Here is a 60,948-nt window from a genome sequence, read left to right on the forward strand (position 1 = left end):
TTACATATCACAGCCAAAGAAAACAGTCAAAACATGTACATGATTATAAAACTGCGCAGTGACTTTCCAAACACCCTGTACTTAAAATAAACATTTGAAGTTTCCTATTAACATATTACAGTAATTTTAGAATGAACAAAGCATAATTTAAATTTAACATTATTCATCTATTTACATTTATTATCTTTTATTGAGCTTTCAGCTGTGTCTGAATAACAGTAATGCCACAAAAGTTGCAATCACGTGACACATGAGCAGCTAATGTTAGCATATCCAACAGTGGTCTTTAAAAAGTACAACTGTCTTAGTTTTTTACAAATAGTGCACCTAGTGTTTTGTAAAATATAATCACATTTCAGTTACATTATGTATGTATGTATATTATTACTATTTTCAAATTAATTTTAAATTTCAGTCATTATTCATAAAACAGAAAACTATGTGAACAAATATAGAAAATAATTATCTTTGCTACCTACAAATGTTAAGGTTTATACTTGCTTGGCATAAACTGTAAACATTGTTAAATTTAACACGAGAAAATATAAAACAAAATAATCTTTTTAAATTTTATATATGCATTTTGAAATGACAAAAAATATATAAATTATTATGTAAATCCCATAGAATTTCACTGCAATGTATCAAGGCTACCAACTAAGCAGCATTTGGGTCTAAAAAATACATCCAATCTCCATTTTGTCTATATTTAAAAAGGTGGTTCTTTACTACTTAAGCCTTGCAAAGGCTGAGAAAAGAATGTGAAGGAGAAGTCTGAGCTTTTGATTTGCTATGTATACCTCATGAAGTGCAGTGGGTTATGTGTAAAAATATGGTTTCAAAAATGGAAAAGGAGACAGAGCAATTATGGTGGATTCATTGAACAGAATGATATCTCAGGACACAGAAAATATAAGAGGTTCTTATTTTATATTCCAGCTTGCAATATTAATAATTTGAGTTTGTAACTCATAAGAAACTAGAGATGTTGTATTGTGAGCTTTATAAAATGTAATATGACCAAACACATCACATGACAAAAAAAACTGATATTTAGCAATCTTATTTTGATATTTATTTTCAAATTAAGAAATTAAATAATGTATAGTTTTATGCCAAATTTACTGACATGAATTTATAAAATAGTAGTTCAATAATATTTTGAATATAACTCTACAAACATGATAACATGCCCTCTGCCTCCAATCCATAGGAAAATTTGCCTCGATGTGGTTAATCACTACAAAAATTATGCTTTGCCTGAGTAGTAACAATATTATAATAAGTAATTTACATCAGTTCCATATTCCTTGAAGGGATAGTAAATTAATTAGAGAGGAGACTTAGGGAGTAGACATCACAATTTTCATACTGTATAAAATTAAGAACTCAAACTGACATAATATTACATGTTTTAACATTTGATTTATTAACTTTATTTGTGACCATCTTTATTTGAAGATGTTGATACTACTATCATGATATTCTGTAAAAGGGTTGCAAAGTGCAGAAAAGGGTGCTTGTATAGAAAATGTTAAACATAAAAAATATAAAGACAAATTAGATTTAAAGGAAAAAATAGTAAAATTTATCAGAAGATGTTAATTCAACAGTGTTTGTAAAATGCAACATAACCCTGAAATTGTCAAGCAAAGTCATTCAGCATAGATGTATATGATATAATGATGAATTTGTTCGATGAAGAAAAAATTCTGAGTGTGAAAAACATATACTTATACTGTGTAAGAAATTTAGCAATAAAATATTTTGTGAAATAAACAACCTAGGCACACACACCTTTTCTTTTCTGATTTCTCTAATGTAGTCATAACTCGGTCATAATACTTGGCTAAATGGAAGTGACCTTCTTCCCATTCAGGCTGAATGGCAACCACATCTCGGTACATTAGAATAAGGGCATTACTCTCCAAGACAGCCGATTCTTCACTATATTTGGCAAGCATTAATGTTGCCTAATAAAGATAACAAAAGTGGTATTACAATAAATGAACTTAGTTATCTTAAATTATTTCATATGCTCTATATTATTCATGTGGTCCTAAGCAAAATTTATACAGAGATGGAACTACCACAGTATTCAGATTTGAATTTATTCAAAACACCCAATCTACATTATGATTTTATATCTACACACTAATAACCCAGATGGAAGGAGAAGATACCAATAGTTTAGGGTGATGGAATAATATTTTACATTATTTGATCAGACTGAAGCTTCAAATTTTACAGTTGAATAAACTATTAAAACTCTGGAGGATTTAACAGTGTAACAAAGGCAGTATATATTTAACAAAAATATTAGATATTTTGAAATGAGAATGGAAAACTTCAGCTTTCTTAAATCATAACTTACCATTAGAAAAGTTAAAAAATGAAGCACTTATTATGTATTTTTGCTTTTGTTAAAATACCCAAAAAAGAAATACCATTGTTAACTCTCTCAACATGGGCTTGGTTGACTTGACTGACCACAAGACCTCTTTGCACTCATTTCTACTCTTTTTATATTTAATACTTCTAATTTTCAATACAGTGTATCTGTCCTCACAAAATTTGGCATACTTTCAGTTAACATTCCAAGTCATTCACATACAAAAATCATATCTTTAGTGAAGAATTAAAAAAAAATACAATGGAGATTTTTTCACGAATTTATTGAGCATTTACTTTGAATAGTCCACAGGCAAAGTAATTTTCATATTAAAATAAAAAAAAATACTTTTTGTCACCTCAAGAATCTCAAATTTCCTTTGTGTAGTCCCTATAATCTCCTAAGTAATACATTTCAAACAATTTTTGTTCCAGTAAAAAGTTTATAGTTCATGTTATTTTCTTTACCCTATCTCAAAATGAAATCAGTCAATTTTAGATACCTTGTAAGCACCAGAAAAAAACAACCAAAAAAGTACCATCTTTTCTTTCTAGAATGACTTAAATTGTAAGATAAACCTACATTCTTTTATCCCAAGTAGTTTTAAGCTCATAGCAGAATAAACCTACTTATAACTAAACCACTAACCCACCATAATGAGATGTTAATCACCTGGGAAAAATGCAGCTCACGTTACATTAATGAATTACATTACTTGTGAGTTGCTTGCTCATGAAAAAAATATTACTTAATTTGTCTGAACTAAACTACACTAAAAGGATCCTTTTAGTTTAGTTTAGGCAAAATAAGTAATAATAATATTTTTCATGAGCAAGCAACTCACGAGTAAATTTAATTTATTAATGTAACGTGAGCTGCATTTTTCCCAGGTGATTAACATCTTATAATGGTGGGATAATGGTTTAATTATAAGTAGATTTATTCTGCTATGAGCTTAAAACTTTTGGGATAAAAGAATGTAGGTTTATCTTACAATTTGAAGTCATTCTGGAAAGAAAAGATGGGTGCTTTTTTGTTGTTTTTTCTGGTGCTTACGAGATAGCTAATATTGACTGATTCCATTTTGAGATAGGGTAAAGAAAATAACATGAACTATAAACTGTAAACATATGGAACCAGTGTGAGTTTAAAGGGCAGAGAGATGACCTGCAGCACCAAACCCTTGTGCACAAAACATAGATAGTAGCAGGATGACTTCACCATGGAAATGTGTAGATAGGCATTAGCAACATTAAACATGGTCAACAACATTCCCAACAAAAAAACACCAATATAGAATGAGGAATGACTCCACCGTGAACTGTGGAAGATTTAGGAATTGATTTAAATGAAAAGACTGATGACAATATGGGCACAACAAATATACAGAAATAAACCTTAGTAAGAACTGAAACAACTCTCTCAATCACTCCAATGACCAACACATCTCTGATAACCATGGATGGAATGAAGGTAAAACATTTGAGGACTTGCAGGAAATGAAATACTATAAGATGATGAAAAAATGGTAGTGGATATGAGAAATGAATGATCAATTCTGATGCAAGGGCCTGTAGTACCCATGGATCTGTGGTAAAGGTTTTCTACATGTACAAAAATTAATGTAGATGAGTCCCCACAGGACACAAAGGAATACAGTAGTCATTTACACTGCTGGCAATACTCCAATCAATTGAACATGGAACCCTGTAGATAAGGGCATAAAATATTGTAAGTAATGATGAAACAAGGGGTTGTTGTTAGGGTCAGGACAACATTGGAACTAGACCTCCTGTAAGAGCTGAGGAAAGTCAAGCAACCAACAACTAAGACGAATGCAGATGGGTGACATAAGCCCTTGAATATGAAGGGTCTGGAATGCCTGCAAAATCAAGAGTTTGAGAAAAAGGACTCATATAACACACGGAGGTTGTCAGTAAGTAGACAAATGCCCTCTAATATGTTTCAATGAAATACCAGCCAAGAAATTCAGGAAAGTGTTGAAGTCGACAACTGAAATGAGGAGAAAAAAAAAGTGTCCATACAGTAAATATTACAGTGTTAGTTAAGGTCAAACAAATCCTACAAAACTGTGATATATTCAGATTAAGCATAAACTTCTTTATGGAACTTCACATTTTCAGGAGCTGATCTATTCTCTGAGAGTCTAAACGTGTATCTACCTCATGATAATGAGTTAAACATGCTGTTCTGACAAACATGGCAGACAAGACATAGCTGTCCCTTTACAAAACTGAGCAATAAACATCTCTTATATGAGCCTCAGTATCAGGGAATGGAGGGAGGACTAAGTACTCACCAAACTGAGCAGTAAACATCTCTATATGAGCCTCAGTATTAGGGAATGGAGGGAGGACTAAGTACTCACCTTCAGACCTTTCCACCCCCAAGGAAAACCCACCAAGTAATGACAAAAAACATGACACACTGAATGAACTAAGTAAAGAAAAGAAGTTGGTAAAGGTGATCAAAATTAGCCTCATTAGAAGCAAACAGATGAAAGGAAGGCACAAGAAAAAGCAAATCTAAATTATCTCCAGAATGTCCAGGATCACCTAAAAGTTCAGCATCACAGTCCCCTGGAGACCACCACATCAAACCTATGTTTCCACCTTACTACAGATAAGGTCATGGACAGCCTCAACTAAGAGCGACTCCTTTCCCAATTTGGGAGCAATGTTATATATCAGAGGTGAGATAGGAGAGGCCTAATTTGTTTCCATGCTGGATACATTAATTCATGAATTCAAGCTGTAAACGTACATACCAAACAATTTTTTTTTTTACTTCACGAAAGTCAAATATATAACCTGAAAAATGCATAAAATATCTTCAACAACTGTACTACATGCACCTGTTAAGAAATGCTTATATACAGTTTTAAAACAGAGGTCACATTGATGTAGGTGAAAAGTGTAATGAGATAGATTTAAAGGTGAAATAAAACACTGGAGCAAGGGAGAAAAAAAATCAGACCTATACTTAGATGGACAAAGGAAAAAAAACCATAGCAGCTGAATAATAACTGTAAGGTAAGAAGATATAAATATATTTTGGAAATTTTATTTTTGATGTAATGCAACTCACATTTGAACTAATTGTTTCTTTTTTAAGAGGTATAAGATACTAATACTGCACTGATGTGGTTCTAATTTGAGATAACAATCATATGCATAAATAAAATTTATTTATTTACTATTAGTTCAAAAAATGCAAGTTGACAGAAAACTGTTATAACTAAACACTAAAATTTGCCAGTAAAGTGCCAAAATAAATAGACTGCTGTAACATTTTTGTTAATTACAAATTCATCATTATAATCTTCACAAAAACTCAGATTCAAAGTAAATATTACAGTTTAGAAATACCAAATGTTATGGTGTTTGATGAGAGAACATTTTTTACTGCCTCAAATATAAAAATTTTTCACTTCCAAGGTTAAATTCTTAATGCTTTTAAGTTCCAGAATCTTGTACTTCCAAATGTATACATTTAGAACATACAATGTTCATAATTTAACAGTTTCAAAGTTTAAAAAAAGTGACATTTATAAATTAATAATTTTCAAATTTACTACATTATAACATAATAGTTCAAAAATTTTAAATCACAGCAAAATCCTGGAGCTTCCAATTTCACAATTTTGGCATTTCAAAAATATTAAAAAAGAGGTACTTTAAATAATTTCATCAAAAGTTTTACAAACTAAGAACAGTATCTGCTTTAATAATTACAAAAAATATTACCACTGAGATTTATATTTACTTTATTCCAGTGCCACTTAGACTTTTCCACAAATGTCTCAGGTATGTTTAATACTGAAGCTTCTAGCAGACAACTATAAGCCCTCTGTTGATGACCACTTCTAAAAAACACAGGTTGAAAATACTATTCTGAAAATTAATGGACATGATTCATTGTACAGTTAATGGGTTCTAATCATAATGTATGCAATATAATAGTGCAATTAATTATTACACAATTAATATAATTATGCAATTAATTATTACACAGATACTTCTTAGTTTTTAATAACAATTAAATCTAATGATATAATTTAATTACAACTCATTCTTAAATAAATTCTTCACTTAGTGTATGGTACTAATTCTACAGTTATCAGATGAATTACTATCAAATATAATATTTATTCTAATGATTCAAATCTAGTACCAGTTCTGGACTTTAGCAGTGAACTTGAACACAAGCTATTAATATGCACAAGATTAGTTGATGAACACATGAAAGCTTCAAGCATGTCAAGAACTTGAAGTGGCTATAAAAATACACTAGTTAAAACAAAGAGCATTTATTATCATAAAAAAAACAAACCTAGATACAGCACTTACAGATTCCTGTGCTAACAAACTTCCAAAACAAGCACTGAGAAACTAATGTCCCCATAAATTAAATCAATTATAGAAAGCATGGTGTCCTGAGACTCGTTGTTGAATGTTTATGCAAAGCTACACAAGAGCCATCTGCACTAGCCTTCTCTAATTTTGAGTGATGAATTATATAGAAAGCAATTAGCCAATACCATCCACCACTAACCTTTGTCAGACTGAATAGTGGGACAGACTGTCACAATATATAATGTTCCCACAGCTGAGAGGGCAAACATGTTCAGTAATGAGGTTCAATCCTGTAATCTGTAGATTACGAGCTGAAAAGCCTAATTATCAAGTTTCAGATGTAATTTCTACATGACAGTTGCATGAAAGAGCCTTCTGTAATGGAGACTGTGCTGTCAGAATATTGTCAAGATGTACAATCGTTAGACAGAGCACAACTATTTGGCAACATGAGCTGCAGCACTCCAACAAAATCATTGACTCATTCTCTGTGTTTGAATATTTTCAATAGGGGTATACAAGTTTAGATTGATTGATATCCTAGGTAGATTATGTATGATATCAGTAGTAACCAGATGTATACATTTATTCGTATTACCTTTTGTTATATGGGGTTCAAGTCCTATTATTTTAGCATTACTCTAAGAAGAAAACTATATGTCAGAGATTTCTCTAAAAACACATATACAGGATATGTACACAATATTAAGTCAGAAAAGCATTTAGAAGCCAAAAACAACTGTAATTAATTTGCATCAAATCACCTAACAGAGAGAGATCATATACAGCATCTTCTGTGGATTCCAATATGCTGTAGAAACATCAAGACTAAAAACACTAGAATTCAGAAATATAAGAGATACACAGTAACTGGTAAAAGTAATCTATTATAAAAGCCCACCATGCCACAGAATAATTCCACCTTAAAGTTCAGAAAACTGCTAGTGGGGTAATTGTCAAATTATCAATACAATATCATTTTCATATTCAAACCCAGTTCTGCACAAGAACCATATCAATCCACACACACAAAATGTTATCCTCATCACCTCTTATGCCAGACTTACAGTCCCCTGAAACATGTATGTTGTATTTATTCACTTATGTACAGAAAATGTGAGATAGAAGAACATAATCAAATATCTATCAGATCAACTGAAACAAGCTTTAGTTTCACTACATCCATCAGTAGGCCTCCATATTTCTGTAAAGTTTGAGGTCTGTACCCTCACGATTTTGGACATTTTGCTACTCTGGTATCAAGCTAATCCCTAAAAATTAAGCTACTTCAAAAATAATCTATTCTAGACAAAGTTCAATGGTTCTGAGTAATGGCACACATTTAAATCTCCATTATCATACTGTTGACAAAAAGAGAAATAAAAGCAATGCCAGATGGTAAACAAAATTATTTTTGAAACAGTATGATTTGGTTTGTAATGTCCTCTTTTGTTTGATCATTCCTGTATAAAACTTATGGACCTTATCTATGAAGATAGAATCATTTTAAATATGAAGTTTTCTTTCAAACTTATAACTGGGTTACAAATAATACATGTCTTTTAACTTGACATAATTTTAGGCTAAAGTGACAATGCATAATTAAAATATATATGTAAAAACGGCTGGTATGGGCAGAGAAAAACTCTATGTAGCAGGTTTTTCTCACCATCATGGATCATAAATTATTTCTTTAACATTTTACTATGTGACACTAACAACAGAATCAAAAAGTCAGATTTTGATGAGAAATACTCCCCCAACTTAACTCAGTAAACTGGATTACGAATTTGTTTTTTTTAAACTGCATTTAGTTTAAATTTTCATCAGAAGCTTACAACCAAGGTGTGCTACTTGTATAAATTGTGAGACTAATATATAACTTTACTGTGATTATAAATTAAAATATTTTAATAAACATTAATGATTCTGTTAATGTGAACAAAGTGTTAGAAGAAAATGATACCCCATAAACACATTATATAATATTCTCTCTGTGAGAATGTACATAAAAGCTCAATAATGTCTTACAAAGAATTAGAAATGAGTAATAACTTCTACATGCATGCACTGACAGGTTTAGGAACTTTTCAATGTGATATCTTCAGTATTAGTGGTGCAGGAAGGAGAGAAATAGGTGGAGTGCTTGACTAGACACGCAAAATGTACAACGAGGAATTTAAAGTATAAGAAGCTGCTAAAAGTGTTTCCCCCTGCTGTCAAAGTCAGCTAAGTCTGTAAAGATTTAGGGCATGTCCTCACCAGAAAATTGATATAATAATTTACAGTTGCTATGCATGTAAAATATGTAAAAGTGGGGATGTTACAACACCTCCAAGTCTGATGCCTCTGAAATACTCCATACACATTTCAGAGAAATGTATGTTACTATATGATATTAATGAAAGAATAGATCAGATTAATAATTGACTGAAAAGTTAAAGGAACAGTACAGATGAGGTGATTACAAGAATTTATTTGCAGTGTAATAAAACCTACTTTCTGGCATGTTTTGCACTTTGTAACCAGCAAGTTACGATTTCGTAATCAATCTTTTTGGTCTGCTCAGGAATGTGGTTCTTGGCTATTGTAAGGAGAACCCGGTACAGATTAAGAAGAGGTTCCTGATAATGAAGTGAGGACTGTAAAACAAAGAAGTAAAAAAAAAAACACTCATGAATACAAAATATTATTTCTAATTCAAGATCTCCTCTACTAGGTACTGTTTAAAGGGAAGTTAAATACAATTAACAAACATTTATAATCATAAAATATAATTCATCTAAATTTTAGCCTTTAAAATAAAGAATTAAGTAAAAATAGACAAATATTATATGAAAACCAATGAAACAGTTGTTATAATTAAAATGGTATATCTTTAAGTTTGGGTCATGGTATTTCAGTAAATTTCATTTCTATATTACTTTTAATTATTTCTAGAGAGACAAACAGAACTATAAGTGCCTGTTCAAGGTTAGATTAATAAAATTTTAATCTTTGTTTTAATGAAGACTTTGATTATTAGTATACTAATTATTTTAAAACGTTTGTGTATATGATCATTAAATGATTCTTTATTATTTATATTGTATAATCTGCTTTAAACAATTTATGTTTTTAAACTCAGAAATGTGTTCTCGTACCTAAAAAATGTACAATATCAAAGATATAAATGTTGAAGTTCTTATCATTAGAGTAGTTGCTCCCGATATATAATGAGACACTTTTTTTAAAAACAAGAATGATAAGTGCTTTCTATTTTTCTCTTCACATCTCATTTGGTATCTTTAAAGCTTTAAAGAAATAATCAGTAATGTATACAAACTATAAGTTAAATTATCAATATCATTAGATAAAAAAATCATTCCTAGCTTTTGAGACTGCAGTTTTTATATATTCTATTTGCAATAAAAGTAAAACCTGAAACACATACTTGAACCAATTTTCTTCTTCCTCTCCACTCTTCTAAGAGTGGAGTTCAATCTACTGACTGAGGAGTAGCTTCCTTGAAATGAAGGGCAGAGACCTGTAAAAACTTAGACTGCTTTCTCCATATCTGTCAACATGTGTAGTCTGGAAGAAAAAACAAACACATACTCCCTAAAATCTTAACAAACTACATTTCAGTGTCTGACGAATACAGAAAAACTAGTATATATATATAAAAAAAGTAAACAAAAGAAAAACACAACTGAGATAGAGAATCATGTTAAATATCTTTCTAAACCATTTAAACATTTTTTAGCATGAAAAAGAAAACACAGCTGAAAGCAGCATAATAAAAAAACATACTTCTAATTCACTGTTACTAAGATAAAAGAATAATATCTGATGATATGATGATACCCCCAAATATAATGTAACATTTCCATGCAACTAGACATGGAAACAATTACATGGATGGCTGGTTGATTTGGTGTTCTAGCAACCAGGCTATGTGCACCAAACATCTGGTTAAAAGTTAAAAGTAAAGTAAAATTATTAAAATTCATTAAAGGAAATTAAAATAAAACAAAACAAAGTTACATTTTTGAATTAAAAACACAAATAGCATTAAATCCAACTTTTACATCTAGTCTACAGCAGTAAGAAGAAAACTACAGTAATACAAGTTGTGAAGGACTTTTTATAGCATAATTATAATTATCATAACTTGCCAGAATGACCAACAGGTAGTTAAAAAGTAGCATTAGTCACCTGAAGTTGGCCTTTCCATTCCTGGTTTCAAGTTATTGGATGTTATGGCCATTTTCTAATTTTAGATCGAACTAGATGTACTTTGATTCTTAAAAGTGAATCACATCAAAAAATGTCTAATATATAAAGTAAAAAAAAAAAAAACAAACTTAAATAGCATTAAAAGATTAATAGACTTTAAACAACTAAAACATTTCAAAGGTGGACAATGTCACCATCGCCAATAACAATATCTAACAAATAAACCTTGGGACAAAACATGTTTAAAATGGTGCCATAATTAAGTCGTAATGACACCGAAACAGTAAAATGTGGCTTAATGTAACAGACAATACATTGGTGCATCAGTCCCAGATAAAAGAAAACGATGAATTAAAAAACTGTGACCAATGTGTAGTCTAGTTAGGACAATTTCCTCTTTCCATTTCTGGTCCTTAAGAAAGCAAGATAGCCAAAGTCCAATAGCACGTTTTATTTAGAAAAGCTTGTTTTCACGTTGCTCACTCCAAGTCGACTGCTAACTGGCATGAAGCTGAGCCTTGAATACAGGACCATAGTCCACGTATGGAACAGAAACAGCAGTGATAGAGCCAGAGCAGACAGATTTATCTGCAGTGTCACCAAGCTCGTTCCTGCAAATACCAATGTGGCCCAGTATCTAGAAACACTGAACAGAAGTAGATGTTAAAGAGAAATTGGCCAGTCGATTTTGAATATCAGTAAGAACTAAGATAAAACAATTCAAGGATCAGTAGAGAACTAAGCGAGTCAGTATAAATAGTACAATTTGAGTACTGCTTAGCTTCTGTGTGATACAGGACAAGAGAAATGACATACAGTTCAGCAGTGAACACAGAAACTGTAGAGAGGATTTTGTGCACAACCACCAAACCATGGCTGAGCCCACAGAGTCACCTGATTTTGAACCATCTGTATAAATAGGAATGGAAGGGTGGTTTGAAAGATGTTCTGCAAATAACATACAGTATTTCCAATCAGGAGTGTCTGCTTTTCTCAGATGACTTAAAGAAAGGTTACATCTTGGGACTGTAATAAGCCATGATAGGATGAGCTGACCAGTGGATACAGCAAATGTTATCCAAGGATAGACCCAATTCATCCAACTGTACTTGGATACAAAGGCCAAAAGGAGCAATGGCTGATTGTCTATTTTGCAAAAGCATGGCCCACTGAGGAAGGAAAACATAATCCCAGGTGGAATGTTATGGTAAGGACTGAAGTTTTGAAGCATACAGTAAAGACAGTTGCAAAGAAGGTTCATGAGATTCTACGTATAAGCTATGAACAGGGAAGTGCTGAAAGCCCTGGTGCAGAGCTGAAGTCCCTGATGATGATCTTGAAGGCCAAGGTGCTGGCAGAGCCATAGACCAGTGATCCATACTCTAGTTTTGATCAAGTAATAGCCTGATATATCTTTAGCAAAGAACATTGATCCACTTCCCAAGATGTGAAAGAGTGGACATGGAGGATGTTCAGTGCTCTTGTACATTTGACCTGTAGCTGCTTGATGTGTGTTATGAAGCTCAGCTTACAGTCAAAGATAAGCCCAAAGAACTTTGTTTCAGGGACCACAGTTAGCACAACTTCACCAATATTGAGTTCAGGATCAGGGTGAATACCCCATTGGTGGCAAAAGTGCATACAAACAGTTTTAGAAAGAGAGAATTAAAACTGTTTGCAGTGATCCACTTCAGAAAACAATTGAGGGCAGTTTGTAGCTGTTGCTCAATATACTGCATGTTTGATGATTGACATGAAATGTGAAAGTCATTGACATAGAGACCGTATGCAACAGTAAGAGGGAGTAGTTCAGTGATGGCATTAATCTTTATACTGAAAAATGTGTCACTCAAAACACAGCCCTGAAGAACTCCAAGTTCCTGTAGATAAAAACGGGAATGTGTTGAACCCACATGAACTTGGAATCACCTGTCCATTAAAAATTTTTTAATAAACATGGGTAAATGGCCAAGTAACCCATACACATGGAGGTCTCGCGAAATGCCATACCTCCATGTTGTGTCACAAGCCTTCTCAATATCAAAGAATATTGATACAAGATTTTGTCATTTGAGAAAAGCTTCTCTGATTAATGTTTCAGGTCGAATCAAGTGGTCCATGGTGGAGCACTGTCGTTAGGACACACACTAGGTGGGCGAGAGGAGGTTATTTTCTTCAAGGAACCAAACAAGAAGAGCTTTAACCATCCTCTCTAAGGTCTTACAGAGACATTTCATCAAAGCAATTGGATGGTAGTTTGAAGGAATCTTCGGATCCTTCCCAGGCTTAGAGAAAGATAGGAATATAGCTCAGTGCCAGGCATCAGGAAAACATTCTCCTGCCAGATCTGGTTGAAAACAATCAGAAAAACAGCAAGAGAAGCAGGAGAGAGATAGCACAGCATTTCATTGTGCACATCATCAGATCCAACCAAATGTACTGACAGACTGATGAAGAGCCAGTGTAAGAGGACAATTATAGTCACAGAGACAATCAGCTCAAAGGAAAGAAGTGATTACTCTGCCCAACTGGTGATAAAAGATATGTTGGTTGTGAACTTAATCCAAGAGTCCTTCTGGCTTTGACATATTACCCACCAAGCATGTGCATGGGCCTGTTGGAAAGTGATGCGATTCGAGAATGTGGGATACTTTTGAAAAGTATCCCACGTCCATTTTTGAGTCTTCTGTGCCATGTGGCAGGCAAGATTCCACCACAGATGATGATATTGTGAAAAACATGTCAAGGCTTTAGGAATACTTTGAGCAGCTTTCTGTACAATACAGTCAGTTATTGCTGTCACACAGTCGTCTATTGATGGCATACAGATGATGGCAGGATCAAGTTCTGTAAGAACAGTAGAAGAGAGCAAGTTTGCTTGATCCTTTTTCCATTGGTGCACATGGGTTGGGTGGCATTGACCACAGCCAGTCTCTCTCAAAATTGTAGAAAAATTATCACTGCTGCATGGGTTATTGTCAACCCTCCACGAAAAGTGGGAGAATAGTGAAGGGGAGTAAATGGAGAGATCAAAAGCAGTAAAGAACTGACTAGATGCATGAAAATAAGTATAAGAACCACTATTGAAGAGAGAAAAGTTGTGATCAGAGAGCATACACTCTACAGAGTGACCCTCCCATCAATATCAGCACTTCCTCAGAGGGACGATTTCCATTAAAGCCCCCCAGCATTAAAAATGGAGATGGCAACTGTTTAATGAGAGCATCAAGGTCTGATTGATCATAGGTCTCTCTAAGCAACAGGTAGAGAGAACAAACAGTGATGGTACGACACAAAGAAACACAAATGGCTACAGCCTCCAAGGGTGTGTTGAGTAACAAAGACAGGGTAAGCACATGCTGATCAACCAACAGTGCTACCCCTCCATGCACTTGTCCATCACACAGCCTGTCATTTCTGTACAAAGAAAACTGCTGAAAGGTGATTGTATCAGCAAGTTTCAGAAAGATTTCCTGCAAGGAAAGACATACAGGATGGTAGGAAGAAATAAGTGTTTTGATGTCACCCAGATTAGAATGTAAACTTCAACAGTTCCATTGTATCAAGGTGGCTACTTTTATTTATGTGTAGGCATATTGGGTGCAGACCATGTTTTATTTCTTTATTGTCTTTATTCGAGGGAGGTTTACCAACCTCAATGGATCCTACCCTGGGTTGATTGGGCAAGTCTTTGTTGTTAGAAGAGGATTCCAGTGACTTAGGGTGCAAACAAATGATCATTTTGCACCTTGGGAAAGGAGAAGAAAGTGTAACCAAAACCAAAGGAAGCAGATATTGGGGTTTGCTGAAATTAATGTCAGAGACAAAGATGGGTGTTGACATTGATTCATTAACTTTTAACCATGGATGTCAGAAGACTTTCTGTTTGTTTTGAAAATGATTCTTTTGGAGGTACAGAGATCTGTCTGCACTTCCACTGTAGTAGTGGAATGAAGTGCATCAACATAAGTCCAACATAAAGTGGTAGATAGCAATTTTCAAGCCTCAGGGCAAGTAATGTTTTGAATCGTCTTTAAACACTGTACCACCTTTTATTCCTTCCAACCATTTAGGGCAAGAATAAAAGTAAGATGGGTGAGAGCCATTGCAAGTGATGCAACAAGGGTCTGTTTCATACTCATAGACACCATAATCCTTGCCACTGCAATGAGCACATGTCAAGGAACCAAGACATGACGTCTCCGAGTGATCAAATGGCTGACACTGGAACTATCCGAGAGGGTTTGGAATGTATGGCCGTACCTTGCAGTTAAAATAACCTGCCTTGTTGATAGCAGGTGGATGCTGTGATGTAAATGTTAAAATGAGGACATTGATCGGCATCAAAATTCCATCTTTGGGAGTGGAGATACACCTTACTGAAGAAACTCCTTGTGGTGGGAGAAACCAGTGGGAATCTCTGACTCAGGATGTTCTTCAAATCCCTATCAACAATAACTTCTTGTTACGAATTCAGAGTTGAATGAGGCATAACCTCGATAGGTATATTGCCTTGGAATGTAAGAGGAATTCACTGTGCTCGAGATGTGGATATTTCTACCAATATGTCACAAGAGCGAATCCTTCTGACCAACTTTGGAGAGCCAGTGAGACCTTCTGGTCCCTTCTGAATGAAAAAGGGAGACATTTGCCCTAAAGGTTTGTCTGAAAGAAAATGATGATAATTGTTAAGTTCGTTCTTCAGCTGAAAGGAAGGTTAATAAAAGTTCATCCTTTTAATAGTTTACTATTACACCAATACACTATGGAAATTATTTCAAACTAAGCTTAGCATAAATTCCCACAGTATATTTCCACAATAGTCCATTGGTTTCTGAATTTATTGATGTTGAACTGGCCAGCAAACAATTGAGTCAATACAGAAGAGATGCAATTTATCTGATCATTGAATTTAATAATTCATTTTCTAAGATTGTCATTTTTTCATTATTTATTTCATTTGTATCTTTCTATACCTTTGACCTCTTCAATTTTGCCATAAGAGCCTTTCCATACTATTTCAAGATTATTGTTTTACTCTTTCTGTACATCTCCAGTAGTTTCATACGCTTTACTTTCAATTACATTTATTCTTATATTTAATTCTTCTTTAAGTGTTACGTTTTTGTTTGTTTTTTTCATTTTTCTGTTAAATGCCTGTTAAATTCATAACTCTTGATTCTGATTTATTTTTAATTTGTTATCGGTTTACTTTTTGTTTAATCATCTCCAGTAATATTCTTGCTTCTTGGTCTAGCTGTCATACCAACTTCTTGAAACGGAGTTATGTGTTGTTTTCATCATGTGGACTCGTGATGATTCGTAATCTTTCGATCGTTATATTACCGAAAGTTCTAGAAAATGAAGGACTAATCTAAATAGCGTGCCCTCAAGCTAGTACCTAAATTCAAACGTCTGAAATGTAACTTACAACAATATGCCAGTTATCGTGTCAATAATTTGCATCGAAATAATCAGCCAGGAATGTTAGAAATTTGAAGTCTTCCTATCACTGAAATTGGATAGGTCATATTTCTGAAACTTGTTAACTTTTAATCCATCAAATTAAAATATTATTGGTAATTATGTTTAAAACATAGTTTAATGTCACATTCAGAGATTGATCATTTGCTTGTAAATTTTCTGTTTGCTTTCCGTTACCCTTTCAGTTTTAACTTTAAGAAAACCCTCATATTTGTAGCAATTTTTTAGTCGTTATTAAACTTCTGTCTTTACATATGATTACTCGCCCTATTAATTTATTCACACTGTAGTTTGAATGTCAGATCTGCACAATGTGATGAAACCCAACTTCTTAAACACAGCGTATCGGTCGGACGTCCTTACATATTTGAAGTTTCTCTTAATCTCTGGATATTTCCCCTCCGTTTTTGGTTTGTAATCAAATTAGTTCTTGTTTTTCTCAAACTTGTTAGAAATCGCAAAACTGGAGTAGCATTTGAAATTCTAACGAAACTTATAATGTTCATAAGCAGTGTTATGAGTTAAGATGTTCAGTCGTGGATACATTTTACAGGGATAAATTTGTTCGGTGGAAATACACTGAAATGTTAAAAATTGTTCCCAAGACATAAAAATGTATTTCAAGACGACGCTTGGAAAAACGAAGAGCAGACGATTATTAGAAGTTCAGAATACAACTGTGGTAACTCATGCAACAGCGGAAGCGAATTACGTATAGATACTATTACGATAAAATAGTGAAAAATAGCTCGGTTTATCAAATGAATTCTAAAACAATTGAATTGGACTAATTGAACCTTTGATAACAAGAAGAGAACTGTGTAGTATTTAAGATACCACTATGATCTCAATCGTGTAAATAATTTTTACATTTGTTTCAAATATGTATATTCTTCCAAAAACAAGTGGGGTGAATGCTATTCATTTAATGTTGAATTTATCGCCAACAAGCCACAGAACTACTATAGAAGAATCTTTAGCCTAACACACCCATTATTTACATTACTATATATACCACTAAAAGTAATTTCTGACATAATATATTATATAATATTCATCACTTGTAATTTATAATTAGTCAAAACACCAAGGCCTGTGCAGTTTATTAAGGTAAACAATTTATCTTGTCATGCAATTGGTTGCCTACTCACAACTAAGAATATTTTAAAGATGAAAAAATTTTAAACATTTATATCCGTTATTTACGAGCTGAAGAACATCTAACATTTTCTTCCTAGACACAAAAGTTGATTACAAAGTAATTGGTATTACTCAAGAAATAAGTTATAGTACTGAGTTTAGTAAGACCAAAGTATGAAAATTTTTGAAATATTTTAAACAAATTGTCTTTCACTAATTTCTTTATTTGAAAATTCATCTGGCTTCTTCTTGTGGAGTATGTTGAATTTTTAAATACATAGAAGGGTCGGGTGCACAAGACCTATTACTTAAATGTTAGGCAGGTAACTACCTCATTCTTCTGTAATGTTTCTTCCATAGCCCCCAATGAGGATCCAACTCACAACCGCTGGTTTACAAGACCAGTGCTCTAACCACTGAGCTATGGAGGCCAGGTTTATTTCAAAAGCCTATTTTGATTTGTTTTGAATTTCGCACAAAGCTACACGAGAGCTATCTGCGCTAGCCGTCATCACTACCCACCACCAACTCTTAAGCTACTCTTTGACCAACGAATAATGGAATTGACCATCACGTTATAACGCCCCCACGGCTGAAAAGGTGAGCACGTTTGGTGCGACGGGGATTCGAAACCGCGACCCTCAGATTACGAGTTGAACGCTTTAACCCACCTGGCCATGCCGGGCCCAAAAGCCTGGAGCGTAACATAAACACAGTTTGATATGATACATCCATTTATTACTTTGCATTATAGTTTCACAGCTCACGTAATAATTGGCTAAGAACAATAGAAATGTTAGGACACGAGCTAGTTTTATTATAAATTGCGTTATTAAAATAAAGATCATAAGTTTTGAGGGGGAAGTCATGTGAGCAAGATTTTTATATATGTATAGCTTTGTTTTAATCTATTACAAAAACAAATTTATATTGTTAGTAGTGATTGATGTTATTGTAATGGCTGTAAGTTAAAACCTTTTTATTTATATAATGACAGATTTATCCCCTTATTTAATTCGTGTATTTTGTAGGTTCATAGCAATTAAAAGTTGAGTATATTTCATTAACACGATTTTGGAGTCTCGTCGCTGTTACAATCCATACTGTTACACTTGGTTATGCTGTGTCTGAGAACTGTGCAGCTTGATGGACATGCATTCAACGTAGTTTCCACTGAAAAATGTCCCATGTATGCTTTCCATAAGCTATATAGTCTATGATAATGGTAGTTTTCACCTGCTCGTTTCAATATTTCAGTTACATAGAAATCTATAAACACTGCATCCAATGACTTGACTGTGTGTATGTATACTCATGTTGAATAGCTTGAATACACATTATACTCTCCATCCCCACTTGATGTATGCAATTACTAAACATAAAGTGTGAATAGAAGTTTTATCTTAAGAGAAGCCATATCCTGTTAGCCTTTTTATGTAAAAAGCCAATATTTCTGTATGGTATAAAAGATACAACACCTGGCTAGGTACCATTTATAAAGTTTTCTATGATTACTATTCTTTTCCATGACCGTGTCATGAAAGCAGTGTATGCACACGTGATATGTATCGCTTTTTCAGATGAAGATAATTCTTTATTATGTTGTATATTGTTCCTTGGGCACATGGACAATTTTTTTCACTGGCTATATATTCATGCATTCTGATTGGTTACAAGATTCCTCACTTTACTTACTGTGGTTTGAGCATGACTTGTTGCACGTCTTTATCTGGATGTTCTTGGCACCTCAAATTATCCATATTCATTTACTTCCTACGCTAATTAAGTATGAGGGATAATCTAAGTCCCCAGTCTGTTTGTTTTGAATTTCACACAAAGCTATATGAGGGTTATCTACACTAGCTGTCCCTAATTTAGTGTAAGATTACAGGGAAGGCAGCTAGTTATCACCATGCACTGCCAACTCTTAGGCTACTCTTTTACCAACAAATTGTAGGATTGACCATCACATTATAATGCTCCTATTCCTGAAAGAGTAAGAATGTAAGTAAGTAAGGGATTCAAACTAATGACCTTCAGATTGCATGTCAATCACCCTATCCACCTGGCCATGCCAGGTCTAGTCCTCACTCTGAACATATCATTATGATCTAAGTCTATGAATAAATGTGAGGGTCTATAACATGTGATTCATAACAGTTATCAATTTTCAATAGCATAATACTCTCTATGAAAGCCTTTATATCTCTGCACTATAATTAAAAATATATATCTTAAATCAATCTAACTATAGGATTTTATTATTTTTTTTCTTAAAATTGCTATTGTTAAACAGAATATAAAATTATGCCAAATATTGTTGGTAAGATTTTTTTTGTTTTATGAGAATTTGAATGGTGTGTTCATTTAGATTCTCATTTGAAGACTACTATTTTTGTAGAATGACACATTTGGTTCAGATTTCAGTTTAATGTACATGTTACTAGTTATTTTCTCTTTTTGATTAGGACTTCAGAGTCATAAGATGAGGATTCATTATTCCTTTTTTTTTTTTCAGTGACAGCAGACTCATTTACCATGATAGTCTCATTGCCATCTTATAATTATTGATAACAAACACAATGTAAACCTACTGCTGCTTTTATCCAGTCATACATCTTCAAATGAAAAACAAGTCACCATTTACTGTGCTTTACATACACAGTCAATCTTCCTTTTTATTAGTGTGTTTCATTCACAGGTTTCCATATCTACTACTTTTGTTATTTTACGTCTGCTCTCTGGGACTCAAGAGTTAAACATTTACAACCCCGGTTACATAATAATAAAAAACGATATCTGTGTAGCAACAGAAAAACAATGGATTCTTAACATTTCTATTTTCCTTCCTACCTTACTCATAACTTCTTATAATTTAATACTGTAAATATTTAATCTCTGTCGTATCACAATATCATAATTCTTGTTATTAATACATAAACATCCATTTGTAAGTCTTTGTTTCTTTTAGTAAAAAATACTTTTTGCATAGCACCTTCATATCTATTCTTTTCCATATTATTTTCAAAGCTTTTGGTTTCTTTCACACTGCTTTTTAAAACAATGTCCACGAGTTTATAAACCATTCAATGTATTATGTATTACAGTAGTTCCCTCATTGATTACAATGTTTAATGTAATTGACAGATGAGTGTTAGATATCCAGATTCTTTTATTACCTAGGTTTCCTATGTGTAGAGAATCTATAAACAGTGTATCTTCACATGGTTGATAATAAAATGCAACTTTCTAGGATTAGGTTTTTATCTTTGCCTTGGTTCTTCAAGAGCCCCTGAAGCTAAAAGGACTAAGCTGATGCCAGGAAGTACTTAAGCCTATTTTTATAAAAAGGTTGGAGAAATACAAGTTGAATACCTTTAGCAACAGTGACATAATGAACATTTTCTGATTACAAGTACATAGCACATACATAGATATATATATTTATTTATTTAAACACATGGAGAAGTACAAAATAAAAATGACAAACTATGAAAGGGCAAACAAATTCAGCATCACATCCTGTGAATGACAATAAACCTTAAAGTATTCAGTAAAAAACACACAAATAAGAGAAATAATGACAGTTAAAAAATATAATATCAGAAAAATCTGTGGTGATGGTGCCCAAAAGGCACTGAAGATATCTCATTTTTCCAAATACCTTATTAAGTCTACAATGTCCCAGGTTTTGACTACCATTCACCATCTGCTAACTGTGGGCATGCTAATGAACCTTCCAAAGTAATTACCATTCATTTAAAAATTCCAAAAGTTGCACTACATACTCTTTTATGGACACAGTATGCTGAAATGCAATAAATACTTAAACATTCTACAAGAAACAATAATTACTATTTCTTTATTAACAGTATACTAAAATACATTTAACTGATTTTTTTAGTTTTAGATCAGGTTTTGTAAAATGATATTACATAACTAAAATATGGTTTTTAATTATGCTTTTAATAATAATACTTTAGCATTAGAAGAATTATAAACACTGCATTCTTTATCTAGTCCCTTAGGGATTTCAAAGGATTAGAAGAGTGTGTAATAATAGTGTTCCAACCAACCATGCTTGCTTTGTTTTGAATTTCATGCAAAGCTAATCAGGAGCAATCTGCTCTAGTTGTCTCTAATTTAGTAGTGGTAGACCAGATGGAAGGTACTTACTCAACATCTCCCACTGCCAATACCCTTTTAACAACAAGCAGTGGGATTAAGTGTAACATTATAACAACCCCACAGCTGAAAGGACCAGCTGAGATACAGTGGTCAGAATAGTATTTACAGGTCATTTGTTATAATGTGTATGACTTTTACAACTTTTTAGATAATTATATTTGTCATAAGATAATAGTATGCGACCTATATTATATATTTACACACTACAACTCTTAATATAGCCCCTTATGAATTTTCAAGGATTAGAAGAGTGTATAATAAAAATAATATTCAAACTACACTATATTTTTATATCACTTGCAAATGATACATTTCACTGAATCCAGCAATCTAACAATGTTTTATTACAAGTGTAATTAATTATAATCATGCTTCCCTTATTTGTAAACAACAAATAAGAATATAAGTTTACTTAACATCAATATTAAAAACCTCTTTTTGTGATTTTAATAACTATTGTGTTGTTAATAATAACAAAAATAAATTGAGATACCAAAACAAGACCAATTATTCTACCAATATTGCCAATCTTCATTTGTTAGGCATCATACTAACCTGAATATTTTAAATTCACATTGTGTTATCCTCATGGTTTTGTTTCTGTAAATAATTTAAATTTAATGCAAAAACTTCTGCCAGTTTATCTACAAGATAAATAAATGCTCTGCATCAATCAACTGCTCATTATCTGGACTTAGACAAACAATAAAGTACAAAGTAGTTTTGATAAAAAATCACATATAATATTTGGTCTTCTGTCACTCATCAGTTAAAAGGGTGGAAACTATACTTTAATGTGTGTGCACTTTCTTATAGCAAAACCACATTTGGCTGTCTACTGTGTCAACTGAGGGGAATTGAACCCTTGATTTTAGCATTGTAAATCCAAAGACTTACTGTTTCCTACCAGTTTGCTATACTTCAATTTGTAATAATAATTGTTTTTCCTTTGAGAACGTTTCTCTTTCAATTCATAGACTTATTATAATGGATTTCAATATAAACATATTTTAAGTTATATAAACTCTTCATAATGATATAACAGTTTATGAAATATACAGTTTTCTAGTCACATTTCTTTGGACTATTTTAAATGGTATATTTTTTACAGAGGCATTCCAAGTCTAAAACATTATCACTCGTTTTTATCCTATTAAATAATCATAAAACCATGAAATCAAAAGTCATGAATGGATAGACAAACATCACATGACTATGCTAATCCCAGTTTGCCTGACTTGTGTTTAATATAGTTAATTCTTTTGTAACTTGAACTAATTTGGTAACTTTGAAGAATCATGTTTAAGTGATTATATTCTATTTTATTGTAACAGCAGAGTAACATAGTTTTATTTCTTTTCAATATTTGCAATATAATTATATAAGTTTGAGAAATATAAGGTATTTATTATGAGTGGTTGTTGGGTGAATGCATTGCACTTCAACTGTATTCTATATAAGAAAGTTAAATGGTGCTAATTCTTGCAATTCTAAAATAAAAGGTTCCTACCAAGGAGAGGTTACACACAGTTGGCCATGGACAGTGAATTGTTAAAACCTATGACACTGAGTGCTTAAACAGTGAGGCTTTACCCCTTATCCAGCTGCTTCTTATATTAAGTTTCTCACCTGTATTTAAAAGATAACTGGAAAGATGAGATATTCCCAATGTTTCTTGAGTACTATTATAACAGTTATATTTTTCTGGAGTTAGAAATTTTGCAGTGTTCTGCTACTGGTATCATTTCTTTGATATGATAAATTTTAATGACCATTGTCAAGCCAAGTATGTATATTCAATTACCCTTAATCTATTAGGTAAATCTATGAACCCATTTCTTAATTTGAATTTTTTTTAAATAATATACTACATGTGAAAAAAATTAAATGTACCATTATTGAACTGCTATCACATATTCATTTCCTAGCATTAAATTACATGTATCTCACCATAAACAGTTCCCATAATTTATCAAGTTAGTGAACTATACAAATGTTATAATGAAATAAATGTTCTCATCTTTTGACTCGATTTAAAAGAAAAAAAAATGTTATAAATACAATCAGCAAATACAGGCAGACCCTACCAAGTCCTACTAGTTACACAGAACTCACAGTTATCAACCACAACTCAGAACAGAGAACTTTCTTGGCTCATGGTTTCACCCTTGAAACCACCACCATGAAAGGTAGATAGGATCAAAAAGGTTAGTAGCCAAGATTCAATAGACAAAATAAAAAAATGAAAGAGACATAGAACTTTCAACAGATGTACTCTTACAACTATAAACAATTGAAAATTGAATATATGTGAAGAATTGTAGAAAATGCTTTTACAATTTTGTTTTAAAAAACGTATAACCTTAAACTTGGCAGTTATAAAAATTATAATAAAATAACACTTCCTTGAGTTTTAAAAATATAAGACAAACACCATTCCATTTGCAATGGAATTGTTATTATTGATGAGGTATATAGTAAGACACTCACTTCATCAGCTTGGTCAGGAGGCTATAGGTTATCTCTTCTAAAGATACTGACTGTTCAACTGTAGATTTGTTTTTACAATTTTTTTTGAAATTATGATGATGTTCCACATATTAATACTGAAGACCATATTTCCCATAAAGACCATGCTTTATTTGCCACTTAACAATTGCTCATCTCAATGTTTCCATTATATAAGGCTTCTTTGTTTAACAGCCATTTCAACTGGTGTTCCATTTTCCTCACACAGCCTTTCATAAATTGACAAACAGCTTTAGTCTGTGTCATCCACTCATGTAATTAGATTTAAAAAAAAAAGTCACAAAAATCCATTGTAATTGTATCAGTGGGATATAATAGATATGTAGTCAAATGGAATCATTATGCTTCCATCTTCTTCTGCTGTCTTTCTTAATAACACAGATACGGGTTTTCATGGTATGGCTGGAAGTTTGTGAATTTTCATTATTATCCTGCTAACACTCCCAGTACAGGGATATGTCTATGTTTATTGCATCAGTGTTATTGAATTGGAGTATTCTCTTTTGAGTAACTACAGCCTTCATTTTGTAACGTGGGAGTTCATTCTGATTGACTTACATTTAGGTTTTAAGCTCATTGTTCCAGAGTGTAAGTCTTCCTACGAGGCTGGCATGGCCAGGTGGGTTAAGGCGTTCAACTCATAATCTGAGGGTCGCATGTTCAAATCCCGGTCGCACCAAACATGCTTGTCCTTTCAGTCGTGGGAGCATTATAGTGTGATGGTCAATCCCACTATTCACTGGTAAAAGAGTAGCCCAAGAGTTGGCAGTGGGTGGTGATGACTAGCTGCCTTCCTTCTAATCTTACACTGCAAAATTAGGGACGGCTAGCGCAGATAGTCCTCGTGTAGCTTTGCGCGAAATTCAAAAACAACAAAACAGCAAGTCTTCCTACAACTGTGACTCGTGTAATTAGCTCTCTTCTTGTATCATTAAAGCTCTGCAAGCATCATGATGAACATGGAATAGTAGTTTATTTAAAATCATCTGGCCCTAAATCTATTTTAAATCTCATCTGAGATAACTTCTCTTCCGCCACAGCCCGGCATGGCCAAGCGCGTTCAGGCGTGCGACTCGTAATTTGAGGGTCGCGGGTTCGCATCCCCGTCGCGCCAAACATGCTCGCCCTTTCAGCCGTGGGGGCGTTATAATGTTACAATCAATCCCACTATTCGTTGGTAAAAGAGTAGCCCAAGAGTTGGCGGTGGGTGGTGATGACTAGCTGCCTTCCCTCTAGTCTTACACTGCAAAATTAGGGACGGCTAGCACAGATAGCCCTCGAGTAGCTTTGTGCGAAATTCAAAAACAAACAAACAAACTCTTCCGCCATCAATAAAGTTTTACAGATAACTTACAAAATACAAAAGTGTACATTACTTCTATATGTGAAACAAATATCTACCGCTTTACGCAACTATGCACGCATGTATGATAATAAGAACCTGCGCGCACATGTACCAATTTACATGTTTGCGTGTGCCTCTGCAAAAATAAGTACCTGCACTCACATGTACATATTTACACACCTGTGTGAGCCGATTCAAACATAAATACCTACGCTCGCATCTACAAATTCACGCAACTGAGCGCGTATCAAGCAATTTACGCTACCACGTGCGCATAATCAGAGAAGTACCTGCACACGCATCTACCAAATTACGCACGTAATTATCTGTTAACTCATTTCCAAGTACATGTACGAAAATAAGTACCTTAACACGCATTTACGAAATTACGCACCTGCGCGCGCATGTAAAAAATAAACACATGAATGCGCATTTAGCAGTTTACTCATTTGAGCTGTGCATGTACTAAAATAAACATCTGAGTGCATGTGTAAAAATAAGTACGTGCGCACATGTAGAAAAGTAAGTACTTGCACGCGCATGTACCAATTGAAGTAACTGTGTACGCATGTACGGAAATAAGCACCTGAGCACGCATGTGCAAATTTACTCACCTACGTGCGCCATTACCAATTTCTGAACTTGCAAGCTCATTGGCAAAAATAAGGACCTGTGCTTTCACACATGAAAAAAACATCTATGCACGTATCAGCAAAATGAGCATCTGCGCACATTTGCGAAAAGAAGTACCTCGTACGCATTTAACAATTAACGCACCTACGCACGCAAGTGCAAAAAAGCACTATAGTGCGCAATTACAAAATCATCACCTACGTGCGCGTGTACCAATTTATGCACGTGCACTCCATGTAGAAAAATAAACACCAGCGTGCTCATCTACAAAATCAATACTTTATTGCTCATGTGCAAAAATAAGCACCTGTGCACGCGTATACCAATATACTAATTTCTTACAAATGTAATAAAATAAGAACCTGCATGCACGCATACCAATTTACAAACTTTGCATGCATTTATGAAAATAAGTGACTACGCATGCACATAAAAAACAACAACTGTGTGTGCATCTACCAATTTACGTACCTGCGAGTACATGCACCAATTTACATACCTGCGAACGCCTATGCAAAAATAAATATCTGCACGCATACGTACCAATTTACGCAGCTGCGTGCGTATCAAGCAATTTACGCAACTGTGCACGCATGTACGGTAATAAGAGCCTGCAAATGCATTTACCAGTTTATGAACTTGTGCGCCTAAGTTACAAAAAGCACTTGCCCGCACATCTACCGATTTATGTACCTGCATACACATGTACCAGTTTACATACCTGCGTGCGCCTATTCAAAAATAAATACCTACGCGCACATGAACCAATTTAGGTAATTGAGCGCGAATCAAGCTATTTACGCAACTACGCAAGCATAATCACAAATATGCACCTGCATGCATCTGCTAAAATAATCATTTGAGCACGCATATACTAATTTACGCACCTACGTGAAAGCACCAAAATAACCACATGTGTGCGCATGTACAAAATCAACACCTCGCGGACATGTACTGATTTACGCACCTGCGTACCCATTTCCGAAAATAAGAACCTCCACGAACAACTATAAAATCAAGACCGGCAAGCTCATGTACCAGTTTACATACCTTCGCACGCCAATGCAAAAATAGATACCTGCATGGGCATGAACCAATTTACGCGACTACACGCGCATGTACGAAAATAAGTATTTGTGCGAGTAACTATAAAATCAATACTTGCGAGCGTATGTGCCAATTTACGCACCTACACGCGCAATTACCAATTTATGAACCTGTGCACACATATGCAAAAATAGGGATATAAGCGTGCATGTACGAAAAACGCACCTACACGCCTATTTACAAAATGAACACCTGCGTACATGTGAAAAAGAACTTTTGTGCGCACCTAATAATTAACGCATCAACGCGTGCAAGTTCAAAAAAGCACCATAGTGCTCACCACAAAATCACCATCTGAGCGTGTACCTATTAACGCACGTAGGCGCTCATTTACGAAAATAAGCACCTATGCTCGCATCTACAAAAGTAAGCACCTGCACGCGCATCTACCAGTTTACTCATTTGCACCTGCATGTACTAAAATAAATAGCTAGGCGCGCATTTATCAATTTATTCACCTGCGCGAGCATTTGCAACAGCACGCACCTGCGCGCGTATTTACCGATATATACGTACCTGTGTGCACATGTGCCAATTTACATACCTTCGCGCGCATATGCAAAAATAAATACCTGTGTGCGCATCTACCAATTTACAGATCTTCATTCATGTTTTAAAATAATCATTTGAGCGCGCATGTACTAATTTACGCACCTGCACACAAGTACCAAAATAAGCACATGCGCGCGCCTGTACAAAATCAACAAGTCAGCGCCCATGTACCAATTTACGCACTTGCGTGCGCAATTCAAAAAATAATCACTTACACGAGAAACTATAAAATCAACACCTGCGCTCGCATCTACTAATTTACGCACCTGCTTTCGGAACCACAAAATCACTACCTGCACGATCGTTTACAAATTTACGCAGGTGCGCGCATGTATGAAAATGAGCACCTCCGCACGCATCTGCCATCTCACGCACCTGCGAGCGCATCCATAAAATCAACACCTGCGCACTCATTTACAAAAATAAGCACCTATGTGAATATCTCAAAAATTCAATACCTAGGAGCGCATCTACCAATTTACTAACTTCGTGCACATATACGAAGAGAAGTACCTGCGCGCGCATCTACTAAATTACAGATCTGTGGCGTATATGCTAAAATAACCATTTGAGCTTGCATGTACCAGTTTACGCACCTGTGCACGCAAGTACTAAAATATGCACATGCGCGTGCATATATAAAATCAACACGTGCATGTGCATGTATACGAAAATAAGCACCTGTGCAATCAACTATAAAATCAACACCTGCGAGTGCATGTACCAATTTTATCACCTGCGTGTCCATGTACGAAAATGAGCATCTCCGCGCGCATCTGCCAGTTTACTCACCTGCAAGCGCATGTGCAGAAATAAGCATCTGGAGGTACGGTCTATAAAACGATGAGTAATTTTTTTACTGTTTTCTTCATGGCGTGGGCAGGTGGGTTAAGGCGTTTAATTCTTAATCTGAAGGTCACGGGTTCGAATCGTTGTCGTACCAAACAAACACACTCACTCACAACTCTTTTATGAACAACTAGTGGGATTGACCGTCACATTATAACGCCCTCACAATTGTTTGGTGTGATGGGTATTCAAACCCGTACTTGGTATATGTGCAAACTTTTATGTTTCTTGCTCTCTCTTTTGGGAGTCATGGCGGTCACACACAAGTATGACCTTTTATTGAATTGTTAACTATTCGATTCACAATGGAAAATAATAAAATTAGTATTATTGACAAATACAGTAGCATTTGCTATTCAAAGTAAAATTTTCTTTCTCGGTTTCTTTCTTTGTTATGTATTTTTTATGAAATAACTTTAAAATGCTGTTAAAATCTAAACATACACTATTGTTATTTTCATGTAAGATTACTGTTATTATTCAAGTGAAAAACTTATAAATACATACAAAATAAGCATTAACAATTTGTTGCTTTCTGTTTATTTTCTTGGAAAGAAAGTACGTGATGCTGGGTATAACAGATTTTGAATTAATTGTAGATTGTTATATATTTTCTAACACTGAGATATTTTATGTGCACAGTAAACTGTTAAGTGATTTACCAGTATATGGGTCACAATCTTTAAATTTGTTATCATTACTTTGTCATCAGTACATATGACTCCTGAGTAATGGACAGAAAAATATTTTTAATCATCTGATAACTGAACGTGAAAAAATTTATATGAAAAGATATCCAGGACGTTTGGATTTGTTGTACTGTCAGGCCATTGGTAGGAAATTTATAACAAAATATAAGTGCTTGCCATATGAAGATGGATAAAAATCATGGGTTACTATGATAAAAATTAATTTGTTTATTACTCAAAAAATTAGTCAGCAAGAAAATGACATGCTTGAAATATGAGTTTTCTCATGACTATAGAGAAGTGGTAAAAGTTGTTGCTTTCTTTTTTGTTATTACCATTTCAATAATGGTAAAAATTACACATCTTACTACTGTGATATTATCTTGATTTGAAATTAATTTATCCCATCATAATACAGTAAACATGTCTATCTTTATTTGCCATTAGAGTTTCTGTTTTTGTAAATTAAATCAAAGAATGGGAACTACAAGGTGGGGGAAAGTATGAAAAACATTCCCAGAGGCCCCTTTAGCTTCCTCAAACTAAAATGTTTCAGAGTTTGACAAGTTGGAAGGAAGCCTGGTCTTTCCCCTTTTCCATTAAATGAGGGGGTCTAAGATAAACATGTAGAGCAACTAAATAGAAAATGGATTGGTGGACAATCTAAATCACATATTCTGTGATCACGAGAAAAACCCACTTGTAGAGAATTATATATTTAAAAACGGCTGGTATGAGTATAGTAAGCACAAGTAGAGGAGCGAACAATGTTTCGACCTTCTTCAGTCATCGTCAGGTTCATAATGAAAGAAAGGATTACTGACCGGTAGCTGACCATATGTTTGAAGTTGGTTGTGTAATTGAGTGTAGGAATGTAGAGGGCGTGCTTAGATGTTGGAAACATTATATGCACACACCTAGACAAAATGGAAAATCAACTAACAAAAGTAAATATATCTTACGAATAAAAAAATCATGAAACCATATACTGCTGCATACCATATATTCCTGACATCAGCAGGAAAATAACCAAAATTCGCAAAAACTAGCAACAAAATATGACATTCCAGTTAATACCAAATCTATTCAAAAACCAGGCACAAAACTAAGGTCTATACCATGTAAAAAACTATACTGACAAACACAACACCAACATTATTTATAAAATACGATGTGATAACTGCTACGATTTCTATATTGGAGAAATAAGTGGAAAAATGGAAACCAGATTCAATGAACACAAAAAGTCACCTTCACATGTTTTCAAACACTACAAATCAAATAAACACAACCATAAAAACCACCCAAATACTAAATAAAGAAACAAATGCAAACAAACACAAAATTAAAGAAGTCTTAATTATACTACAACTAAAGCCCAAAATAAACCAATACAAAGGAACACCTTTATACCTATATTAATAAGCGCAGATAGCCCTCGAGTATCTTTGCGCGAAATTCAAAACAAACTATATTAATAAATATATTCAACATATAAGCCAGCCCTCTACATTCCTACACTCAATTTTTTGTTTTGTTTGTTTGTTATTTTGGAATTTCGCACAAAGCTACTCGAGGGCTATCTGTGCTAGCCGTTCCTAATTTAGCAGTGTAAGACTAGAGGGAAGGCAGCTAGTCATCACCACCCACCGCCAACTCTTGGGCTACTCTTTTACCAACGAAAAGTGGGATTGACCACTCGTCACATTATAACGCTCCCACGGCTGGGAGAGCGAGCAAGTTTAGCGCGACGCGGGCGCGAACCCGCAACCCTCGGATTACGAGTCGCACGCCTTACGCGCTTGGCCATGCCGGGCCTACACTCAATTACACAACCGTCTTCAAACATGTGGTCAGTAAACCTTTCTTTTTTTTGTGAACCTGAAAATGATCGAAGAAGGTCGAAACGTTGTTCGCTCCTCTACTAGTGCTTTCTTTATCCATACCACTCCAGAAGAGCACTGTGGCAAACTGCACTGAAATCAGGAAGATAATCATGTTTTGGTAAAGGAAGTTTTGTAAGTTATTTCAATAAATTAACGAACAGCACAAAAGGAATATTTGAAAACTTGAATTTTTCAATCAAATCAAGCACTAATAAAATAGTTTATTGTACATTACATAAAAACCTACAATTTAAAGTTGTATGGGCTTCTGTTGAGTTTCATGCGTAAAAAAATATTAATTTGAAATACAGTTCTTTTTCTACAGTATATTTAAAACAGTGTGAACATTTATCAGTTTGAATACAATTATAAAAAAAAAAATATGTGGATTTTATCCTGAAATTGAATGTATTGTTTCTTGATAGAAAATATTAATTAAGATACTGCATAAGTTTTCTGCATGAGAAATAGTCTTGATGAGGCTATAAATGAGGTGAATAATAAAAATGACTGACTGATGAAAAAGGTTTTGTTTGTTTGTTTTTCTCATAGAAAAGCCACAGCAGGCTATCTGCTGAGCCAACCGAAGGGAATACAACCCTTGATTTTAGAGTTGTAAATCCTGAGACTTGCCGCTGTACTAGCGGAGGAAGATGAAAAAGGTTGCAGAGCAGTTGAGGAAAAATTTAAATATATATATGTAAAACATATTTTTGTAGAATTGAATATTATCATCGAAACATCTTTTAATTGTATATAATTTTATGTTAATAAAGTGAATGTGTTATTTAGGCATTTAGTATAAACTTATTGACAGTTAAGATACCAATTTTGTTAACAGTTAAACCGTTTCATCAAATAATTGTTTGATAAACATGCCAGTTGTATAATATAAATATAAATGGAGGTTATTAAAATGGGACCTCAGAGATAATTGGCTAATGTAGTTACAGCTTAAATCATGGTAAAATTAATTTGTATATGTATTTGCTCATTACCAATTTTTAACATAACATATTTTGAGGAATGCTGGAGGAATTGGTTGGAAAAAGAAAGGGAAAAGACAGTCTTCAAAAATGGTAATTAAAGTTGTTAAGGTATTGTATTTTTTAAAATTTGCTATGTATGATCTTCTATTCATCGACAGTTTCAGGTAAACTTTTGATATTGATAGGATGTGCAATAAATTCTTATTTTTATTTATGTTTTTGCCACTTTCCAAATGTTACTTCCTAGGACTCATGAATTCCTTTAGATATGTCTCATATTTTGGAAAATTATAGCACAGAAAAGGATTGGAAGAAAATACTAAGTTTTTTTATTTGTTTAAAAACCAGATGTGGCTGATTCTTGTTTTTTTTCATTTATTGTTGCAACTTTTTTTTATGTTATCACTAAATTACAGCCTCTGTTAACCATGATATAACTGAAATTATGTTCAAAGTGGCATATAGCACTAATTAATCAATTAGTGAATCTGTTTTCCCCTTTCATAGGTGTTTTAAAATGTGCCTTTTTATATTTTGCACATTAACACGAAACATGGGAATATAAGCAAATTTTACTTTTGAAAAATATCAGATGGCTGAATTATTGATACTGAGGCTTTATATTGAAAGTAGGTAGGCAGTATGAAAACTGGACATTGGTTATATTTTATGATGTTTGTAATAACATTATATTTCCCTTTTCTTTGTCATTTAGAACATTGATCATGATGTAATCTCACAAAGATATAAAAATTTTTGTGAAAACCAGCAAAATTTTTGTTGAAATGATGCTATCAACAGTGAGGTATTGTGTTTGATTTATAACATCCAACCATTTATTCAAAATGTCTTTGGATAATATACAACATTGGTTAGTTTGAAATTATACATTTAACTAAAAAGTTACAACGTGAAATGATTTTCACATATTTTATCAAGATATAAACACCAAACTGGTAATTTAGAGAGGTTCTTTAATTAGTGTTAATATTTGTACTTGACACAAATAAAGTTCCAACTCTGCACAATATACTTTGATTTACTGTGTAGATTTGCAATCTAAAAACTAAATTATATATATAAAGTTTTAATCAAGTATTTCTGGATGTAATTATACACTTGCATGAAATTTAAACAAAATTTATTTCTTGGTCCTTCTTGTAGTAAATAATTTATCTACCAAAAATGTAATCACCACACAATATTATTAACACTTGTGCTGTTAGTTTAATAACAACTTTATGAAATACATGCATAAATGTGAGAATTGTCTGATGCATGATTTTTAATATATTGTAAGTTTTAAAATTAAAACACCAACATTCTATTGGAATAATATTAGTATTTAATAGATATTAATAGTAGGGTTTAATATGTTTATTAAATGGTGCAAATAAAGTGTTGAATAATGAACACTTGTTTTTACAGAGCAGTTGTGGGAAGGCAGTTACCCTTAATTTTATTGAAGTAGAAATGAAACCACCCAAACATTTCTACATATTAAAACTCCTAACCTCCACCCTTACAAAAAGATATTAAATAGAACTGGACAAAACTACAAATCCTATCTTATAAAAACTTTTAACCTTCCTGTCAACTGTAGGAGACTTGGCAGTAGGTGGTGATGACTAGGTAACTTCCCTTTAGTCTTTCCTTGTTTAATTAGGGATGACTAGTGCAGATGTAGCAGGTGACTTTGCAAACAGTTGTACTTGAAAGTAATATTGTAATTATATTTTTAGATCATTGAGAAGATGGGATGAGATGAAAGGGTTTCCTCCTGAATCGTACAAATACTGTGAACTAATGGACTTGCGTTAAAGGGGCAGCTACAAAACCCATGTTTTTCACTCCAGGGATTCTGTGTGTTCTCAGGATATATGCAATTAAAGAGTGAGTTTTATATGATGTGATTAATAGTGTACAATTATCAGTTTTTTGGTTCAATCAGTAAATAGGTTTTGTCTGTCATGACAATTGTTATCAAAGTTCTTACAGCTATGAAACTTGAGACTAATCATTCAAGCTGGTGTGTAAATAAATTGAGACAACTGAAGTAGCTTTTACTTTGTTTTGATATAGACATTATTAGACCCATTTATCAGGCATAAGCCCACTACTGAAGAAGTCAGTTTCATTGTTTGGAGCAAATTCATTCCATTATTTGTGTAAATTTATAGTAGCCATAAATAAAGTAAAAATAGTAATCATTTAATGGACCAAAATTTATTTCTAAATTTGATATTTTTTCGACTGGTTTCTCCAATATTGAAGTAGAAATGAAGATATCTATTTGTAGTCTTCATTAGTTGGCTGTGTTGAACAGTAATAACAGAACGAAATTTGTAATGTGTGAGGAGATGTTAAGTGTAAATAAGAAATAAAATGTACATACATATATATGTTGTCACTTTGGGTAGAGTAGAAAGTTGCATCTTTGCTAATATCAGTTATTTTAGGAATAAATTTGTTTATAAATATAATATTTTGTTAATTTCCTTACACTAAACATGTCAATATGCAGTTTTTCTGGATTTGTCTCTTACATTTAGGTCTATTTTTAATTATATTCATTATTTTTAGATATTTATTTCATTTGATGTTTTTTATATTACTTATACAATGGTAGATAATCTTTCATTAGTCTAAACTTGGAAACTTTACACATCAGTAACATTAAAATTCTCATATTTAGTAGTTTACAGACTGTTTATTTATGTAGCATAAACACCATGTGGTTATACATTGTATTAGACTACATTATGTTTAACTATACCTAATACCAGCTTGATCAAATTATTAAAAATAGTATAGTATGTATGTAAATTACATTTGTTGAAAATGTTTTTTTCATTTCACATTAAGATTTTACTTTTCAAGCAAAGCAAAAGTTCAAAATGTATTGTTAGATACTAGACTATACATTTTTGTATATGATATATTGGTTATTTATTAGTTTAGTGAAAATCTACTTGAGAACTATTTGGACTAGTTGTCCTTTATTTTGAAGTGACAAACTAGAGATAAAATAGCTAGTCAGTGTCACTTAGCTCCAACTCTTGGCCGTCTCTTACCATTGAAAAGGATGTGAGTTTATCTGAATAAGTTTGCATCACAGATGAATAACAATATCCAGTACTCGACCTTACCAGTAAGGTGTGTGAAAATCATTGTATAACATAATTATATGTTTTGAGAGAGATTTTAGGTGTTTTTTCACTTGTACTTTGTATTTAAAACCCTTCATATCTTATATTTACAATAGAAAGATAACTAATGTATTCACTATTATTGCTTAGTGTAACTTTCATGTGATATGCATTACACCTTTTGGAATTGTTATATTTCTTTATATCTGCAGACTTTCAGTACAAGAAACCTGGATTTAATACTTGTGGTGAGCAGAGCACATATATCCCCTTGTGTAGCTTCAAATAAACAATGACTGTTTAGATGCACATATCTTCTTTAAATAAGCCCTAAAGAGAAATGGTAGATTGGATGACAGACTGTGTTAAACATTTATTGTTTAGATAGTTTTATAGTTTATCTAGTTAAATAATTCACAAGAATTAATCAGTATCTTCGTATATATGTATGTTTTAAGGTTTCCTATATAAATATTAGGCTTGTGTAGGAGTGGAAACTTAAATACACTATTAATACACTTTTCATGATTTCAAAAAAACACATAGGTTCAAGAAGACTTGATACAAAATAATAACAATATAATGTTAATATTTTGAAAGGTGGACTTTTCTTCTTCAGGGATAAACTGTGAATGTTTTCTTCTAAAGACCAAAAGATCCACTTTCTAAAGTGCTCAGGATTAAATGGTATTTATGATGACATATGTTTCTTCAGATTTACTGATGATAGTTGGAATTGGCTGAAAGTGGTATGAAATTTATTGGATCAGAAGTTAATACCCATAGCAGCCATCCTGAAATACAACTTAATATTTAACTGTTTGAGTCAAACCATGAGAGAGAGAGAGAGAATAGGGAAACTGTTCAAGATTGATTTATTCACCAGCTGGCCAAGGAACCTAGTAGAAATAATACTATTTTTGATTTGTGAACTTTTAATATAGAAATAGTTCAGAGGATGAAAATTGGAAGACATAGTTACAAGTTATCATTGCTGTATTAAGTTTAATGTTTTACTGCATATGAAAATAAGAAATAATAGTATTTGATTTCAAATTTCAAAAAAGCACATTTTGAAGGGATACAACAAGAATTATCTGTTGTGAATTGAGCAGCTAAGCAAGTGGGGAAAATTTATTTAAAAAAAATTCCACACTCAAAATAAATATATAATTCTTACAGAAAGAAAAGGGTTAACTACAAGTAAAAAAACAGGTTGCCTTAGAAAGGATATGAGAGATAAAATTCAAGAAAAGTGCAAGAAATTTAAACTAATTGTTATTATAGAAGATCAATAAAGTTAGTCAAACAGGAAATTAGGACATCCAAATATATGTAAGAAAAAATCTTCAACTGAAAACAAATTATTAGTAAGGATTTTAAAAGTACATCAGAGGTAAAAACATGTTAAGATGGGGATAGGTCTCTTGAGGAATGACAAAAGGCTTGGATTTGATAATTATGAATTGCCTAGGTTATTAAATTGTTTTTCTCTTTTAGTATTTTAGAATGAACACTTTAAACAGTATTCTTCATCTGAACAATTGATAGATGAAAACAAAGTTGAACAAGATAAGTACATAAATCCTGAGCTTGTTAAAATTGAGAAGTTTAGACGGGTACGATAAGGCTCATGGGTAAGATAATATTTCCCACAGAGTTTGGCATAATTGGATATCTGAGCCACTTGCCACAATATTTTGTAAGCTCTTGACTAGTTAACAAGTATTAATGAATTCGAAATTACCTAATGTAATTCATATCTTCAAGGGAAGTGATAGCAGTTATACCAGTAGTTATAGGCCTATTAATCTTAAGTTTAGGAAAAATTTTTGAAAGTCTGAAAAAAGATGCTTTGTGAAGTAATTTAATAAAGTTTAAAATGTTATGGAAAAGTCCACACTATGGGGAAAATATTACCATAGGAATCTTTTAACATTCTTTGAAAAGGTCATTGCTTATGTAGATGATGATAAAAGTTTAGATTTGTTACATCTGAATTATCAGAAATCATTTGACAAGGTGACACATAAAATGCTGGGAAAAAGTTCTCTTTGACTGTGAATAATAAGTTAATTGGGTAGAAGAGAGGCTAGATGGAACAAAGAAAGGAGTTCTTTCAAATGGAATTCAGTTCAACTGGATTAATGTCAGAAGTGGAATATCTCGGGGATTTCTTGGGATCTTGGGATATTTACAACAAGATACAGATGAAGAAAGACAATAAATTACTTGAATAATATTATAGACATTTAAATGTATTGCTAACTATGAAGAGGATGCTACTGCTTTACAAAATGATTCATCATTTAGAGAGTTCTGGAAATAAATGGCAAATGGGCTTAAATTATAATAAATGCAAGACAATGCATAAGGTTTATCATAATTTGATCCATATGTATAAGTTGGATGGTAATCACTTCAACAGTGTCACAAAAGAAGTTTTCTTTGTGTAATAGTTGATTGGTCCCTAAAGCCAAAGCAGTGTGTTGTTACTAAGTGGTAGGGCAAAGAGATTTTCACGTTGTATCTACAGAAATATTGAACACAAGTCTAAAGAAGTTATTTCTTTTTATAGGTTGCTGGTTAGGCTGCATTTGGAATATTTTGTTCAGTCTTGGCCTCATTACTTTAAGAAATACCTTAAATTGTTGGAAGGGTTCAGAAGAGAGTTATTAGTATTGTATCTGGGATGGTTGAATTGTCTTATAAGAAGGGGTGAAAACTACACTGTTGTTTTCATTTGAAAAAAGAAAAAAAATTGGACTAAATCTGATAGCAGTGTTTAAGATTATAATGGGAATTGAAAGTTGTGATGCATCATTTCTTCTTATTTAACAGAGTACAAGAACTTGGGGACAAAGTTAAAAATTTTGGCAGGGTAAGAGTCATCTTCAGCTAAGTCCAGTTTTATTTTTCATAAAGGATGGTTGGTCTTGAGAATGGGTTTCTTTTTAGTGTTCTGGATACAATAAATTTAAGTCAGTTTAAAAAAAAAGCTTTAAGTGTATGAATGATAATGAGTGGCTTTAGGTGTTTTATTATTTGTTTATTGATAAATAGTTTTAGTTTAGTTTAGATGGCAGAAGAGCTGAGGTGATTTTTTTTAAATTTCAAGCAAAGCTACATATCTGTACTAGTCGTTTTTAATTTAGAAGTAAAAACTTTGTGTGTTTATAGTTAAGCATATAGCTACATGATGGACTATCTGTGCTGTACTTCCCCCACAAATACTGAAACATGGTTTTAAAATAATGTAATGTGTTTCAGTACAATGATGGACAAGTTGATCCATTTCAGCTTTCTCATCATCCAAACTAAAACTATTAAATAAATAAATTAACAAATTCAAGGCTAGCCCTTTTCATTCACATATCTATCAAACTTTATTTTAAAAAGTCAATCAAATTTATTTCCCCTGAAACATATGAAGACAACCCATTCAGTAAGCCAACCATCCTATTTGAAATATAAATTTAGTTGAAAGACTGCATCTATCTTCCATAAATCTATACTTGTGTTCCCAAGTTCTATAATTCTTTTGTGAAGTATGAAAGATGTTGATGCATGAACATTACCAGTTCTTTTTAAAATCTGAAACACCTCAATCAGGTCCTCTTTAACTTTTTTCAGAGACAAAACATTTTTAAGGAAGTTAATCTCTTCTCATACAACAGCCTTCTTTGAACCATTCAGACCAATGTTTTGTCTTTCCAAAGGTCCACAATTCTCCAAATGTGGCCTAATTAGTGAACTATACAATGGAGTTGTATATTTCAGACCAGTATTCAACATTTCTTTAGATACAACCTAAAGTTCTGTTTGCCCTATCAGTAGCAATAGCACACTGCTTTAATGGTTTAAGAGACTGATCAACTAATTACACTAAGATCCTTTTCTTTCATAACACTGTTAAGGTTATTCTTATCCCAATTATGCTTAACTGAAATTATGATAACACACATGCAATATCTTGCATTTATCATACTTAAACCCTACTGCCCTCTATTTAGTGTTTCAGATGTGGAATGCTGCTTAATTATTCGTTAGTGAAAATAAACTACAATTTAGTAATGCAGTCAGCAGATCCGATGTTGGTTACAGAACCAATGTTGAAAACTTTCAGCTCCCATATTCATTTTGATTTCGAAGTTGAAGAACCATTCTAGGAAGACGTTTCCAGCATCACCACCATCCAAGACCATTTTAAGATGAACAACTATACCTAATGTATAATAACGTTTGTGTTCTCTTCTTTTCAGTTTCCAGAGGGCAATATTGGAGCACATTCTTTTAAGCCCTCAGGATTTTCTTTGGGTAGTGCTGTTTTCCTCCACAACAAAATTTTTTTTGTAATAAAATCCTCGAATCCTAAGGTGCCATTACGCATAGATACAATTTTTTCCATTTTTCATTTGGACAATTGAAAGAGTAACTAAATTACTGTAAATAATTTAATGATTTTAAAACTCATAACAAAACCTTAAATTTATCCTGATTTTGTTACATTCACTTCTGTGTATTTTTATATTTAATTGAAGTTTAAATGTTTCTCGACTTCAACAGGAATATCAATGTCAGAACTTCATAGGATTTCATTTCTGTAGAAAAAGAAACAAACAAACAGTTTTAATATTAATAAATTTTATTTAGAAAAATTAAACCACATGTAATAAAGTTTGTACACCTTTTCTCTTAACTAAATAAGGAATATAATGAATAGTAATGAAATTGATATTGTTCTCTTATTTAACTTTCTATTTAGTTCAGACTTTTTATTAAAACATAATATTCATATGGTATTTTTATTTTACATCTTAATCACCATATAAAGACAACCATAGGTTCAACTACACAATTGTTGTGATAATTATTAACCATCAAAATTTGTAAAAACACACTACTTGTACCTTACAAATCCTCATGTTTGATCCTTATTCGGGTACTGTTCATTTTTGGTGTTCTAACTGAATGGGTTCAATAATCAGAAGTTGAAATGCAAAATACAATATATTAAAGATAGGAAAAATATCGTAATTAAAAAGGCAATAAAAAGTTTAATCTTCCAGTGTGGTCTTATTGAAATAAAGACATCCGATTTAAAACATTTGATATAATTAGGGTTCGGGAATTTATCATAAGAATAAATATAAATTATATTAGTAATTTCCTTGATGTATTATTAAATATTTTAATTTCCTTTATCATTATTTACACTGTGTATGATTTTAAAATCATTTCTTCTACATGATATTGTTATGAAAAAGAATAACTCGAGAGTTGGTGGGGGTGGTGATGGGAGTGACTAGTTCCCTTCCCTCTAGTCTTTCAGCACTAAAGTGGGAAGAGCTTGTGCAGACAGCCCTCATATTTTTTTTTCAATAAAAATCATGTCAATTATTTGAAATAAAAATAAATAGCTTCTATTTTAAGTTAAGCAAGAAGCTATAGGGTGGCCTGTAAGTCTCTACCCATCCATATATCTTGTGTATCCAGTGTATCTGTGTGCTGTCCCTCATTCTCGCTGCATATTATGCGATACCATGTTCTGTGAGACATTTTCCTCAACATGGGCTTACATTGGCCATATTTCTCTGAAGAAAAAAGAAACAAATTTATAATACATGCGTAATTGAATATACCATAACATATGGATGGGTAGGGACTTACGGGCCCGCCCTGTACACTATAGCTGCAGTCACCACAGGTATTGAAGCTTGGTTTTTCCCCTTTAAGACTTATCACTGTACCACTTGATCTGAAAACACTATCAAATATTCTTTAATATGCAAGATAGAAAACATTTGAGCTTTTATACACGATAGTGTGATCATAGTGATTTCTGAACAGTGGTAATACATAAACTCCACTGCTCTTTTATTTGAAAAAGAAACACAATTTATCTGATTTTAATGTTCTGGTTACAGCTGCAGGACATGCAACCTTAATTTGTGATGAATGTTGATTCATGGTGCATTACCCAAATAACAACAGTGGATTCAAAGTAACAAAAATCTTCTATCATGTTCTGCTGATATTATTTTCTAAAATTATACTTACTGACAATGTGTGAATGGTTTTCATCATTTGTTTGTAGGTTCCACAAAGCAAGTTATGGCATCATTTCTGCATCTTGAAGTTCTTTTAGCTTGTAAGTGATGTCGTGGTCTAATTTCCTGTGTGTTCAAAACAAATGTTGCTGTTGCAAGTATACAAATACTTGACATCTGATTTAGCATCTATGATAAACTTAGCTGTAACTAAATCTGTGACAAATTGGTTCTTCTTCAGTTCTTGAATAAGTATCTTAGAAATTGTTTCCAGAACAAATTGTTCTGTGATTCTCTACATAGAGCTGTTGCAGTGTCTGTCATACATGGACCAATCATTTATTTAATATACTTTTCATGAACATGGAATTCAACTAGTCTTATACAAGGTAACTCTTTATGGCTGAAGTTTCTAAACAAATATATCCTGAAATATCTTTGTGTACAGAAATAATGACAGAGTATTTGTGTACAGTGTAATGACAGCAGATAGCAACAAAGTTGTTTCAATCAATCATAGTCAGTTGTTACCAGTATCATGAACAATATGAGACAACACTTTTCTACAGATTCTTTTCATGAACCAACTGGACCAAGGTCAGGCACTTCTAATTCCATTCTAAACATAATTTCTGAAGCTAAGTATTTTAGAATTCAATAAGTGGTCAGCAGAGAAAAATCTAAGCTTTGAAGAAAAGGAAATAGAACTCCTTGAAAAATAAATGTTTCAGAATGTCATTTTCAAACTCAATTGCTGCATATAAAGAATTTCTGAACAACATTGGGCACCAAATTACATCTAATCTGAACCCTTTAATTAGGTGTTGAAAAACCATCCCATTGAGTTCTTTTGGATGTGAAAGGCTTCAGCATCATGAACCTGATAATAAGGGAAACAAATTCTAAGGTGTTAATCAACCATGTGATAAATCCGATGTTCTTTAAACTTCACAGTCTATGATTGAAAACTAGAAACCAGACAACAGTGTATACAATGTCTTGTCATTACAATTTATAGCTAATATTTCTGAAATTTGTTTTAATATATAGGAAATGTGATAGTAAATATAAACAATACTAACACTTTTAAAACATGTTCCCCCACTTCTTTAACACTGCACCACTACTTAGTGATGTGTTTGCGATGCTAAAATCTGGGGTTTCATTTCTTGCAGTAGACAGAGTGCCTAAAACCCATTGTATATCTATGCACTAAGACAAATAAACATTAACAAATTTTGTTCACAAACTCTTGTGAACAAGATTATTTGCAGTCCTTTAATAAAATTTGCATTTTGAAATAGTGATATGACACTTTGCATACAAATTGTATTGCACATGAATTATAAAAACATGATTAGATACCAACCAGTTATCTTCTGCCAAGTAAACCAAAATATCTTTATCAGATTCCTCCACAAATTCCTAGGGCTTTTTCATAGTTAAAGAAGGCTTATTCTTGACAGAATGAAGTTTCATCTTCTGTTGCCTTCCATGTAATCTATGTTTTAGATAACATTTCTTAAGATAGTTTGATCAAAAAGTTTCATGCATAATTTCAAGAAATGTTAGACATTATATGTTAAGATGTCAGAACTTTGTCAATGCTAATGAACTGCAATTTGGATGAAAATAATCATAAACTGGAAAACATAATATCATAGACAAATGTTTTAGCTGTAATAGCACTTTAATATGAATAATAAGGAGTGTGTAACAGTACACTATTCACTTAAGCTTGTTCTTTGAAATCACAATAAATTAGATTGTGTTGCTAAGTGTTTCACATATATTTCTATAACTCAAATGTATATAAACCATCACCTATACAAATATTGAAACTATGATTATTACTTTTATGGAAAGAACAAAAGAGTTCTTAAAATATAGTAACTTACTATTTTACAAAGTTTTTACCTTTCTAATTTCCAAGTGCAGAATGTAACGTGAAAAGCAGGGTTATTTTCTTTAATAAAAATTGATTGTTGTTTTAAGACTACAAGCACATTAAATATTAAAACAATATTAGTCATTCTTTGATTTGTTTATTTAAAACTTTTCTGCATCTGAAGACCATATTCCCAATATATCAAATTCACTTTTAAATATGAAAAAATAAAGTTCTAGCTTATGTTATTGCTTGCCACTCAATGTTAATTTTTATAAAATCTATGATAGCCTAAAGATAAATGGCCATTACTCAAGTAAATATCACTGTCTTGATGCCCACAGTTGTCATAGCACAAATCATCCATTCTGTAGCCTCAGCCTCAACAGCAAACAAACCATTTTGACTTAGCTATTGAAATTTGAGAAACAAAAAACATGCTAAAGTAGTATTGTTAAATAATGTATGAAAAAATTATAAAATCTTATTTTTGTTTTTCCAAAGGTATACAGCTAATAGAGCTAAAATGCAAAGAAAAAAAATATATAGGTTCATAATAGTAAATGACCAGAAACTTTTCATCTCCACATTTTCACCATTGAAGATTAGAAATGCTTTAGTTTGGATTGCCAATAAAAGCACCTACCTTCAAACACACAGCAAATTAGTAATCATATCATTTTAACATGCACATGAAAATTAAGCCAAAATATATTGCCTCCATATGCATTAGAGTCAATATAACTTGAAATAAATTATTTCTTTTTAGTTTACCAGCATTAGATACTTTTCACCTGAATATTTATCTTTCATATTTATGTTAAAAAAGAGCCATTAAGTAAAATAACATATTTAAATATGGTCACTATTGTATTGTAAATCATAAACTGACCAAAGAAATAAAATTTATATTTCCGTACACTCCATCATTATCTAGTGTATAAAGCATTTGTTTAAAATACTGTGATTTTTGTGAGTTATAAATCTTTATTAATACAAGGTCAGAGGTAGATACTATACAAATGTAAATAAATGGTAGTTTATTTTATAAATAAAACTTATCTCTCCTTTCTTTTACTAATTTATGAAATGGTATTTAAAAGGAATACACTCCGTCATGATCTGGACAATCACCTAATCCACTTTGTACAAAATGTCTGCTCCCAGCTTGACTCAAGTTACAACGGAATGAGTTCTTGTATACAAAACAAACTGCAAAAACAATTACTTTAACAAAATAAATAATAATGCAGAGAAGTCCACATACCTTTTTCGTCTCATACAAAACTATTAAACTCTGCCATTATTTTAAGGAACTAACTCTGCACAACCTCAAGATCCCAAAATGTAGCAGTGAATTCTTAAAACTTTTCATATAAAAGAGGAAGGAAGCTTTATTACAAATCAATGACAAAAAAGAAAATTTTGCACATTTTTGCAATGAACTTAAAAAACTGTATTTTTCAACTATTTGAGTTAATAAGTAAAAAGAAGCAACAAAGTTTACAGGTTTCTTAATACAAGGTCAGAGGTAGATATTATACAAATGTAAACAGATCATAGTTTACAGGTTTTTAGCTTTGTTTTCATACTGAAAAATTGTATCAATGAATGCAGGAAATATAATGAAACATTACAAATTTGATGGAGGAAGCCAAATAAAAACTTACAGTTTGTAATTTGGAATTTTATGAGTTATTCTATTCAGACAAATAAACTTGAAACCATATTCATGACATTTCTAATTTTATTTTGTATGCAAATTTGGATTAATTATACAGAAACTTTTAAAAGATAAGATATTCAGGGATGGACAGGATTAACACTGAAAATTCAGGAAATATCAGTGAAAAAGGAAAGATATCTCCAGGAAAACTAACTGTAATGAAACTACTAAGTTACTTCAATATATATACAATCAAAGAATAATTTCTGAAGCATATCTCAAGAGCGTTTTCCAATTAAATAACCTACCTAAAGCCAGAATACTTTATCACTAGACAGAACTGTCACATTCAGGTTTGTAATATCTCCAGTATCAGTTTCCATACATTCCTGGTCTTTACTACTCAGTCTTTCCATGACAAAAACGTCAGGAAATTCTTCTCTATAATTAGTAACATGTTAAAAGAGTTGGAGACACTGGAGCTTACTTTCCCAGATCTTCAGCAACTGTAAATTAAAACACACAACTGATCCACAGAGATGTAGAAATGAACATATTTGTTAACCAAGGTTTTTCTGCTTCATCCATATAATTGTTTCAAAATGTATTTTGACAAAGCAATCTTAACAGGTTCATAACATACAAGATGTAAACGTTGAAACATTACACATACATGTACTACTTTCTTCATATTATGTGGTAAGTTTAAATTTATTATGACACTAGAGGTTCAAAAATAATTCTAATAAAAATAACTTCAACATTTTAACAGAATGATTGAAAATGAATTAATTTAAAATGTGCCATTTAGAAGTGAAGTAATATAGGCAGTTGTTATAAAATTTATCCCAATGGAAATCACAATAAAAAAAAAATCTAATATATAACTAAACTGTCAATGAGCTACTATTTCTCATAGCAATCTTAAATTCCATTTTCATGTAGTAAGAATAACAATAAAATTTGAGCAGGTATTTGTTTTCCTCAAAAATGTTTAAAGAAATAACAATTAACAAAACAAATTACAACAGAAATTATAAAGTTAACATAATATAAAAATAGTCTTTAAATAAATACTTCTACAAAAATATTTTAACTTGTCTCCTGATGAACTACAAAGTTACTGACCTATTTGTGTTTGTTGATCTCTCTCTCATGCTCCTACACTGATTAGCAAGTGAAACTCAAAATTACTATTTCCAATTATTACTGTTTTTTCATCATTCCAACACTCAATTAATAGAAATTTCAATCATATCGGTTATCAGGAAACTAATCAAAATTACCATTTCCAATTATTTCACCTATATAGGTAATGAAATTATTATCACAAAATAGCTCACTCTTTGTTATGACAAAGCTACTGAGATTATTAGCCAATATCACTAATTTTGAACGACTGACTAGATCCCATAACCAAAACTTTTTTTTCTGTGTAACTACTTATTAGAACATAGACAACTGGTTTTTAATGTATTTGATTAATGTAGCTCTCGATTGATCAATTATCAAATAATGGCAATCACTCAGCTCCAGTGAGAAAGCATGTATGAGAAAATTGAGTTTCAAGAAAGCAGAGTATGACAGATATTTCTTGTGTAAAAGGTACAAATCTTTCATATAGGAGAAGACTGTGATAAAGATAAGAATTTATCTGAATTTTATTTTGAAATGAAAATTTTAATCATAGATATAAGTATGTCCTATATCATAGCTTTTGAGCTAGAATTCTCATATGACCTAATGTGAGAAAGGAGAAGAGAAAAATATCAAAGGACATGTAAAAGGCTATTGAAATACATCAGTGTTAAGTGACCATAAAGCACTGGAAGTATGGTGGTCTATGGATTCCTATAAACTCAATAGTTGGTCTCAAAATAATGTACTAGGTTGCCTAAAACATCAGGAAACTTGCAAGTAATTGTTTCTTCAGAGTTGCATCTATGTTGAAGACAAATACTGTCCAAAATATTATGGTGTACTCTCATGGGCACCATCTTACAAGATAAAGAGATTTTCAAAACATATGCAAAATTGAAGGTTCAACTGATTACGATACATCTGCATGTTTCCTACTGCTCTTGAAAACAAAAACTGTCTAAATCTGAAGTGTTAAGTATGAATATTTTAATCATAATCTTTCACTATTTAAATTTGATTAACCCTGAAACTCAGCTAAAAGACCGACCTGAGCATACTTCTTACATTTGTTCCTACACACCTATATCTTTAGTCATGTACCAAAACTAATTTGAACTGATCTTAAACTTGCCACATTAACCAAAAGCCTGATTTTAAATTGTGTAATACACATTTCAAATGTCATGTATCTTATGTAAGAGTTGGAAAACAAAATTATACTCATGAATATACTTTCAAATTTTGACACAGATCTAATCTATGTAACTAATAACAGCCAAATTATGATACACTTGAATTCATATCACTGGAACTAACTGCTAAAACAATCAATTAAAATAGGCATAATAAAATCATTTTTTACAATTTTAGAAGCTTTAAATCAACATTCAAGTGGCTATAATTTTAAATAGACAACATGTTTCTCAATACAAAAGTACACTGTTTAAACCAGGATGGTTTTATAATCATAACTTTTTTATTTTAAAGTTTAGAAAAATCTCTAAATGTTATAAGCACTATAATTCAAAATGTAAAGCTGATTCTGTTCAATAAGAAGAAAGAAGTAGAAATGAAAAACAAAATAGTAAATGAATAGTTAAGTCAGATTACATCATTTGTGATAAAGCTGTCACATGTCAAAAGCAACATACATACTTGAATTTGTTTCAGGATAAAAATTATCAAGACAGCTATTGATCAGCTTCTAAGAATCTTGTATATTCTTATTAATTAAAAATGGGGCAAAAATACATAGTTCAAGTGGGTTGGAAAATATTACCTTTATGTATTTGTGAAAACTTTATACACAAGTCACTACTTCATAAAGATCTCCATAAACATATACACATTCATTTGAGAAACACTATTTATCTACCACTCTAAAACATATGTGAATTGCTGGTAATTACTTGTTCCAAAATGTCAGAATTGAAGAAAATAGACAGCAACAAGAATCTTTCTGATTTGACATTCAACACTGCATGATTCCCAGAAACCATTTATTTCACTGGGTTCTGACAAAGAAATATAGTCTGAGTTTATGCAGAATAGAAAAGACAAAAATTTCCACCAATGGCTGCAAGAAAAGACAAATGAAGAAGCAGGTAAATTGAAATGGATTGTTTAGAACTACCAAATTCTTCAACAATAGCCAGAATTTTATTATATCCAACCATACCACACAAATGACATTACAACAAACAGCAACTCATCAAAAACTGTTCATGCAAATAAAATAATATAAAACATTCATGCTTAAAACACAATTGTGGGCAACGAATGACTGGAAACAGGTGGCGTGGTTTCATGTGCAACATTTTATTTGCCTTATATTAATGTTACAATAAAATTATGAAAAACATGAAAAGAGAGATAATAGTCTTGCACATGTTTTACTGACAGTGCAAGTACTAGAAGTGGTGTAATTGTGTAGAAAATGTTCTTGTAGTGGAAATAGTCTTTCAACTGCTTCTGACACTCAGAGTATATCTGAACATGTCCACTTTGTGATGCTGAATCTCCATACTCATAAACAAAGAGCTCTTTGAAGAAATAATTTAACAATTCAATCCATTTTTATTGTTTTAAACTGATTTTAAAAAGACGACAAGACAAATTACCAGATCTCACAACACTTATCATCATATTTACTACCATAATCCTTTACTGACATCAATAAAGAAATATTTTATATTACACTCCTACCCCTTATAATGTTAAACACCTTAATGAAATGTCACGTCCAAAAAATAACTGAGACAGTACCCCAGCCAACATATTATCCTGACAGCTCTTCTCTGAACCTTCTCGAACAATTCAATATTTTTGTTGAGGAATGGAGCCCAAAACTGTGTACAGTACTCCAAATAAGGTTTTATGAATGATTTATACAGTAAAACAATTATATCTCGTATCACATATTCAATATTTATATAGATGTTACTCAAAATCTTATCAGCCCTACTGCTGGCTATAATACACTGTTTAAATTACTTCAGTGATTTTGTGATCACAACACCAATATCCTTTTGTTCAACCATAGTTTTTAAGTTTGAATTTTGAAAATTTACATGCAACACCTTAATTTTGAATAGTTAAACATTACCTGTAATATACTGACTCAGTTCATCAAATTATCTAAATCCCCTTGTAAGTCTGCAGTATCTTTGATACAGGTAGCCAACCCAAAAATATTAAAATTATCTATAAACTTTTATTAGTCATTCCAGAATCCATATCATTAATACCAGTCATAAACAGCAGAGGGCCCAGCACATAGCCTAGAAGCACATTACTTGTAACTATCACACAGTCATACCTAACTCTATGTATTACTATTCTCTGCTTTCTATACTCCTGACAGTTTTATTTCCAATTTAATAACATTTCCCTCACACACACAGGTTTAATTTTTGTAACACGTCTTTTACAAGGTAACTTATCAAATGCTTTCTGAAAATCAAGGTAAACCAAATTCAAAATTCTTCTTTCTTCAATTCTTATAGTAACATCCTCAAAGATCAGAAGATTGGTTAAACAAGACTTTCCATTTCATTAAAATAAAATACATAACAACATTTCACCCTTCTTAGGTTATCTGTACTTTATTTCAATTAAATTTTAATACCCATACCAACCGTCGTAAGAATACATTTTTCTTCACGTAGTTTTCTCATTGTAATGAAAGACTTTCCCTTATTGAAATCATACTGGCTCTTTGACACTATATCAAACTGCTTTAAATGATTCTATAGTACATCTTTCATCACACTTTTCAAAAACTTTCCAACTACTGATGTAAGATTAAATGGCCTATAACTGCCTGGACAATGTTCAACACCTCCTTTAAATATTGGACTACTATTAACCAACTTCTACTCTTCTATGACTCAATGACCTAGGTTAGCTAGTAATTCACAAATAAAAATATTTAAATTTCTTTAAACTTCTTGGATAAAAGTTGTGTGGTCCATGGAATTTATCAATATTTAGATTTTCCAAACTTTCTTTAACAATTTAAGAACTTAAAATATCTCTTATATCAATATTTTCCTCAAACATTAAGTGCCCTGGGTGAAGCATAATACCTGTATATTCCTTTGTAAAAACTTAAGAACTCATATAATGTATTAAGATTACCATCTCATAATCTTTTGAGTTCAGCCCTTCACTATAATATTTTCAGAGGCCTTATCCCCATCTTGACATTTTGCTTACCCATCATATTTCTAAAGAATTCCTTATCATTTAACTCTTTGAGCCAACCCTCATTCACATGTATTATTTGTCCTTTTTACTTTCTCCTTAACCATCTTGATTTCTTATAGTCCTGCAAGTCCTTACTATTTTCAGTAATTTTAATTTTCATGAATGCATTATGTTTATCCCTCACACAACCTCTTAAACCTTTACTAAACCACACTGGTTTATTCTGATTTTCTGCTCTAATTTCTTTTCTGTAGTGAATATGCATGTTCTGTCTGCTTATCAGTTTTTTTCCTAAATGCTTCCCACATATGTTCAAGATCCACTTCCAACTCTTTAGTCCAGTCTACAGAAGCCAGATTATGTCTTTTTTACATCAAAATGGAGTTTTCTGAAACTTGTAATCAGGGTACTATTCTTCTTAAATTCTTCAGTGGTGAAATCCCAAACATAATAATGTAATGGCCACTTGTACATAAGTGCTCACCAACCTCAACTTTATCATATTCACATTACATGTTAATATTAAATCTAATATAGTTTTTCTCTTGTAGTTTCCATCAGTAGTTGGTGTATAAAAGTATTCTGAACAATCTTTAAAAACCTATCCCTCTCACTGTCAAACTGCAAAACGTTTCCAATTAACATCCTTGAAATTAAAGTACCCCATAACATCTTTTTCAACTACCATTCTGACTTCATTATACACTTTCTCATGAAATTCCATATTCTGAGTTGGTGGTCTACAACAAATTATAGTTAAAAACGACTTTCCCTTTAAATCCACTAACACTCACTCAAACCCAGTGCTATTTTCTTAATATATTCCAACTCAACCAGATGAAACTTACTCCTTGCATACAGTTATTCATCCCCTTTTCTCAATACTCTATCTATAGTAAATAATCCATAACATGCTATTTCAAACAAAATTATCATAAAAATTGTTCAAATCCAACCAAGTCCCAGTGATACCCATAATATCGAAATCCTGTTTCCACAACTACTTTGAATTCATCAGTTTTTTTTCTGATACTTCTAACACTACAATAGTAACAATTATTCTTAGATTTTAAAACACTTTCCTGAAAGTATGCGTTCATAATTTTACTAATATAACAGCCTTCATCTCTGTCTAGCCACAGCTTAAATCGAAGGTTCATAACAGTTAATTGATGGACCATGGAATGGCTTCACGGGGTCAGTAAACTGGGGACAAAAAATTGATTTTGTTCCTCCATTATTGTATGTGTATGTATTTATGTGAAAATGGGTCCGTAACCCCAAAAAGGTTAAACACTGGTTTTAATCTACCACAACAGCCGTGTTAATAGCACTTGCTAACGTGTCTTTTTTTTGTAAGTACATAGACCCGTTAATGTTGTAACTTCTTCAACTATAAAGCTTCGTTCTAAAAAGTAACTATAAAGTGTAGACTCCTAACTTAACTTACTCCGTCACGCTTCAATGTCATTAGCTTTCAGGCTTAATTTAGTATTGTACAGTGATAATGCTTGCTGATTGTTTATTGACAAAAAAAGCACTCAAGAACAAAATATTTTACTTCTATTAAAGAGAATTATAAATACAATAATAATAAAATTTAGAATTTTGTGTTTCAATAATTACTTTAAGCTTATTGATTTACTTCACTTCGAATACACGGTATTATATATAAAAAAAATGTCGGTAAAAACAAATTACCAAATCCTTAATTAAACTTTAATTAAGTTCATTCTTCCTCAATAAAAAAAAAATGAATTGCTCTGGCCTGTATGGGGATCGAACCCACGACTTTCGCGTTATTAGCACGACGCTCTAACCAACTGAGCTAACAGGCCTTATGTTGAGTAGTTACATTTATATTTTTAGTATCTTTTTTTGTCGTTATATAAACATGAATTTGAATGTTATTTGATTCAAAACATAAAATGGTTTGGGAAATTCAATACCTAAAGTATTTTAAAATTAATATTTTATTTGTATTTTTTGTGTATAAGAATTATACTTTTCCTGAATTAAACCTATATATTCTAAAATTATTGCACAAAAAGGCGAAATATATTTAATTTTCTGAGGGTACAAGAAAGTTAAAATAATTAACAAAATATATTTTTGTTTATGTTTTTGTTACTAATATTGTTGTTTCTCTTTTTATACATAAACCAAAATAAGTCTCTTGACTGAATTGAAAATCAACGTTATATGCTGTAACAATACATAACTTCGAGTCAAATGATGAAGGTTTGAGAAAATTAATTATACTTCAGGAACTATTTAGAAAACATAAGAAAAACGCTAAAAATCAATTAAACAAATAACAAACTTATTGGTACTGTACCAACGTATAATAATATAAAGTCAGAGGTTAAGGATGCGCCAGCTGACAGCAAAGAATTTTGAACGGCTTATACCGAGATATGCATGTATGTTGTCACGAAACGCTAAAATGCCACTCTAATTCAATTTAACAGTTATCAGCATATGTTATTAGAATTATATTACGATTTCATTTTTATTATTTTAAAATCAAATGTCTGTGTTTCTGTCACTTTTTTTCAGTATTCATATCTAATATTCGTGTTACAGTTGTATTGGAATTATTATTTCATGTATTTCAATAGCAAACCCTATTTTAAAAATACTAATTGTCAACATTTTTTTTACGTTATGATAACGACGCAATTTGCCCCAGTGGCAAATTTTTAAGCTCTGGGAACGTCATAAATTGACAGTTCGTCCTTCGCACTGATTATAGATAGTGAGTAGGTTGTTGCTGATTGACTCTCTTTACTCTGGCTGAAAATTATGGGCAATGACAAACAATTTTGTCATGGATAAAAAATACAAAATACAAAAAAGTAGCAAAACTTCCCTGATATTCTACTTCATTATAAGCAAGATAATACAATCGAACTTTTAAAAGCACTTTCTCAACTTAATACCAGAAGCGCAGTTTAGAAAGTCTTCTAGATTCTGTAAAAACTATATTAATTTACATTTAAGAAACATCAGTAATATGATGGATGTCAGTAGTTAAAAACAGCACCGTCATTTCCTAAAGGCTGTTTAAAATAAACAATTGCATATTTTTATTATAGTACAGTACTGTTCAAAATAAAACAACATAACATAATGTTCAGAGACAATAAGGGACCTATCGGCTCATCTCAATTGTCTCATCCTCTAAGCCAAACTAAAACTATTATAAAAAATTAAAGCCAACTATTATCATTCATACATGTGTCGAGCTTTCTTTTTAAAGTTTAGAACAAAGTAAAGAAATCAGATTTAAGGCTACTTTCAAAGATGAATTGAAAGCAAATCACAGACAGAACATTCAAATTTTATTTATTTCCCTACCCAGTACAACAGAAGCTCAGTGGAAGTGCTTTGGTTCAGCAAACAGTTAATATGTTATATGTCTCCCTTTCTCTACAGAGTCTTTCAGGCGTTGTTCCAACATATTTAATCAAAGTGTCCTTTGAGATTTTACTCCAAATGTCTCTAATATATTTACATAAAGTTTTTTTGAAAGTAACTTTTGATTTGTCAAGATTTTGATCTATCAAATCCCAGGTGTGCTCAAATGGATTGAGATCGCGTTCTGTGGGGGCTAGTGTATCATTTAAATGACTGCAACAACTTTTCTCAGTTAAATAATTTCTGCTAGGTGAGTGTTTAGGGTCATTATCTTCTTGGTAGTAGAATTCTTTACCAACAATACGCAAACCACTGGGTACACTATGACGGATCAGTATCTGATGGTACTTGTACTGGCCCATTATTTTCCATCTATTTTACGAATATCTCCTGTCGCCTCAGCAGAACCATTCCAACCCTAATATTGCTTTCCCCATGCTTCATGATAGGTGATATGCATTGAAGTAAGTACCTGTGTGTGTGTGTTTTTTCATATTGCAAAGCTACAGGAGGCTATCTGCTGAGTCCACCGAGGGGAATCGAACACTTGATTAATAGCGTTGTAAATCTGTAGACTTACTGCTGTACTTGCGGGGAACAAGTAAGTACCTATCGCCTTTCTTCAATCAGACTACAATCTACACTTTGAAACAAATATTACAAACTTGAACTCATCCGTCTATATTATACTTTTTCAATCATCTACAGTCCAGTTTTTTGTATTTTTTGGCAGATTTTAGTCTTTCGACAAAATCTGGAGATCAATGTAAAGGTTTTTAAATTGATATACAACCAAATATTCCACTTTCGTTGAGTAGAGACACTTTTCTGTCATTTGATATATGGTTGTTTATCTCATGCTTGAGATCAGTGGCAGGTCTACTTCTGTCCCAAGGGCTACATAAACGAATATACTTAACTTCAGTATCATTGCATTTATATGTTCTGCCTCTTCCTTTCTTATTTTAATATTCACGTGTCTCTGTCTCACAATCTAGGGTGTACTCAGTGAAAAGTGAGCTCAAACCTCGCGCGAGGCCAGTCAAGAATAGAGCTAACCAGCTTTACTTATGTATCAACACAGAATTAATTCGTTCACCGTGAACAGTCGATAAAGGATCAAGTTTCAGACCAAATTTAAGACCCACTATTGTCTGTAAGTTTGTAAAACTCTTCTACATAAACCAGTATCTGTAATAAGTATTTGTATTAACCATCATTGTAAATTATATCGTTGCTTATATATTAAAATATGTTTGTGATAAGAACTGTTTATTTTGAAATTAAGTACAAAGATACACAATGAGTTATGTATGTTCTGCCCACCACGGTATCAAAACCCGAATTCTGGCATTGTGAATCCGTAGACATACTGCTATGTCACTGGAGGCCTTGTGTTAAGAAAGATAATTGTGTGTCTGTGTATCAATTTTATTAACAAATAAAATAAATTTGATGCGTATCGATATTTAATTAACTTCTATATTCAAATAATTCAGATTTCCGGTCATTTCAAACCGTAATGCGTAACATAAATCGGAGACTCGTCCGAGATATATTATAATATATAACATACCATAAATTAATTATTTAATATGCTTGAATATCTGGATATTCCAGCTTATGCTGTGTATTATAATCATATTATTTTCATTATTATTAAATTTATTATACACCAGTGGGACAGCAGTACGTTTACGTCGTTACAATATTCAGATACAAATAATTTTCGTCTTTTATATTTTAATGGTCGAAAGTTCTTTATCATTTCAAATTGTTGGTATAAAAGCTATATTATTTGCTTTTTGATACTTTTTTTTTTAAGTATAAGTCGTTCGGATATGGAACACATCCAAGACACGTACTATTAACACTTGTATGGAAGTAACTCACTCTGTCCTAAGTATTGGGAATGGTTCAGCATGCGATATGGCACATGAATTACGGTTACTGTGAAGCATTAGTAACAGACCAAGCCCTTTTCATTAGTGTGCTGTGTTATAAGAAATAAGACTATTACAAATGAGGTCAGAAGAGGTTGATGCTAGTCGTTCTTAATTTAGCAGTGACAGATTAGAGGGAAGGCAGCCAGTTAACGCTATTCGACGTTAACTCCAAAACGACTTTATACCAACGAATAGCAGGATTGAGTCTCAACTTATAACACCCACACTCCTGAAAAAGTAAGCATGTTTAGAGACAGAGGTTCAAATCGAGGTTATCAATCGGACGCTCTAGCCGCCGGGCCTACTTACAGTTATATATAAACATAAAAGGTCTCAATTAATTATCTCTTTTTAAATGCACTAAAATTGAGATTTACTCATACTCTAGGTCAATAGCGGTATGAAAAATATCAAGTTATTTCTCGCCAAGAGGTCAACAGTAAGTTTAGACTCTGCCCGGAATGGTCAAGTGGTTAGGAGGTACAACTCGTAATCTGAGTTAAGGGTCGCGGTTTCAAATCCCCGTAACACCAGACATGCTCTTCTTTTCAGCCGTGGAAGCTTTATAAAGTGATGGTCAGTACCACTATCCGTTGGTAAAAAATGTATAAAGAGGCTTCCCACCCGATTTATCACATTAAAATATAGGTTGATTATGATATTTTCAAATTAAATAGATTCCCCTGTAAGTATAGCATAGGTCTACCAATAAATCTATTTCCTCCAAAGGCTCGGTATGGCCAGGTGGGTTAAGGCGTGCGACTCGTAATCTGAAGTTCACATCCCCGTCGCACCAAACATGCTCGCCCTTTCAGCCGTGGGAGCGTTCTAATGTAACGGTCAAGCTCACTATTCGTTGGTAAAAGAGTAGCCCAAGAGTTGGCGGTGGGTGGTGATGACTAGCTGCCTTCCCTCTTGTCTTACACTGCTAAATTAGGGACGGCTAGCGCAGATAGCCCTCGAATAGTATTGCGTGAAATTCAAAAACAAATCAAACAATCCTCCCCCAAGTAGTTCAGTAGTAAGTTTGAAGGATTATAAAGCTAAACACCACGTTTTAAAACCAGTGCTAGGCACATAAAAGATAGGGTAATGTGTAGCTTTGTGCTTAAAGACCTTTCTTACTATTAGACCGAAGCAACATTATTCCTCAAACGTTCCGATCTGTTAAATTGAACATTGGTTTTATACGATAGTGGTAGAGGGCGCTAAATAAACTTTAAGTTCATAGATTACTTGAAAACAGTAGAAAAGTAACAGATTCGGCTGAACATGGTTTTGTAGGTTTATAGCTGTTGCATATTGTTATGAACTAGTTTGTCGACACAGATTTCACAACGGCAGTCAGGAAATTCGTAAGTGATATTGTCTTTTATAGTAATTCTACTTTTGGTAATATATGTATACTTTCAAACATTTGCTACACTATAATGTTATTTTTAAACCAAATATAGTTATTAATTTTGTTATATAAAAGGAACTTATGACAAAAGGGTTAAGATAGAGGATTTTTAAGATTGTTAAGGGAACTGATTGTGTCCATGCATCACCTTTTTCGTACTTAATGGCGAGAATTGTAGGACTAGGGAACACAAGTGTAAACTTTCGTAGGGTAAGAGTCTTCGTCAGCTAAGAAAGGTTTGTTTTTCTAAAAAAAGGTGATTGGACTTTGGAAATGGGCTGCCTGCCTATGTGGTGAATGCAGTTAAATTTAGGGAATTTAATATTTTCTATTATTTTTGCCAGAGACAACGCCTTGGTTAGAAAACACATTTACACCAGTTAATTGAGGTAAGTAATTTCTCACCATATTTTTAATTACTTAACATAATTTATCACGTTATCTCGTTTAATGATAAGCAATCAAAAAGCGAAGTAATAAACTTACATTTGTTCAGCTCGTTTCCAAAACAAAATTCTTGGTTTATACTTAATGGGGCACATATTGAAAATAAATGCATGCCCCCTTCCAAAGAGACAAGTTTTCCTTTACCGTCAATAGACAATACTTACCCAGTGGCCCTATAAGGACGGAAAATCATTAAGGAAGACATTGAAGGAAAGTTTTAATTTATCGTTAATCTAGATACAATGCTAACCCACTTGTTGAGGAACAAGTTGTGAATGGTATGTATTTCTTTCATACTTTGTTACACCGGCTATTCTCTTGTAAGATGTTTTAGAATAGAACAGCCTGACAGTACCTCACTAGCTCGTTACTTACTGGGTTGCTAAGTGAGAACAAAGAATAAAGTATATAAGAAAATGTTTACAATATTTCTATCTGAACACATCCTGGAATTCAGACTATCATTTGGTGAATATTAAAGTGAAATAATGTCTATTATCTCCGTTAGATCCCCTGAAGACATCTAATTTAAACATTTGTTCTCATGGAATGTGAAAGATGAAAAATAAATATAGCATTTCATGTGTAGCCAGTTCTCTTCTAACACTAGGAGCATAGTTTGGGAAAAGATACAATTTGTTTGATAGAATGTACAAACATTTATATATTGTTTATGTAAAGTCAATAGAACCTGCCACCCAGTGGCTCAGCAGTATGTCTGCGGACTTACAACGCTACAAACCGGGTTTCGATACCCGTGGTGGGCAAAGCACAGAGAGCCCTTTGTGTAGCTTTGTGCTTAATTCAAAACAACAGCAACAATAGAACCCAAAGATGTAAAAGGCTTGAATCCTATATTTTACGGAGAGTAGAAAGAACATGAGTGTAACCAACTTGTATCGTTATGACTTTTGAGAGAAAGTTAACAGAATGCCTTGAATTCGACTTGATTTATTTATTTGTAACCTGTGCTTACTTCCAGTTGTTGAACTATAACTACACAACAGACAGGTTATATGATGGTCTGGTACTTTCTGATAACCTGACAGACGAGAATGGTAATCATATTATCTAGAGGAATGTTACACAGACATAAACTGAGTTTCCTACGTAATTGGATTAAATGAAAAGAGCGAATACAGCATGACAGTGTGAAAAAGAAAATATTTTTACTCACCAGAGGACAAACACATACACTTTATTCAGTGACGTTTACATGAAAATACATGTATGTACACAGCCGGATTTGCTGCACAAATAACACATAACATACAAAATTATGTCATTCCGTAATGATAATTACAGAGGAAAAGACCCCAATGCAGTGTGTATTGAAATAGTAGCAAACTAACCATGTTCCAGAAATAGTTCATTTTATTAAAACCTACAGCTAAACCCAACATGTGAAGGATTTTAAGTATTAGGTGAATATGAAATGTTCACCCATGTACCTGGCTCAGGCCCCTTTTTTTGACGGATTATAATGTTTTCCAATTCGTTAAAATGAACTGTAAAATTAAGCACAACAACTTGAAATAAACTATTTAAACATTAAGACACTGAAACTGCACTTTTGGATTAATAGCATCCACCACAGCTAAGTCTAACATTTAAAGATAAAATATTAAATTTGTTTTGATGTATTGTTTTCAAATAAGCCAATTTATAAAAAAATTCTGCACGTTTAAAAACGACAAAAGAAAGAACACAGTAAATTTACATACATAAAATAAGTCATATCTCTGTAAGAAGTGAAGTTGTGATTAAAAATGTTTCGGTATCTAATTGGAGACAGATGACCTGGTTCTCAATGCGCTCGATTCGCAGTCTGAGGGTCTTGGTTTGAATTCTGTTACAGAATATGCTCACTGTTTCAACCGTTGGGATGTTGTAATGTTACAGTCAATCCCACATTTCAATGGTAAAAAAAGTAGTCCAAGTTTAAAGTGGTGTTTATTATTTACTTTATATCTAGTATATGAATATTAAATTAGGAAGGGCTGAGGCAGATAACTTTCAAATTGTGTTGCGTGAATTTCAGCAATACAAAAATAAACAAACGTATACTTTGATAAAAATAAAAAACAATGTAGTTTTTCATATAGCTTCTGAAAAACAAGCGTAATACAACCGTTCATACATATTTTAAAATAAAATGTTATTTTCCTAAGCGTTTGACTAAATACAACAAATTACTCATTTTTTCTGTTGGTGAGTTTTTATGCTTATTGTAGAGATTGCACGATAAAACTGTCTAATGTTAACAGCGATATTACAATAGTTCTTTGTAGTCATATACATTTAATAACATCAAGTCATGTATCCCTCAGAAATCCAATATCATGTTTCAAAATTACACTATTATCACTGTTTAAAACGTTCAAAGAAACATCTAAACGTTACAACGAACTAGTTTCATAATGATGTAAATGCTTACAACACTGAGAAGAAAGATTTATGTCTGGTCTTCCTAAATGGAATGAAGAAATTATAAAATATATTTCAGTAAATGTTATTAAATTCAATTATATATCACATAATTTACTCACGTCTATCTTGCAATTTTTATCCAAGTATTGAATTTATGTCTAATGTGTAGTAGGGTGAAATTCTACTGGTACTAGTATCGGAACTTATTTAAGCAGAATCTGTTTTTGTTATTTCAGCGCAAACCACACAAGTGGCTTTCTTTACTCTGACCAGCGCAAGGAATCGAACCCGAAATTTTATTGGTGATAGCTCGTAAACTTACAGCTGAATCACCTGGGAGATAAACATAATATTTGTTTATAAAATTTTGCGTATGTTATTTCGATTTAACTATGAGTGTTTTTTATTTATTAGAAATAATTTAATTTAGAATCTCTCCTAAACCAGAAGCGCCCTTGTGGCGGGGATGGAATGGGAGATATTTGGGATTAATCCGATTTTAACGAGTCTAATAAAGATTTAACATAATGTTTAGAGAAAACAAGGGACCTGTTACTTCTTCACGGCTTTCCCACAATCTAAGCCAAACTAAAGTCACTTTCATTCATATATCTATCAAGTTTTATGTTAAGATCACTCAAATTTACTGCCTTCTCAACATACTAGGGCAACCCATTCAATAGAACAACCACCCTATTTCAAAAATAAAATTATCGTTGTTGAAGACAGCTTCTACCTTTTCTAAATCCATATTTGTGTCCCCTGGTTGTCAGTACTTAGTATGAGAAATGTTGATACATCAACAGTATCAATTCCGTTTAAAA

At 32.4% G+C, this 60,948-nt stretch overlaps 1 protein-coding gene, 3 long non-coding RNA genes and 2 other non-coding genes across 19 annotated transcripts in view; 2 read left to right on the forward strand and 4 right to left on the reverse strand.

Annotated features, from left to right (window-relative positions):
- LOC143249025 (serine/threonine-protein kinase atr-like) overlaps nt 1-25,205 on the reverse strand; it is a 37,364-nt gene extending 12,159 nt beyond the window's left edge. For 3 of the 9 annotated variants that reach the window (XR_013027370.1, XR_013027371.1, XM_076498217.1), the window contains exons 1-5: nt 24,289-25,204; nt 10,202-10,341; nt 9,268-9,410; nt 6,179-6,278; nt 1,798-1,973 (exon numbers count right to left, since the gene is read on the reverse strand). Coding sequence is in view for 5 of the 9 variants with exons in the window: in XM_076498217.1 (XP_076354332.1) it covers nt 1,798-1,964 (167 nt within the window). In the remaining 4 variants the exon portion in view is untranslated. Of the gene's footprint in view, nt 1-1,797; nt 1,974-6,178; nt 6,279-9,267; nt 9,411-10,201; nt 10,342-24,288 lie in introns of all 9 variants that reach the window. The other 6 variants (XR_013027372.1, XR_013027373.1, XM_076498218.1 and 3 more) reach the window with 5 other exon arrangements.
- TRNAT-UGU (transfer RNA threonine (anticodon UGU)) lies at nt 17,969-18,041 on the reverse strand. Its single transcript has one exon. It is a non-coding gene; the product is annotated as a tRNA-Thr (tRNA).
- A 5,859-nt stretch (nt 25,206-31,064) lies between the features above and the next one.
- On the forward strand, nt 31,065-43,706 carry LOC143249027 (uncharacterized). 6 transcript variants are annotated; one of them, XR_013027381.1, is made up of 4 exons: nt 31,065-31,520; nt 31,941-32,467; nt 34,120-34,270; nt 42,986-43,706. It is a non-coding gene; the product is annotated as an uncharacterized LOC143249027 (long non-coding RNA). The 6 variants fall into 6 exon arrangements; XR_013027380.1 differs by having other exon boundaries at nt 37,035-43,028; XR_013027378.1 differs by lacking the exon at nt 42,986-43,706 and adding an exon at nt 35,739-37,025.
- Nucleotides 43,707-43,770: 64 nt separating this feature from the next.
- Nucleotides 43,771-52,256, reverse strand: LOC143249028 (uncharacterized). Its single transcript, XR_013027382.1, has 3 exons — nt 49,037-52,256; nt 45,439-45,636; nt 43,771-43,875 (listed from the first exon to the last, which is right to left on the reverse strand). It is a non-coding gene; the product is annotated as an uncharacterized LOC143249028 (long non-coding RNA).
- Nucleotides 52,244-52,317, reverse strand: TRNAI-AAU (transfer RNA isoleucine (anticodon AAU)). The gene has a single exon. It is a non-coding gene; the product is annotated as a tRNA-Ile (tRNA).
- Nucleotides 52,318-57,088: 4,771 nt separating this feature from the next.
- Nucleotides 57,089-60,711, forward strand: LOC143248315 (uncharacterized). The gene is made up of 3 exons (XR_013026897.1): nt 57,089-57,200; nt 57,592-57,636; nt 60,361-60,711. It is a non-coding gene; the product is annotated as an uncharacterized LOC143248315 (long non-coding RNA).
- The last annotated feature ends 237 nt before the right edge of the window (nt 60,712-60,948 follow it).

The sequence above is a fragment of the Tachypleus tridentatus genome, chromosome 4 (genome assembly GCF_004210375.1).
Source record: "Tachypleus tridentatus isolate NWPU-2018 chromosome 4, ASM421037v1, whole genome shotgun sequence".
Taxonomy (NCBI): Eukaryota; Metazoa; Arthropoda; class Merostomata; order Xiphosura; family Limulidae; genus Tachypleus; species Tachypleus tridentatus.